At 35.2% G+C, this 72,089-nt stretch overlaps 2 protein-coding genes across 4 annotated transcripts; one reads left to right on the plus strand and one right to left on the minus strand.

Annotated features, from left to right (window-relative positions):
* The first annotated feature begins 18,482 nt into the window (after positions 1-18,482).
* On the plus strand, positions 18,483-58,060 carry Gcfc2 (GC-rich sequence DNA-binding factor 2). 3 transcript variants are annotated; one of them, XM_046432240.2, is made up of 18 exons: positions 18,483-18,876; positions 20,923-21,051; positions 23,899-24,006; positions 24,426-24,650; positions 25,335-25,432; positions 30,082-30,197; positions 33,836-34,022; positions 37,360-37,483; positions 38,386-38,467; positions 38,992-39,104; positions 39,826-40,025; positions 41,898-42,048; positions 44,841-44,962; positions 47,577-47,653; positions 49,374-49,440; positions 51,596-51,742; positions 54,888-55,012; positions 56,802-58,060. In XM_046432240.2, exons 1-18 carry the CDS (start codon positions 18,606-18,608, stop codon positions 56,917-56,919), a joined length of 2,460 nt encoding a protein of 819 aa, XP_046288196.1. In that variant the 5' UTR covers positions 18,483-18,605; the 3' UTR covers positions 56,920-58,060. The 3 variants fall into 3 exon arrangements, with proteins under 3 accessions (XP_046288196.1, XP_046288197.1, XP_046288198.1); XM_046432241.2 differs by having other exon boundaries at positions 23,980-24,006; XM_046432242.2 differs by lacking the exon at positions 23,899-24,006 and having other exon boundaries at positions 18,484-18,876.
* Positions 58,061-63,260: 5,200 nt separating this feature from the next.
* On the minus strand, positions 63,261-71,621 carry Mrpl19 (mitochondrial ribosomal protein L19). Its single transcript, XM_046432243.2, has 6 exons — positions 71,463-71,621; positions 71,184-71,301; positions 68,167-68,285; positions 67,822-67,956; positions 63,985-64,166; positions 63,261-63,859 (listed from the first exon to the last, which is right to left on the minus strand). Exons 1-6 carry the CDS (start codon positions 71,563-71,565, stop codon positions 63,638-63,640), a joined length of 879 nt encoding a protein of 292 aa, XP_046288199.1. The 5' UTR covers positions 71,566-71,621; the 3' UTR covers positions 63,261-63,637.
* Positions 71,622-72,089: the final 468 nt, after the last annotated feature.

Here is a 72,089-nt window from a genome sequence, read left to right on the forward strand (position 1 = left end):
TTATAGACATGCACCACCATGCTGGACAGAAATTATGCTTTTGTGTTTCTTTTTTTTCTTCCTTTTTTTTTTCTTGGTATGGGGATTGAACTCAGGGATACTTTACCACTGAGATAAATCCCCAGTCCTTTTTATTTATTCAGTTTGAGACAAGGTCTCCTTAAGTTGCTGAGGTTGGCCTCAAACTTGGGATCTTCCTGCCTGAGCCTCCCAAGTCACTGAAATTTCAGGTTTGTGCTACCATGTCCAGCAGAAATGGTGCTTTTGAAACACTTGTAAAGCATAGAGACAACAAAATCCCACTTGGTTCACATATTAGTCATCATTCCATTATCACAACAAGATACTTGAAAAGTCAACTGAAAGGAGAAAATATTTATTTTGCCTCAGGGTTTGAGGTTTCAGTCCACAGTTGCCTAGCCCCATCACTTTAGGCCTGAGATGAGGCTGAACATAGTAATAGAGCACTTGTGGTAGAATAAAGCTGCTCACTTCATGGCAGCCAGGAAGCAGAGACAGAGGCAGGATTAGGGGTTGCCTTCAAGGCTATACCCCCAGTGACCTAATTCCTACAACTAATCCCCATCACCTAATGTTTCCACCACCTACCAACAGTTCCATCAGCTGAGGACCAAACCTTCAACACATGAGCCTTTGGGAACATTCCAGATCCAAACTATAATAGAACATTTGTGACTTGTATAGCCAGGTGATGTCATGGAACAAAGTACCTGGGTGAGATGCCCCAAGAGGAACAAATAGTCTCAAACTTCTAAGACCTACATACACAGCTGCACCCAGCCTGCTGGCACTGGCTCTCAGAACAGCACAAGTGGATGCAGTTGTCTACCCACCGCTCCTTCCAGGCTGCAAAGTTCTCAGGCAGAGGCCTTCTTAGACTATTTCTCTCTGCTTGGCTCTGCAGCTCTCTAGATTCCAGGATAGATTATATCCTGCCAAGAGTTTAGGTTGACAGGCAAAAAATAATAAAGGTTCAAATGGTACATCCCTAGGTCACTGAGTCTCAGTCTCTCCTGGTTGGCTGCTTCAAGCTTTGGTGGCCTGCATGTGTGCGGTGGCATGCGAGGCCCTTCTGAGGCAGCTTCAGGCATCCCAGACATCAGTAGCATTAGACTCCTCCTGAGATAGCTGGTCTCAAAGGGGACAGCTTTCTGAATACTCATGCTTTGAGTCAAAAAGCTGTATGGTTCCTGGATCCCTCATCATTTAATTGTGAAGGGAAAAAGCCTACTATACTGATTCCCACGAAGCATCCCTTCCTAAGGCCAGAATCTAGGATGTGGTACAAATTTTGTGGTACAAAATTCCAGCAGAATAAACATCCACCATCAGCACCCTAGGAGGAAATGATTTTCCCATTAGAGTACATGCTTCGCCATACTGCTTTGCAGGAATTAGGGAGCTGGGTAGGACAGGGATCCCAGGACAGTTACCATAGGAAGTCATGTGCAGGACACCAGATGTACTCTGCTATTTGCAATGAATATATTTATTCAGAAGGCTTCCAAAATTCTGGGTACACTACACCCTTTGAGTCTTGCGGATGCCCATATAGACTGCTGTTCACTCGAGCCTTGTCAGGGACAGTGGATGGCATTGTTGATCATCTGTGACAAGCCAGACCACAAAAAAGATGGCTTGGATCAGGTTGGAGGTCCAGGTTGTTTTTTTTTTTTTTTGGCAGCCTACAAGAGCTAGAGGAAAGGTACTACCGACTTCTCCTTTTCTACCAGGCAAAGAACTCACCATGGTTCAGTTCCCAAGTAAAATTATAGCCTGACATTTCTAGGTGCAGTGGAGTTAAACAGATCTAGAAATGAAACTACGTCAATGGGCAAAATGAGAGATAGGTTCTTATAGAACTGGCAAAGCCAAAGCCAAAGTAGACACTGCCCTCATGTGGGAGGAAAAAAAAATCTTTTTAAAGAAAGCAAACTCCAGCAGATGACCTGTAGCTGAGTGTTGTTCCAAAACATGCAGAATAGGTAAATTGCACTCTACCAACAAGAGCTGACTGACAGTCTTCCTTAGAACAAGATGGCTAAAATTCTAAAGCCAAATACTATATGAAGTATTATGTGCAATGAACAATGATTAACTTTTTCATAAAATTGAAACTCAAGAAGTTGTTAAGGTTTCAACCGATTTATTTTTAAAACAAAGTGAATATGACATCTAGTTAATAGAAAATCTGCCCCACTACCACCACCACCAATAAAGGTGAATTTACAAAAGAAAAAAAAAGAAAGAAGAAAAAGAAAGAAAGTAGTTTAAAGTGACTCCTAATTATTAATTCTCCCCTGGGGATGACTTATTTCTACTGGGTTCTAAAACATAGCCATCCCCATGGGTAGAGCAGCACTGTTCCCAAAGCTTGCCAGTTGTTTTGTTTGCTTTCTGAGATTGTCAGGAGCACTAGTGTTTGGGTATACTGGCCTCTGAGTAGGATCTTTGCTCCATCCCCTGAACATGGCGCTCCTGAAAAGAGGGTAGAGCGGGTCTCTCTGGAAGCAGAAACAAAGTTGGAAGGAAGAGAAAGGGGGATCCAAACCTCCATAAAACTGAAGATCTGCCCTGTTTTTCAGAATCTCTGTAGCCAAGATATGTGGCGAGGTCCTACCATGAAAAACAGGAAACCCTATACCTCAGGGCTTTTCATCTGGAGTGCTGGATGACAAAGGCTTTTCAACTCACTACTGCTCCTGTTATCTACTCTCCCTCTCTTCAAGCACTCACTCTTCTATTCCTGCTACCCTTCCTCTTCACTGAATTTTCATTCCTTTCTCCTGTCCTATTTGCTCTGACTGGAAGCCCTCTGGGGGCCTCACATCCACCCTAGACTCCCTGTTCCATACAACCCTATTGCTTGAACTTTTAACAACTTAGCCTTCCCCATCTAAAATTCACCAACTATGAATGCATGCCATCAGTTGCTCTCTCTTCCATCTCATGGCATTAAAACATTCCTGGAGAAAATCTTATTCCCCCGAGTGTTGGAATCATGTGAATCTGTGGTAGACAAACTTCAATTGTCCCCAGTGCTTCTGGGAGATTTATTCTCCATGGTTAGTTGAACAGCTTAGCACTGTTGAAACTTACCCACTTTCCCAAAGTTGGTTTTTCTCCATTATCCTTCCCCACACACCTTCTTTGTGTAATCTCACCTCCTATGTCAAGAGGAAAAGTTTAAATAAACATCATAGCACAGGAATTCTCTCAGCATCTCAATGTCAGTGACCAAAATTATTTACATCCACTTCATCTTATATTTCTAATTAAAGAATGTTTCCTTATTTCCTTCTTTTTTTTTCCTCACTGTATTTCAATTTCTTTATGTGTAAAATATGAATAATACTCCTGAACTCATGGGGGTATTTGTATTAAATAAATTATTAATGATTTAAAAACATATTTGAAAAGCATTTTTAAAGATCTTTGAGATATAATCCATACACCATAAAATTTGCACAAAATGGCTTGGCTTTTATATATTCACAAAATTGTACAACCAGTATCACACCTCCATTTGAAATATCTTTATTATCACCACCACCACCAAGTAATCCTATATCTACTTGATGTCACTCTCCTCTCATTCCTCTCCCTATAGCCCCTGGCAACTATTACTCAGCTTTCTGTATTTTAGATTTGTCTTTTCTGGGCATTTTATATGAAGGAAGAATATACTATGTTCTTCTGTCTTTGGCTTCTTCCACTTAGCATGGTATTTCAGGGTTTGTCTTGCAAGACTTAAACAGGCTCTTGTACAGTTAAGTGCACCGTAAGTGTCCCTGTTTGCAATTACTATTTCCTGGTCCATTATTCCCCAAGGACTCAATCCCAACCCTTTCCATGCTTCTGGGATTTCAGCAATTATTTTTTCCCTGCAGTATTTTCAGCTGTTTTTTAATTTCATCTCTGTCTTGACATATAAAGCTTTTCAAGCCTATCCAATATCTATTTACATTCTACCTCCCTGTCCGCCCACCCTCTCTCCCTTCAGAGAAAATTGATTTAAAAACTTATCTACTCTTTCTGCCACATTTTCTTATCAACTCTTGATGACTAGCATAGCACTGAGTAGAAGCAGCAATAGTGGGTTTTCTTAGAATTGCTACCCGCTCTCAGAAATGGACCTCAGAACTGTCATGGGTGTTGAATCATGCTGAACCATCTGAAATGGCCCATGTGCAACCACATGTGATTCAGAAAGATGGCAATTTGATATCATTCAATCTGTCAATACCTGCCAATCACAGATTACCAAGAACACACCCACAGTGTTAAGCAAGTTGGTTTTATTGTCCGTTGCAATGAGAGAAAACCCATACCAGTAGACCCTGTGGGATGTCTCAGTAGGAAACTGTTAGAAAACATACAGGATTTAAGTTTGTCTTAGATGACTGATGAAAGGAGTTAAAGAAGCACGACTTTATTGTGGGTTGGGTGCTATCAGGAAACAGAAACAAATCTATCATTTGAAATCTATATAAATCTCATTGGGGGAAGATTAGAGTGAAGCTAACACAGTAATTGACAGAGTAGTAGCACTTACTCATATTAGCCAGGATGAGGGATATCTGATCGTTTTTGTGATTTGGACAAGGTTCATGGACAAGATTACAGAATAGTCTCAATTTTTGTCTTGATTCATCATGACCACAGAATGACCTTATTGGATATTGGTATACAGACACACACACGCATACATACACACACAAACACACACACACAGAAACTGGAAAGGTGTCCAGAGAACTGTACAGAGTTGAATTAATTTTTTCCTTCTCTGTCCAAGGATGAGTTCTTGAATCAACAACATAGACATAGCTATAGTTGTGAAGTAACATTTAAGACTGTAGACAGGATATATTAGCCAACTGTAAAAAAAAAAAAAAAAACTGAAAAAATTATTTCTCACCTTTATAATAAGTCTCAAAGCCAGGGCCCTGGAATAGAAAAAAAAACCCAAATAATAAAACATGTCTCCAAATCCACCAGGGTGTCTTTTAGAGAGTCAGGTAGATTTTTATTTTAGCTTAGTCAAGGACTGCTTTACTTACACTCGAGTACAGAAGCACATCAAGACAAGATTATTATAGCATAAATTTTCCTTGGCTTGTTAAGGATAATTCAAAGGCTAAAAAAGTTTGGGGGAAAAAAAGAACAATTCAAAGGTTATGTATTTATAATTTCAGCTAATGAATTTAAATTTGAATTGGTCTATCAGCCTTCTAGAGAAGAAATTGTGTAACTTGTGGTTTTAGGTTCAGGTACATGTTTTTGACATATTTTTCTACTAGTTTTTGTTTTTTTGTTTTTACTATGAAAGTTACAGCCCTTTTCCCTACAGGGGATTTTTCAAGTAGTGTACTTGACTGCATCTTTTTGGAGGTTTCTGGGTATTCTTTTCAAAGAAACATGATCTGCTGATACTTTCAAATATCAGAAAATCTCTGACAATTATCCTGAATTCACGTTAATGTTAGTAATGTAGCAGGCAGGTATAAGCCTAATATTCACTAAAGTAACCATCTAGTAGGTACAGACTCCATGAGAGTGTAAGTATACTTTAATACAACCAGAGAAGCAAGCAATTTTTTTTTTCCCTCAAGTTAGGCAGATTCGTTAGAGGGAGTTAGGTAGTCCCTGTGTGTCTTTGAAGAGAACAAACTGACTGTCGTGGAAAGAACAGCCCCAAAGTTAGTTTTCATTCCTAGAAGACCAACTTTGCTGCTTCAGTAATGACTTTAGTGAGAACCAGTAGGAGGTTAAAGTTTAATTTTTAAAATACTAAATAAAGGTTGGGATTAATTATGTGAGTTGAAGTAGGTCCTATAAATGATAATCTACCTTTTGAAGTGTTTGATGGAACTGTTATTAAATTTTGTCAACAGACAGTTAAATTCATAGCCAGAGCTATGATCTGAGAAAAACGCATTAGAAAGTTTTTTTCTTTCTCATAGAGTCAAACATAGTAAAATGAAGATAAGGGAGATCATATTGAAAATCCTTTTATCTAGTTAATAGAGAGCACCAAAATTGACAGTAAATTAAAGGCAAATGGGTGATAAAGAATCGACACTTAGGACTGGGGATATAGTCCGGTGGTAGAGTGCTTGAGGAGTACATAAGAGATCCTTAGATCAATCCCCAGTACTGCAAAACACACACACAAATTATTATTTTCTATTTTCCTGAATGGATGTTGCTTCCACTGTAAACAGAGGCTTCTGGCCAAATCCAAAGGATCCTAAATTTATAGTCTCAAAATCAAATGGCCATCCCAGCAGCCAGAAGAAAGTATTGTGTGTCTCTTAAGTTGGGTCAACACTGGACTTTTGCTGGTTTTGGCTGTTAACGTTCACCAAATAAGGCATATTCTATTAAGGTTCAAGTACAGTTTTTTCCTAGAAGAGAGGAAGCCTAATATCTAGGTATCAGATCATGTAGAGTCTGCTTAGGAGCTGTATAAAAATTGCTTGATGGTGATATAAGACCCAACCAGAACAACTGTAGAGGAAAAGTTTATTTGAGAGCTCAGTTTCAGAGGTCTTAGTCCAAAGAAGGCCAGCTCCATTCCTTGGTGCTTAAGGTAAGGCAGAGATTGTGGAAGACTGTGGAAAAGTGTGGAAGAGTGTGGAAGAGTGTGGCAGAGGGAAGCAGCTCAGGTGATCTGAAAGCAGAGAGAAATCTCCACTTGCCAAATACAAATATATACACCAAAACCACGCCCCCAATGCCCCACCTCCTCCAGCCACATTCTACCTACTTTCAATTACCACTCAATCCCATCAGGTGATTAATTCACTGATTCGCTTAAGGCTTTCACAACCCAATCACTTCTCTTCTGAACCTTCTTGTAATGTCTCACATGTGAGTTTTTGGGGGACACCTCACATCTAAACCATAACAAATGAAGCTCTCATGATGTTTGGTCATATCATTTTGTAACAACAAAAAAGAACCTAGGATTGGAAGCAATGTCTAAGTGCATGTACACCCTGGTTTTAACTCAGAGGGATTTATTTTATTGTCTCAAGGCCAGTGGAAATAACTTGGACCCTGGATATTTGAGATTTCTTAGAGCTTTGATCGTTATAGTTTTAGAATTTCCTGAATTCTTTCCATTTTTCCTGAAGTTGATCGATAAGGGTAGTGGAGTTTCTGAGCAAAAGGTAAAGATGGATTGGAATCAGGTGAAACTCAGGAGGACTTCTGCTCATTGTGAAGATTAAGAAGAAAGAGAGCTGGGCATTGGCACATTCCTGTAGTTACAGCCACTCAGGAGGCTGAGTGGGTGGCTGATCTCTTGAGCTCAAGAGTTTGAGATTAGCCAGGCAAGATAGCAAGACCCCATTTCAAACAGTTAAATGGAGTGAGTAGATAGGAAGAAATAAACAAAGCAGACATTGAAGACAAGAAATAAAGGCTGGGGATGTAGCTCAGGGGTAGAGCACTGACCTAGCATATGCAAAGTCTAAGAAAAAGGAAAAAAAATAGAGGATAAGAAAATGATAAATAGAGTCCAATTTGGATGGGCACAATATCTTCATTTATTTACTTTTATGTGGTGCTGAAGATCAAACCCAGTGCCTCACATGTGCAAGGCAGGTACTCTACCACTGAACTACAGCCCCAGCTCCTGATTTTTACTATTTTATTTTATTTTATTTTTTTAAAGGGAACCTGTGTATTTATTTAAATGCTGAAAAATAATTTCACAAACATTTCTGATTAAAATACACAAGAAAATAGGCATTTGTTATTTTCTTAACATGTTAAAAACTATATACTTCAATTCTAAAGCTAAGCTTTTACTTAAGGAAGAAACACTAAAGACCTTTCCACTAAACTCAGTAAGAAGGTAAGGATAACCAGTATCTTCTGTACTATTTAGTATTATACCTAAAGTAAATCCAATGCAATTAAACAAATAGGATTGAGAAATAATGAGCACAGCTCTCTTTATGTGCAGATGATACGACAGTACAATTGGAGATTCTCTGAAAAATAATTGTAAAAATAAATTAATTAAATATTTTCAGACCAAACTTAGAGGTTAATTACTTTGGATATTTATTAGAATAAATCAGTAAGTTATTCATATTTACAATTAAGAGATAGTAATCAATAGCTTCCATGTATATAACCAATAATTAGGTACAAAATAGAATGGTAAAGAAAATCTCATGATAAAAATACATAAGAAACACATATATATGCAATATGAAACATAAGAATAAAATTAATTAATAAATGTGAAAAAATAGGAAACTAAAACTCAAGTAAAATTGAAAAAATAAATATATTTTATTATTTTATAGCTTATTTTAAATAGCTTATTTTAACATTATGGAGATGCCAGTTTTCTCTGGTTTTCTCCAAATGAAAGGAAGTAAAAATAAGTTATTAAAAGTATTTCATTGGATCTATAAGGATTAACATTAAAGTTACATAAAAACAACTACTTTTTTCTATTCAGATACTGATTTCTTTTTTAATTCCTGTAATCAAACAAGTAAATAGTCCCAAAGTTCAAAAGATTATAACAGGAAGTCCTGAAATAGGCCCAGATGCAAATAGTGGAACAGAAAACTCCAAAGTTTGATTCTTCACCCCAAATAACCAGTAAGCAGGAAAGCAATAATAACTACTTATTTCAGAACTCTAGATCCTACTCAGACAATTATGACAACTGGGAAGTACTTAAAGAAAGGAAAGACGACACATTCTTAGTAAGGTGGTGGCCTCAATAAACAACCTGCCCTCCCCATTGCTAAACACCACTGCGTGTGAGACACAGGCAACCCCTAATCCTGGAGTGGCTGGACAGTTCCAGGAGGGAAATGGAAATATTTTCAGACCAAAGTTAGAGGTTAAATACTTTGGTAGGTTTGGTGCAAAGGTACATTCCATGTCATGTGTGATCAATGAAGTATCCGTAGCATTTTCTCTGCAGTTCATCAATGACATGATGAGGATCTCCTTAAATGTGTGGCTGAAAAAGAAGAGAAAACGGGGGAAGTTATTGTCTCTCCTGTTTTATATTTTGAGAAAGAGTTTCACTAAGTTGCTGAGGCTGGCTTTAAACTTATGATCCTTCTGCATCAGCCTCCCAAGCCACCATGCTAGTTATAATCCCTTTAATACATAAACTATTCCACTAAGTAAACCGATATTAAATTAAAAGTTTCTTAAAAACAAACAAACCACTCCAGTCCCAGCTACTCAGGAGGCTGAGGTAGGAAGATAGATGCTTGAGCCTAGTAGTTCAAGACCAGCCTGGGAAACTTAATGAGACCCTATTCTACAAAATACTTTTAAAAAGTAATTCAGATTGTAATAAAAAAGAAATGGTAGAAATAGCATAGCACTAATTTTCAAGCCTTAAAGAACTATTATCCAGGTGTGGGGGCACACACCTCTAAATCCCAGCTATTTGGTTGATTGAGGCAAAAGAATTGCAAGTTCAAGGCCAGCCTCAGCAACTTAGCAAGACATATTCTCAATATTAAAAAAATAAAAAAGGCTGGAGATGTAACTCAGTGGTAGACTGTCCCTGGATTCAATCCCCCCCAAAAAATAAAATTATTAGTTCTAGATATTAAGCATTAATGGTATCTGATAATACACACACAAAGAGGCAACTAGACATCATATGCCTTTCAATGAAAGAAAATAAACTTCCCCTGAGGTAATACTGTCTTAAAAGCCGAATTTGAATCTAAGGAAATCTCTACTTAAAGAAAATACAGGAGACAAAGAAGCATGTTAAAAATGACATCATGTGACTGAAAAACTCAGCAAAATTAGACTATGGGAAATATTTTCAAGAGTTAAATTATAAGAATGCAAGGGAGGAAAGTGAGAACAAGAGTGGAAGAAAGAGAAAAGAAATATATGATTATAGATTAAGAGAATATTAAAAGGCATTTAAATTAGTCCAATTATTGGGTCTTATTTAGATCCTGATTTAAACAAACTAAAAAACAAGTTTAAGAGAAAATTAGAAAGTTTAACACTAATTAGATATTTTATGAATATGAAGGATTATTGTTAATTGCTTTTTGCTATGATTGCACTGTGAATGTTTTATTTTTTTCAAATAGTCATTATGTTTTAGAGGTATTTGAAATATTTATGTGTTAAACATCATATTTGTGTTTTATTTCAAAACAATGCATGAAGAGGAAAATGGATGGAAGTAAAGACTAATCAAATTGTCCATGAATCACATATTGTCAAAGCTGAGTGATGAAAGTTCACTTAACTGCTCTTTCTACTTCATAAATATAATTGTGAATTTTCCAAGATATATTTTTTTAATTAAATTGGATCAATATCCATATTTTTTAAAAAGTAAAATCTGACTGACATATCACTCGAATTAGTCAACTTTCCATGATGGTAACAATACCTGAGATAAATCAATTTAAAAACAAGAAAGGTTTATTGGTACTCACAGTTTTCAAGTTTTCAGTCTATGGGTACTTAGCCCTATTGCTTTGGGTTTATGGCAGGAGAACGTGGAAAAGAAGTCCATTCATCTAATAGAAAGAACAGAAGAGAACAGAAGAGACCATATCCTATAATCCCTTTTGAAGGCATACCCCCACTGACCAAAAACTTTCCACTAGACCCCACTTCTTAAAGATTTTCACCAGCTTCCAGAAACATCAGGCCAAGGACCAAACCTTTCATTGATGGGCCTTTGGGGGACAATCAAGATCCAAACTACAGCATTAATCCACCTCAAAAGAAGGAGGAAGAGGAGGAGAAGGGTGAGGAGGAGAAGGGTAATGAGAAGAAGAATCAAATGCAGGTATATTATAGATATATATCCCTATTGTAATATCATAAAATATTGACCTTGGGATAGAGAAATATTTCTCCAATAGGACACATGTAAGTCAAATGACAAGGAAAATGTTAAATAAATTATACTAACATCAAAACCTTAAGAATATTTCATAAAAATTTAGATAATACAGAATATATAGAGAATGAAAAGACAAACCACAAAGTGGGAGAACTTACTTGTAACACATACACTAGCTAAAGAACTCATGTGCAGAATATACAGAGTTGTACACCAGTAAGACCAGCAACTCAATAGAAAAATGGGTAAGTCACTTGGACAGACAATTCACAAAAGAGGAACTATGGATAGAATGTATGTGCTCATGTGTTCATATAAATATACATATCTATATGTGTATATGTATATGTGTACATGTGTGTATATATATGCATATATATATATAATCATCCTCATTTGTAATCACGTAAATTCAAATTCAAAGCACCAGCAAATATACCCAGGTGGCTAAAGCTAAGAGAACTGACAATAATACCAAGTGTTGGCAAAGATGAGGAGCCATGGAAACTTCAATACGCCATTGATAAGTATAAATTCAGTCAAATACTTCTTTGGATTCTGGCATTTTTCCATCAAAGTTGAAATATGCATACCCTAGAACCCTACAATTCTACTGCCGTGTTTATAGTTCACCGAATTATACACACAGAACCCCAAGATACAGGATTGTTCATAATAACATCATTTGTAATCTGGCAAAAACTAAACATAACCAAACATCAATGAGTGCCAGTAAATAAACTGTAATCACATAATGGAATACCACACAGCAATAAAAATGGACAGCAGATATATAGAACAAGGTGGAATTATGACACAAATACATGTGAAACAAAAAATGCTATACACAAAATGATATACATGGTTTATTTATATTTTTATAAAGTTAAAAATATATAAATGCAAGTACACCATAGTGTTTAAATATGCTTGCTTAAGTGGTTAAACCATTTTTTAAAAAAGGAAGAAATTGATTATTGTACAGTTCAGAATAATGTTTACTTTGGTGTCAGGGAGAGTGACACAGCTCAAGTGGAGTAATAAAGGGATTGCTGGGGTGTTGTCGATGCTCTACTTCTTGAGTTAGGTGGTAAAGAGGGATTTACTTTGTGATATGTTCTTGAACTGTAATGTTTTTGTTTTGTGCAATTTTCTGCATGTGTTACATTTTATAAGAAAAATAACTCAAATGATGATCCCAATGGAGGCACTATACTAAACAATTTGGGCAGAAAACATATTTTCCTATTTTTTTGTGCTAAACCATACTGGGAACAATGCCTGCTTCTGGAAGGCAAGACCATAAGCCAATTAAAAACAGGGAGTACTGGAGAGTTGTTAATCAATGGGTATAAAGTTTCAATTATGCAAGATGACTAAGTTCTAGAGACCTGCTTATACACTATAGAGAACTTTAAAACATTGTACACTTGAAAATTTAATAAGAATGTAGATCTCATGTTAAGTGCTCTGACTACAATAAAATAAAAATTTATAAAAATTACTCTGCCCAGACCTTAAAACCCTGTGAATACACTGTCCTGTTCTTCATTTTCAGACACTTAGAAGTCCCTGTCAAGATGGTGTTCTCCCTTACTGTAGTTGATCTTATTAACTTTGCTTCATCAATAGGTTTGTTTCCAGTGGTCCTTGGTTTGACAGTTAATCAATACATTTGTCCAGGCACATAAGAGTGTCAGCTTGAAGATGCTACTCATTCTGAAAGTTAGATCTACGATTGAAGAAATTGTCAATACTTGAGATTCCAGGATTTCAAAAAGTATTTATAATAAGCCCATCTCCTAAGACTAATTTGGCTACTAGTACTTGATCTTTTGGATCAAGATTCCATGTGATTTATGACTGCCTGGTCCTCGAACAGGATTTCTAATTTAGTAAGAGTTTGAAAAATATATTCTGGGAAAAAAATGAAAGCACAATTAGTTCTATCAACTAGTTCTGTATTTTATGGATAAGGCATAGCATTGTCCTCTGATAAAGTTTGAAATATGTGGGCTTAAAAATGAAAATATATTCGTTGCTCATAAGAGAGAATGACAAAATAATTGCTCTATAATAGGAAGAAGGCAATTTCCAAGATTATTCAATAAGATCATTCTGTAAGCAGCACATTTCTCACTAGAGGGAGCTCAGCACCCACCAATAAATAGCAAGACAAACGGAATTAAAATGTCATTTCACTTTAGGGGAATACAATCTGGGTAAATATGACATGAATTTGCAGAAGTTGGGGAATTTGGGGTGTGTCAATTTTCTCCAACGGTTACACTGTAATTGTAAATTACATGAATGAATGATGCAAAATCTTATAATGACCAGCCAGTCAATTAATAAGCTAGCATTGTAAATAAGTGTAAGAGGACAAATAAGAGATAATATTATCTTTATCCTCTGGAGGGGCAGATTCTAGTATTCACAAGAAAGAGAATTTATATAAGGCAGTGATAAATATGGATAGGGTACTATACCTGGGAAAGCTGTTTGGAGAAATAAAGTACTTGCACTCTGGCTGCTCTGATCCAGTCTCCATGTGTAACCAAGAGGGGCAATATCCACTTAAGTACTGGCTTTTTTGTTTGGTACATTTGAGAAATGGGTCAAGCCAATGTGTTCGGTGTCTGCTTCTCACCTGTGATCCACTTTATCTCCTTTGACATTCAAGGCTCAAAAACTATGGAGCCATCAGCCCTTCCATATCTACCACCCTAACCTCAGCCACTAAACCCTTCATTTCTAGCAGTGTTAAGACTGTGTATGGAGTATAGTTTTTTTAGTGACTTAGAAGAAAATACCACCATATCTTAAAACCCCCTAATCCCCTCACTCTCTGTAACTCGGAACTTTTCACTGACCAACATTTCTCCACAGGATCCAGAACCACAGCCAACCCCACCCTCCACTCCAGATTCTGAAGTCTTTCTCTACCATTTTACATTCTGCATATCTCTCTTTCACCTAGACTAGGGATCTAAAATATCTCACACAAGTATACCCCATATATTGTATGGGATATACTTACAGTAAAAAATTATTTCCTTATCTGAAATTATTTGGCATCCTGTAATTGTGTGTGTGTGTATATATATATATATATATATATATATATATATATATATATAGTTCCCCATAGCCTTCAGTATGCTTTTCCTAGGAACAGAGAAGAAAACTCAGGATTCCTACTTGTTTATTAAATAATTTATTGTTTATTAAATAATTTCTCTCTATTTGATCCTCTCCCATACAAGCACCTAGAGAAACTCAATTCTTCTTTTCCTTAGAACAAATATTTGGTTGATGTTTTAAATAGCAGAGAGTTTTCTATCTATCTCAGTAGTATATCACTTCTTTCACTCATGCATGCTCTATTTTTTTCTGTGTTGGGGATCAAACCCAGGGCCTTGGGCATACTAGGCAAGTGCTGTATCACACAGCTACATTCTAGTCCATTCACCTGTCTTTTGGCATATTTGCATCTAACAAGTTATAATGATTTGTTTTCAAGTTTCATTATTGTGATTGAACACAGATGTTTCGGACTCACCCCATCCTCAACATTTAATTCATTGTATTCTCATTAATTCAATGCATTCTGTGCTCTAGATCAGAAATGGAGACATCAAGATGAATAAGAGAAGAGCCTTGTCTGGGGAATCAGTTTATTTTACAACAGAAAGTTAAGTTTCTAGCTCACTTTCCCCCAAATCATTGAATTCTGCCTAGTGTTTTCACATTGGACATGTTCATGATTTGGTTACTTTTGAAGAGAAATCACAGCTTTCTGGAACTTCAACATCACATGTAGACTATCCTTAAATAAACTGTTTGGGTTTTTTGTTTTTTAAGCAAGACTGGGAGTGCATTCTGTCCTACTGACCAGCTTTCAAACTGAGATAAACACCTGAAGTGATTTTGGAGACTGGTGGTGAACCATTCTGGAGATACGATGGATAACTGCCATCCTTAGATAACCTCAATCACTGTGAATAGGTTCCTATTAGTTTTCCTTTTTAAGGACTACTTAGTTTCCAAATTTTGAAGTACATAATGGCATTTACGTGTTATTACAATTTTATATTAAACTTTTTAAAAACTTGTTTTAGTCAGCTATTTCATTGCTGTGACTAAAAGATCTGACCAGAACAATTTTAGGGGAGGAAAAGTTTATTTGAGGGCTCACGATTTCAGAGCTCTTAGTCCATAGAAGGCCAGCTCCATTCCTCAGGGCTTGAGTTGAGGAAGAACATCATGGAAGGAGAGTGTGACAGAGCTGCCTAGCTCATATCACAATCAGAAAGCAGAGAGAGAGAAGATCTCCGCTTGCCAGATACAAAATATATACCCCATAGCCACGCCCCCAATTAATCACCTCCTCCATCCACACCCTACCTGCCTCCAGTTACCACCCAGTTAATCCCATCAGGGATTAAATCACTGGTTAGGTTAAGACTCTCACATTTCTCCTCTGAATCTTCTTGTATTGTCTCACACATGAGCTTTTTGGGGACACCTCACATCCAAACCATAACATTGCTTCTTAAGAGTGAATCATTTTTCTTAGTACGGGCTGTAAGATCTTGTTATTTAAAGTGTGGCCCCCAAGAAACAGCCTTTGGCTTCCCCAAAAGCTTGTTAGAAATGAAGAATCTCAGGTCCTTTCACAGAACAGCTTAATCAGCATCTCTATGTTCACATGATTCCCAGGTAGTTTCTAGGGGTTTGGGCCATAATCCCTGCTGAAGTTTGAAAATGGAATGTCCCCAAAGGGCCATGTGTAAGAGGCTTGGACTCCAGCTGGTGGCACTCTTTTTGTTTTGTTTTGTTTTTTTTAGAGAATTTTTTTTTTAATGTTTATTTTTTAGTTCTCGGCGGACACAACATCTTTGTATGTGGTGCTGAGGATCGAACCCGGGCAGCACGCATGCCAGGCGAGCGCACTACCGCTTGAGCCACATCCCCAGCCCATGGTGGCACTCTTAAGAGGTGGTGGAAATTTCTTCTGAATTACATGCAAAGTCTCAGTAATCCATCATCAAATTTAGTATGGTCAGCTAATGAAATCAACTAAGACCTATCAAGCCCATGATAAGAGGCCAGCCTATGCAAAAGAAACCTAAAACTCCCTCTTCTCATAATCCAGTCATCAAACAGCTTCTCCTCCTACCCCAACCCCATGCAGAGGCAGATCTGAGTTTCTTTCCTGACCTACTTGATGGTTAGCTCTACAATAAAGCTTTTTCTTTTTGCAAAAACCCTGTTCCTTTGAATTGTCTTCAGTAAGCCTCAGCAGCAAGCCCTTGGGTTTGGTGCTCTGATTTTGTTCAAAGTAAGACATGGAAACCACCTGATTTGCAAGATGATTGTAAAGCAAACATTACAGTAATTTACTTTCTTATTCTAATAACAAAATGTTGGATGACTGTGGAAGGTTTTTGAACAGAGGCAGCAGCTGGAGAAACACAATGTTGGGAAAAGGTAGCATGAATGGCAGCGTCCTTAATCAGAACAGTCACAGCAAAAATATGGAAGCTTAGAGGCTGAAATTACCAAGAGTTGCCCTTAGATGGAAAGATGCACAGTAGGGACTCCTAAAAATTGGGTACAATTCTACCATCTTCAAAAGTTAAGAGGTAGTGCTTTGACAAGATTCTCCAGAAACCCCCTCTCCTACCCCAATAAATTGAGCTCACAAAGAAGTGAGTTGTCTCCTCTTGGTAGGCCCACTCTTGTTTTTTTTTTTTTTTTTTTTTTTTTTAATTTTTTATTGTTGGCTGTTCAAAACATTACATAGTTCTTGATATATCATATTTCACAATTTGATTCAAGTGGGTTATGAGCTCCCATTTTTACCCCATATACAGATTGCAGAATCACATCAGTTACACATCCATTGATTTACATATTGCCATACTAGTGTCTGTTGTATTCTGCTGCCTTTCCTATCCTCTACTATCCCCCCTCCCCTCCCCTCCCCTCCCCTCCCCTCCCCTCCCCTCCCCTCTTCTCTCTCTGCTCCCTCTACTGACATTCGTTTGTCCCCCTTATATTATTTTTCCCCTTCCCCTCACTTCCTCTTGTATGTACTTTTGTATAACTCTCAAAATCCCAACGGCATTTCTTGTAGGAATAGAGAAAGCAATCATGAAATTCATATGGAAAAACAAAAGACCCAGAATAGCAAAAACAATGCTAAGCAGGAAGTGTGAATCAGGCGGTATAGCGATACCAGACTTCAAACTATACTACAGAGCAATAGTAACAAAAACAGCATGGTACTGGTACCAAAACAGGCGGGTGGACCAATGGTACAGAATAGAGGACACAGAAACCAATCCACAAAACTACCACTCTTGGTTTAACAATCTCTGTCGTTAAGGGGCTCTGACCCAGGAAACAAGGTTCAGGCCTGTTGAAAGAAGATGCAAGATGTACTTAGGACAATAGACATGCTTTATTCAGTGGTGGCCACAGCCTCCAGTCTCCAGCTTCCGCTCCAGCTCCCAGTCAGTTCCATTTTAAACCTCATTTTGCCCCCATTTGTCCCCATTGGCCCCCACGTCTTTTCCATAGGCCCTTTTTATATGCAGGCCAAACAAAGAAGGCACAAGGCCAACAGATTACATAAGGGGGCTCATGCCCACAAGTTAATGTTTGATCTTGAGTATATACACTGAATTAGAGTGTTTCTGGCCTTGCTAACTACAGCATAGCCAGGTCCCAGCCCTGGCTACACACTAAAACCATAACAGCACACGAGAAGCCTTGGGGAAGGAGCTTAACTACAGCCATTTGGGGCCTGCCCCAACAACGTCTTTCCCCTTCTTCTGTCCCTTCTAATAAACTTTGCTATACTTTTACTAAGTTTTGTGTACTGCTTGAAGTCCTCTCATACAAGAGCCGAGGACACAACACAATTTCTGGTAAGACATCTCAAGTATCATCTCTGTTATCACAAATTTGCCTCAACAGTTTATCTTTGTTCATCTGAGTGATGCATTTTTTTTTTTAAAGGATACACCCTTTATTTTGAAGTCCCTTCACTTAAAAGCAATCATGTTTGCTGTTTGCTTCTCTGTGTACTTATTATATTTATTTATATTTTTTGGTCAAATTAGCTCTGGATTTTTTTTTATTAGCTACACATGACATTACAATGATCTTGGCAATTCATACATTTGAATCAATTGCATTATGATTGCTGTGAACTTATTTTTAATGTGAAGAGTTCGCTGCTTAGCTTTCACTGGCATCTCCCAGTCCAACACATGCACTCTTGCCGGTTTTTAAATCTTGGTTCAGAGAGCTTTCTCTGGAAAAAGACAAGGACCCCACTGCAGTCCAAGACGGCTAGTACAGTGCCTGGTTCCTGGATGGGACCTGCACAGGGAGAGCACGTGAGGCTGCTCTTTTCGGAACTCAAGCCTGAGAGGCTGCGGGAATCTCCGGTCGACAGATCGCACACCCAGGTTTGGCCTGGGGAACCCTGCGGCTGAGCCTGCCGGGTTCGTCGCGCAGACCTACGCCAGCACACTACGCATGCGTAGAGCGAAGCGCGAGTTGACTGGCGGCGCGGACGCGCGCTCGGGGCAGCCGGAGATGCGGGAGCGCGCACCGCCGTGGACGTCAAAAACCCAATTTGGCGTGAACGGAAAGTGAATGTGCGCGCGGAGATCGGGCCTCGAGTATGGCTCACAGGCCCAAACGGACTTTCCGGCAGCGCCAAGCTCAGTCCAGCGATAGCGATGACGCCGAGGATCCGTCAGCTGAATCCGGGGCGCCCAGGGAGCGGACGGCCCCGGGCCCGCAGGAGGAAGGCCCGCCCTCCGGAGGAGCCCGCGCGGAGGTGGCGGAACTGCCCCGCCGGACCCGAGGTCCTCGGGGCCGGGGTCGGGTCTGGGCGAGTTCCCGGCGCGCCCCCGGAGTCGCTCCTCGCGCTGACAGCTCAGGGGGCCAAGGTGAAGAGCGGGGGAAACTGTGGGCTCCCGAGGTGACGCGAGGGGAGGGAAGAGGCCGCGGGGTCTTCTCTAGAGGTTCCTAGGACCTACTGCTGACCAGCAGCCACTCTTGAGTCGCCTCCCTTCCAGCGCAAGCCCACTGCCTGCATCTAGGTACCTGGCTCCTTGGGAGGGACGTTTAAAAGAAATCTTGTACATTTTAGTGGTTCCTCTTTGCACTATCAGATGACCCTCCCCATTTACAGCTATGATACAGTTATTAATGTTTATGAAGAATACAAATCGTCCCAAAGGAGTTAAATCCTAATGCTGTTAGGTAGAAGTTGTATGTACCTTTTGGAAACTTGCTCACTTGTTTTTTTAAAGGATATTTAAAAACAGCACATTAAAATAATCAAGTGACAAGGTTTGAAACATTGTCTCTTGCTTGTCTTCGTCTGTCATCAGTTATTTACAAAAACAGATTAAAAGTAATATATGTGACTATCATAAAGAAATTGATAACACTGGACTGTACCAGTAATGGTATTAATTCAAAATGACTACATTGTATTTATCTTTCACTTACAGGGGTTCTATCTCGGGTGCTGGTGCATAGGCAGACTTTACCAGTGAGCTACATGATCCTCTCCCCACGTTTTAAAAATTAATTTATCTAGGTATTTGTTTTTGAAACAGGGTCTCTCTAAATTCCCCAGGCTGGCCTGAACCTGCAATCCTCCTGCCTCAGCCTCCAGAGTAGCTGAGATTACAGATGTGTGCCACCGTCTGGCTTGAGTTCTTAAATAACAGTTTCCAGCATCTTTATAATTTTTACATAAAATGTATTGGTCTAAGTTTAGAGTTTAACAAGGAATACAGTTTGGGGACCCAGAATTTTCTCCCCACTATTGTTAGTCCCATTAAAGTGATCTTAGTGATTTTGTATGTACTTATTTATTTACAAAGAAAAGTTATACAAGCTTATGGTATACAACATGATTTGAAATATGTATATGCTGTGGGATGGCTAAACTGACCTAATTAACTTATGCATTATCCCTTTTTTTTATGGTGAGAACACTTAAAATTTCTCAGCAGTTTCAAGTACAGTATACAGTATGTTGCAGTACAAATTATTATAATTACCATCTTGTACAGTAGATCTGTTAAACTTATACTTCTAACTAAAATTTTGTATCCTTTGAGCTGAACAAGGTGGCTCATGCCTGTAATCCCAGTTACTGGGGAGACTGAGGTAGGAGGATTGTAAATTTGAAGCCAGCCTGGACAATTTAGTGAAACTCTATATCATATTTTTAAAAAGGTTTGGAATGTAACTCAATGGTAGAGTACTCCTAGGTATAAACCCTAGTACCTCAAAATTAATAAGATAAAATTATGTATCTACTATGTTCTAATCTTCTATGATTTCTAGTCAACATTTAGATTCCACATATAAGTGAGGTATTGCCACATTTGTCTTTTTTGTGTTTGGCTTATTTCACTTAACATAATGTCTTTCAGTTTCATGATCTTAGTCATTGTTATGACCTTCTTATCTAAAGTTTTGATGACCTTTTTTTAATTTGTACCCTAAAATATGGTTAAACTTGTAGGGAGAATTGAGGATAAGAGTTGCCTTTTCTCCATTCCTTAGTACTCTCACCGATAATAGCATTTACCTTATAGAATTATGAATATTAAATCATGTGAAACAGGTTTCAGTGTGTCTAGCACATAGTAAATGATATTTTTGTCTTTCTATTTACAACCACTGTTTTTCTGTTCAAAATATTACTTTAATTTTTGTCCTTTTATTTTCCTTCAATGTTCCTGTCCCTCTTCTCATTGTGTCCTTTTAGAAATATTAAATGTATAGATAATGCAAGTAGGGTAAGTCTTTGTATATTTGTTAGATCATTCATTTGTTTCAGAAAGACTGGAAGGTAGAGAAAGATTTGTATGTCTGCTTTAAATAAATGGAATAGGATTAAAATGCTGTGTTAATTGTTGATTCCCATATTTTTATTTTTGTGTGTGTGTATTAAAAAAATGTCCTGTTAGAATCCAGAACAGCTGATCTTTCAACAGATGAAGAAGATGGAGCACATCATTCCTCAGGAAGTAATGATGATCAGAGTTCATCTTCTGACAACGTTAGCTCTCTGGAAGAAAAAGAATCTTCATCAATAGGTTTGTAATTTTTTGTAATTTTAGTTAAAACTTTTATTCAATAAATATTTATATACAAATATATATAATAATAAATCTTAAAATGAGAAGTGCCTCTTTATTAACTCTATCAATTAGTATCCCTGTAGCCTTGCAACCTTTTCTTATCCAAATCCACAAGATAGAGAAGTATTAAGTAAGAAAGCCAAATTAAGAATTGAAGCCTGGTAAACAATTAAAACTCTATATAGGTTCTAGATACAGCACTTGCAACAGAATTTTCTGTTATGATGGAAAAATTTTATACCCTCATTATTCAGTACAGTAGCCATTAGTTACATGTGGCTGTCGAGCTCTTGAAATGTGGCTAGTGCAAAATTTAATTTAGTTAAATTTATGGTCATTTGTGACTGGTGTTTGTTATAGTGAACTGTGCTGCTATAGAAATGGTGGATTAAACGTGTAATGGACGGGGCTGGGGTTATAGCTCAGTGGTGGAGCACTTGCCTAGCATGTGTGAGGACTGGGTTCGATCCTCAGCACCACATAAAAATAAATTTAAAAAAACAAAGATATTGTGTCCATCTACAACTAAAGAAATTTTTTAAAAAAGTGTAATGGAGTGGATATAAAGCATTGGAACACTCACTACCTAAGGAGAAGTCGGTATTTAGAAATATGTGGAATAGTTTTTAATGGTCATAGTAATTGAAGTGTTGTTATCATGCAGTGCCCCAGAGGCACGAGATGATAAATATCCTATGGAGAGTAGGACAGTTCAGCACAGTGAATAATTCTCCTTCTCCTTCTCCTTCTCCTTCTCCCCAATGCCCCATTGAGAAATACTGATGAGAAGTTGAAAACTGACCTTGTGAGGAGCACTTGGAAGGCATGTACTGTTTGGAGAAGAGAAGATGGAGGAATGTGATGATTTGAAGAACTTGTGTGGCAGGAGTGCATTTGTTTCATGTTCCGGTAGACTATGAGAGTGAACCAATAATGGAATATCTGCCTTGAAATATTCCCTGCTTGCTTACCCAAGGGAGATGCTAGTTGACCTCTGCATCTTCGATAATTGTGTGTCAGGTGGAATGGTGTATGTGATAATTATTTAAAGAGTTTTCTTTAACAACATGATGTTAACTTTATGCATTCATCCTGTGTCTGCCCAGTATCCGATTTGTGGAACCCATTGAGATAGATGTAGGGTATAGAGAAACAGGACAGATAGAATGTTTTTCTCTTCCTTGAACTTCTACTTCTTTATTGTAGCTTGAGAATTGGCTCTATGTAGTGCTTGTATCTTACCAGTGAGTTTCATTACTTGTAATTTATTGTTTAAACCCTACCAAGTTATTTGTAGGTGAATTGCTTGCAACCCACATTCTTCTGTTTCCGTATTCAAACACTTCAATATTCAAACCTTAATGTATTATCTTCTGGCTACACATTAAATTCCCCAAGAAGGCTATAAAAACAAACTACAGCTGAGCCCTATCTCAGATCAACTGAATCTGGGTCTCTGGGATGGGGGTCTGAGCACCAGTAGTTTATCAAGCTTCCCAGATGATTCTCATGTGTAGCTAGGGTTGGCAATTTCTCAAGTAACCTGCGTTGAATCTTAATTCTACCTTAGATTATGTTAGCTTGTACTTCTCAGCTTTTAAGAGATGTCATCTTGTCTTCACTCACATTACAATAAAAGCATTAAATCAAACAAGGCAAAGTACAGAGTTCTCAAGCAGGTCCTGTTGACTTTATAATCAACATTTTTCTTTTTTTAGTAATTATTCATCTAGTAAAGAATTCAGTGAACTATTTGGTTTATCTCATATAACATTATCTACAAGGAAGGAATCAAACTGTTAAATCCTTTGTGAGGATATAGAAACATCTAAGCTTTATCATTCCCCCATAGCAGTCTATAAACAAATACTAGTCTGTAAAAATGCAATCACTTGATTTTCTGTCACTCATTCTCAGTGAATATTTATTGATTTCTAGTCATCACCTTGTGTGTTTCATAATTGATTCAAGCACTTTTTATTTTCTCTGGGAATAATGTCAGTCTGGTCTGTAATTATAGACTGATCTGTAGTTACTGAAATCTATCATTTTTGTTGTTATTTCAGACATAAAAGCATTTGTACACCTCTAAGCCAGTGATATGTTTTTTTTCTAAAAAATTTGGATCAAATTTATGGGAAAGATTTGGAAAATTCTACTTGAGCCTTAGGAACTTGTCATTTCTAATATTCTGAAGTGCTTAGAATGAGGAGAATTTCTCTTGCCATTTTGGTGGCACACACCTGTAATCCCAACATCTCTGGAGGCTGAGGCAGGAGGATAACAAGTTCAAAGCCAGCCTCAGCACCTTTTTGTGGCGGGGTGGGGGGTACTAGAGGATTGAACTCAGAGGCACTCAACCACTGAGCCACATCCCCAGCCTTATTTTGTATTTTATTTAGAGATAGTAGTTGGCTTTGAACTCGCAATCCTCCTGCTTCAGCCTCTGGAATTGCTGGGATTACAGGCATGAGCCACATCTCCCAGCCAGCCTCAGAAACTTAACGAGGCCCCAAGCAACTTAGAGTCCTTGTCTCAAAAGGGGCTGAGGATATCACTCAGTATTTAAGAGTCCTGGGTTTAATCCCTAATACCAAAAAAAAAAAACAAAAAAACCCCATTTTTTTCTAGAATATAAAGATAACTTAAATCACCATGCATGAAGAAACCTGTTCTGAATTGGAAGAGTTCATATTAATGTAGTTTCAAAAAAGTAAGATAAGCCTCTATTAAAAGTTATTATCATTTAATCAGGTTGAAAAATACTTCCTTTATACTTTTTAACTTCTTACATTAATTTAGGTGGGACTCACCCCAGAACTCTAGTCTGGTTTGACTTTGCACCAATTGTGTTGTGTTTCTTCTTTGTATTGATGTCCACAGAGGAGGAGGTCATTTCTTTCTTATTTGGTAAGATCTGACATCAACCTTTCTAACTCCTGCAGTTCTTGAACTCAGGAACTCGATGCTCGTCCTTTTCCATAGCCCTGCCCTAACATTCAGAGTTTTCAAAAGGGAAAATAACTATCTCTCATCAAAAAGTTATCAAAACCTGATGAGTAAGAGACTTAAAAGATAAAATGGAATGATTTGAGTATATTTCCTGATACTTCTAAATTGAGTTAATTTCTCTAAATTACATTTAATCTATAAAATTAATTTTCTTCCTTTACTGATATAGATTTTGAGCCATTTTTTTTAAAATCACGCATATATAAAAATAGAGAAAAATTTAAGAACATAGTGCTGTTTTTCTTTGTTTAATGTGAGAAATATGTATTTCTGTTGGTGTTTGTGGTTTTCATTGTATTCTTCTTTTTTCCTTTCAGTTAGGATCCCTGATGCAGCTTTTATTCAGGCAGCCCGCAGAAAACGTGAATTGGCCAGGGCCCAAGATGACTATATTTCTTTGGATGTAAAACATGACTCCACCACTCCTGATACAAAGAGGAATAATGATGAGGATCCTGAGAGTGAGCCTGATGATCATGAGAAGAGAATACCATTTACCCCAAAGCCTCAGACACTTAGACAAAGAATGACTGAAGAAACAAGTATATATTTAATTTATTTACCATTCTATGAATTTTAAGGCATTTTTCCTTATAATATTTTATGATAAAATTTCCTTAAAAACATAATGTAGTGTTTCACATGATAAAAGAGTGTTAATGTTGGCTTTTATTTACTATCAAATTACTATCAATTTGGTCCATGACATTATATCCTTTAAAAGATGTTTCTGTGTCAAAATATTATAATTAAAGGGTATGTGTAATAATGTTTACTAAGCCTGTATCCTACATACTTTTTGGCGGTTGAAGAAATTATGCAGTATAAAATTTTTGTTTGTAAATATGGAAGATTCTACAGAGATTTTAGATGTCATATTAAAATCTTCCCTACTTTAATAAAAAGTTTTCTTGATGGGACAGTTGGGTGACATGAGTACAGGTTCTAGAGTCAGCTTGCTGGATTTAAGCTTCATCGTGGTCCTCAGACAAACTATATAACAACACCATGCCCGCTACTATTGCAAGTTTCCTCATTTGTAAAATGAAGGCAACAGTGGTACCTTCTTCCCAAATTATAATGAAGAATAAACATATAAAGTGCTAAGTCAGTGTATAATACACCCCAGAAATGTTGACTATTACAACTGGAATTGGAAAATTACTGAGTATTTATGTGTGACTTTTTTGTTGTTGTTTGTTGTTATTGTTTTTTTAATTTTTTAGCAAGTAGAAATGAAGAAACAAGTGAAGACAGTCAAGAAGATGAAAATCAAGATATTTGGGAACAGCAACAAATGAGGAAAGCAGTTAAAATCACAGAGGTAATAATTTTTATATCATATATTGTTATATTCCTGTGCCTAACTGTAACAAATTACCATAAACATGGTAACTGAAAACAACAGAAAATTTATTCTCTTACATTATTGAGGCCAGAAATCTGAAATCAAGATGCTGACAGGGCTGTTCTCCTTCTAAATGCCCCATAGGAGAATCCTTCCTTATCTTTTCCAGCTTCTAGTTGTTCTAGGTTTTCTTTTAAGTTGTGACTGCATGACTCCTTCCCCTGCCTTTGCTGTCACTTGCCCTCTCAGTGTCTCTAATTTGTGTTTCCTATAAGGACACTTGTCTACATATAGGGTTCACCCAGGTTATCCAGGATGATTTTGTCTCAAGTTCCTTCACTTAGCTACAACCACAAAGACCCTTATTCCAAATAAGGTCATATTTGTACATTCCAGTGGATAAGACATGGATATTCACCATGCAGCCCACTACACTATAAATATCATGTCCTTTTCCACTGTTTTAAATACCTTACACTTGAGAGGACCATATTTTTTAATTCTTAATTTTCTAGTAACTTACAGTGTATATAACATAACACAGGTGTTTAAAAGTTAAACTCAATATATATAGTGAGGTTTAAAATAAAATTGAAAAGAAAAAAAGAACTGAGGGTTTATTTCAGTGGGAGATTTCTTGCCTAAAATGCACAAGGTCTGAGTTAAATCCCTAACACTACAAAAATTTTTTAAAAATAAAATTTCACTTGGGGTCAAAAGTCTTGAATTTTGTTTCTGACCTTAATACTAGAATATAATCCCCATGAGGTCAAGAATTGTTAATAATTTTGTTCAGAGTTGTATCCAATAACACCTAATATGGGTGCTCAGTAAATATTGAAAGAACTTGAGTAAAACACTTGATTTCTATAAGTTTCAAGGTTGTTTACATTAATAATAAAGAGAATGATAATGATATTAAACACCTGACTAGGTGACTGTAAGGTTCAAAATTATAACAAATCAAAAGTGCTTATAAACACTATAGTAATATACATATAAAAGGTTTTATATTTGAATCTTTTTGATAAGAATTCTTTAAGAGACTGTTGTATGTTATTTTAAGTTAGAAAGTTTTATAAGATTTCCATTTTATTGTAATACTAAAAAGCTAACTAAAGCTAAACCTGTGATTGTAATTTTGGAATTTCTGACCCAAGAAATGATTTAGCAGATGGTTTTTAACAATTGTAATAGGCTCCGATGTTTTTCCTTACTTTTTGGTAAAAGTCAGTGTAACAACATCATTAAAAACATACTTCAAGAAGAAACATGGCACAGTCCTTACTCCACCTGCTCAAAGTTGCATAATTCATTTGTATTTGATATGCTTTTTTTTTCCCTCAAATTGATTGCTATTATATTGTCCAGCAGAGGTTCCAAAACTGATGCATTCATGAAGCCCTTAGTATCTCAGTACTGTTATCATGGTGATCCTGAGTCAAAAGATTACCAAACAATTCCATTTATTAAATAGTCCAAATTTAACAAGATTTCTATGCTAACAACTTACCCATTTGAAAAGAATAATACAGATAAATTGAAGAAAAATCTTTTTATTTCATTTTTGAATAACCACAGTTATTTACTGATAGATTGTGTGCACCTGTTTGACACTGCATGTCTTCTCAAACCTTGAAATCATATTGGTCACTGGCTCTCTTTTCCATACTGATCTTCAATACTTGCTTTTTTTCATAGTATCCTCCTAAAACCCAGCTCCACAAATATGACTTCATCAAAAGGAGTGTAGTATAGTCTGATGTTGCAGACTGTGAACTAATTAGAGCTAGAAGTTCAAAATATGCCCAGTGTTGCTGTTTCCCTAGAAATTTTTAAAATATTTCACCTTACCTCTTTGAATTCTCTGGGATTCCTTCACATACTTTGGGAACTAGAGTCTTCCTACAGTTTTAATTTATGATTTATTTGTTTTGTTTTGGGTGCTAAGGATTGAACACAGGGATACTTTACCACTGAGCTATGTTCCTGTTCCTTTTTATTTTTTAATTTGAACCCTGAGAGCTTGTTTGGAGGTTCTAGCAGGGGAGTGCAGCTACTTATTATACCCTTGACAGAAGAATGATCCTCATCTGTCGAGGAAGATCATCCTCTTCCACTGAGTGCACAGCTTCTGGAGGGATGCACATGGAGTGGTCAGGGAGGAAGGTGACACCCACCTTGCCAATCAGATCAGCTGAATCAGCCATGGAGATCAGTGGGGTAACAGGTGTCATAGCCAGATCATACTCACATCTTTATTTTTTAATTTGAGACAGCTTCTCACTAAGTTGCTGAGGATATCACTCAGTTGCTGAGACTGGCTTTGAACTTGTTGTCCTCCTGTCTTAGCCTCCTGTCGCTAGCATTACAGGTGTAGATCTCTACATCCTGCTGAATTCTCATTTCTTTGATTAACATACAAATGTCTTCTCCTTCTTCAATGTAGTTATGATATTAACTAATTTTATTAGCTTTGTGAGATTTAGTGGAGTCAATGAATAACTATTGTAACCATTCTTTATTTTGGTGAATATTTTAGATTATTTGCAATATGAATTACTTTCCTATTAGTAAATAATAATCAGTGAATATTTGATTTCTTTTGTTTAGAGGTGTGGTTTTCAACTATTTCCTTAAGATAGTTGCCCAAAAAAAAGATGAACGTTTTTATGTATATTTTCTCTAAAGAAACTTAACTCAATTTATAATTACATTGATATTGGAATGTTTCACCAGTTTTGACAGCTTTAGATGCAACTATCGTTGGCAAAAATGCAGTTTCTTACTTATTTGATTAGCATTTTTATTACTAATGCAGGTGCATTTATTGGTTTCTTATTGAAGATTCACTACATGCTCATATCACTTTCCTGTGATAGTCACAACAAATTACCACAAATTTGGTGGTTTACAATAACAGAAGTTTGTCCTCCCACCATACTGAAGAACAGAATTCCAAAATCAAGGTGTTAGTAGCCAGACATTTCTTCCAGAGGCTCTAGAAGAGAATCTACTCCTTCACTCTTCTAGGTTATAGTTGGTATTCTTTGGCTTGTGGCCACATCTTGGCCATCTTTACTTTATCTTCTTCTCTTATGTCCCCGGACTCCTTCCTTTGATATGTCCTCTCTTTGATAAGGATACAAGGAACTGCCCTCTGCATAATCCAGGATAAATACCTGCTCTGAAAATCCTTGATTTAATCACATCTTTTGTCATATTATTTACATGAATGTGAGCTCATATTTTATAGGGTCTCCATTAGCTAACTACAGCCACTTAGAATGATGTACAATCTTTGCAAAAAGAGAGACCGCTAAACAAAATGGTTACAATGAACTCTTTATAGGTTCTCCCAGAACTCACTGCAGGGAATAGCACAAAGAAGCAAGGGATGGTCAGATTTATGGAATGGTGAATAAATAGGGAAGTTTGGAAGTCTCCCTAAAAGTGGTGATATTTAAAATTGGATTATTGAAAGGTATTTATTATGTAAGGGATTTGAAACTGAAGTGTCAGGAATGTTTGGGGATTTGCAGCTGAGTTGGAGATGAGTGGGAGACTTGGTGAAAACCGATGGTGCTTCATGGAATAATATAAAGAATAATTAAGCTAATGACTTGGCTAAATATCTGGTCCACTTCTTCACATGTCCTAGTTTGAACCAAAGACTCTTCAGAACCCTTTGAACATTTTAAGCATAGTGGTGATGAGCTGTGATTAGCCAGAGGATACTAGTACATACCTGGATATCTATATTATAAAATGTGTTAGCTAAGGATGCATTTGTATGAACCTTCTGTTACTGTAAGAAATACCTGAGATAATCAATTTGTAAAGAAAAAAGGTTATTTTGTCTCACAGTTTTGAAGGTTTCCATTCATAACCAGATGACCCCATTGCTTTGAGCTTATGAAGACTTAGTACATTATCATGGGAGCACATGGTAGCAGAGGACGCCCAAGATGGCCAGAAAGTGAAAAAGAGAAGAGGAAGTGCTGTGGTCCCAATATCCCTTTCAAGGGGCATGCCTCCAGTGACCACTCTTGTTTTCACCAGGTCTCATCTTTTAAAAGCTCCTTCACATCCCAATAATACCACAGGCTGGTAACAAAGTCTTTAACAGGGCCTTTGGGGAACATGTCCCCAAACCATAGCAGCATTTCTGGGCAAATAACAGAAAACCCAAATGACAATGCCAGAAACAAAAGTTTTTCCTAGAAAACTTCCCCCAAACTTCCATTTAACTGGCTGCTTCCTTCACATTGTTCTGGTCTACCATGCCATCATTCATGTAGCATTCACCCAAAGACTGTTGCTTCTTTAAAAACCACATGACTTGCTCAGAGTACACTAGACTATGAATAAAGGTAGCTTTAAAAACTTTGAGAACTAAACTTCTGGGAAATTTTTTATTTTTAAAATTTGTCTTTTCTAGATTTAAGTTTTAAAATTTAAAACTGAGAATTTAAAAAACATTTTGTTTTCAAAATGAAAAGTTACAAAGGCAGAGAATTTTTGAGCTGGAAGGGACCTTGGTGTATCCAGTCTCCTTTTAAGCTATTAACATTTGTAAAGTAAATGAAATGTTTTTTAAAAATAAATTTTCATATTATTTCTAGGGAAGAGATATAGACCTTTCCCACAGTAGTAAATCTCAAACAGTGAAGAAGTTTGATGCTTCCATTTCATTTCCACCAGTAAATTTAGAAGTTATAAAGAAACAACTAAATAACAGGTGAGTAATACTGATTTTGAAATTTGTATTTGTCTAGACACTTAGTACAGTGAAAAAGCACTATGTTCTTTTTAATTATCAAATATTAATACCAAATAGATTTACAGGACAAAAAATACCATTTGCTAACTGCACTAACACACTTGATTTGGATTATGTTTGTATTCTCAGTCTTTTTGACAGATATGTATTACATAGTTGAAATCAGTAATCCTAGAATTCTGTTTTTTTAATTTAATAATTATAAGCATTATTCTACATTGTTAAATGACCCTTAAGTTTTAAAATATATCATATATGTCTAAATAATTGACATATCATTAACTATTAGTACATGTATAAGTTTTTAGATATTAAGTTATTTCTGGTTTCTAGGGAATTGACAAACTACCAGTTTCTCCAACTTTTATTAGTAAAGTTTTTTTGGAACACAGTCATGCTTGTTTATTTACATATTGTCTGTGGCTACTTTTGTCTACAACACAGAGTTAAATAGTTGCAACAGCAGTCATCTAGCCTTTAAAAAGACTAAAATATTTACTCTCTGGCCTTGTACAGAAAAAGTTTGCCAACACCTATTCTAAATCAATGTTTCTGAGTTTTTTTGTAGTGTTTTTTTTGGATTTTTTTTAAGGCAGGGAGGTTGGTACTGGGGTTGAAACCAAGGGCAATTAACCACTGAGCCACATCCCTAACCCTTTTTTGTATTTTATTTAGAGACAAGGTCTCACAGAGTTGCTTAGGGCCTCACTAAGTTGCTGAGTCTGGCTTTGAACTTGCAATTTTCCTGCCTCATGCTGGGATTACAGGCATGCACCAGCAGTGCCCAGCTCAAGTGTTTTTTTAATAATGATGTTAAGTGAGATTACTGTCACACATTCAAGATATTTCTGAAATAACTATTATTATTTAATGGCATTCTGATACAATTTCCTTTTTAGAAGAAAACAGCTAGAATGGCTCTTGCTTCTAGACTTGTATATAAACCAGACCTGTATGGTTATTCATAATTGTCTTACAAGAGTGATAGCATAGAAAAACGACAATGAATCACTGGTTTAGATTACCATTTCATTTAATCTTGGTAAATGTTACTTTAACTTTATTGTCATATTCAATTTTCTTACTCACAAGGTTCTATATTTTTAAAAGAAAATACACCTTCATGGTTTAAAGAAAAATAAAAACCAACCAGTACAAAAGAATACACAAAGAAAAGGAGAACTATTGCTGCCAGTTTCTTATGTTTCCTTCCAGAAGTGATCTGTATCTGTATAAGTACATGTATATTTTTTTCCTATTTTTATCTGTGCGTTATACATAATGGAAGGATTCATTATTACATATTCATACAAGCACAAAATATAATAATGTAATTTGACTAATATCATTCCCCAGTATTTCCCCTTTTCCTCTCCTCTCTCCTCCTGGTCCCTTTCCTCTTTTCTACAGATCTCCCTTCCATTTTCATGAGATTCTCCCGACCACCCTTCTTTTCCTTTTTCCTCTCTAGCTTCCACATATGAAAGAAAACATATAACCCTTGACTTTCTGAGTTATTTCTGGTTTATTTCACTTAACACAATGTTCTCGAGTCTTCATCCATTTTCCTGCAAATAACATATTTACTTTCTTCTTTATGGCTGAATACAACTCCAGTGTGTGTGTGTGTGTGTGTATGTATGTGTGTGTGTGTATGTGTATATATATATATATATATATATATATATATATATATATATGTATGTATATATACCACATTTAATTTATTCATCCATCTATTGATGGGCATTTAGGCTGGTTCCATACTTTGACTATTGTGAATTGTGCTGCTATAAACATGGGTATGCCTGTATCACTGTAGTATGATGACTTTAATTCTTTAGGATAAATAACTGAGCAGGGATATAGCTGGGTCAGCTGGCGGTTCTATCCCTAATCTTTTGAGCAACCTTCACACTGATTTCCATAGTGGTTGTACTAATTTACAATCCCACCAGCAGTGTAAAGTGTTCTTTTTCTCCACATATTCTCCAGCATTAATCATTCATACTCTTGACAATTGCTATTGTGACTGGAATGAGATAAAAATCTCAATGTAGTTTTGATTTCCATTTTCCCAATTGCTGATGATATTGAACATTTTTTTTTCATATATTTGTGGGTCATTTTTATTTCTTCTTTTGAGAAGTGCCTGTTTAGTTCATTTGCCCATTTATTAATTGGATTTTTTTTTCTTTTTTGGTGTTAAGTTTTTTGAGTTTTTCATATATTCTGGATATTAATCCTGTCAGAAGAGTATCTAGCAAATATTTTCTCCCATTTTGTAGGTCCTCTCATTCACATTGTTAATTATTTTTTGTGTGCATATATATTTATATATTGCCCCATTTTTTAATATAATAGAGAAAGCCCACTATCTATGTTGTTTGGTATATCTAGAAGTTTTTCACATTGTAACTACTTACAAATTCACTGCTATGACTGATAATATTCTACTTGATTAACACCAAAGTATATTAACAGTGCCTGCTGTACATTATTATCTTGATTTATATCTTAACTCTCACTGTTCTTTACATAAAACAAAGACTGAAAGGAAAAGATAGCAAACCTTGGGGAGAGCACATTTGGCTTAAGCAAGTACTAGAGTGTCTTTTATGGACCAGGTTAGCAGGAACAGAATAATATTTTAATCCTGATTTAAGTCCAAATACTATGAAATTGTAATTTTTATTTAATTCTCTCATTCTAAAGCATTCAGAGAGTCAAATATTAGAAAATACATTCCAGATATTTTTAAACAAATGTGTTTCTTTTTTCTCCATTGGCATTTATCTATGACAGGTAACTGATAAACAATGAAAAGATCAACAGTCATTGAATTGTATTTAACAGTTTCTTCATGTAACATCAATGATGATATTGGTATGATATTCCCAAGGGCTAAAAGAATTGGTATGATATTCCCAAGGGCTAAAAGAATGTAGGCTGTCTTGACTTTAATAGGCAGCATATATCGAAATGCAACCAGGAAGAGATTTGCTCGAAGGAATAACACATTCTAATGACAAAACAAAAGCATTTCAAATCCCAAAACAGAAAATTTGTATCCAACCATTATGTCTTTAAATGACATTAATGCCAGCTTACTCAAATATCTATATTCCTAGAAAGATCACAAACTTAATCTAAGAATAATACGACATGGTCTCCTCAGATTCAAATTTAAAATGATTGATTGTTCTTGGATTCTCACGAATCCCAGCACACTCATTAACTTCTAATCTAAAACTAGCCTATGGATTAGCCCTCACCTTTAAAAACCTAGCAATGTCTGTACAACTATAATGCGCCAATTTTTAAAAATGGGGGAAAAGAAAGGATTAACAGTTAAGAGAAGATATGTCTAGAAGTAAAAAATTAAAATTAAATTAAAATTTAAAAACTTACCAGTGTCATCTCTTTCCTTTCCACTTTGAGAGCTCTGTAACTGTAATGATCCCCTTTTCAAGTCTAATAAACTCAGGTTTATAAGATTATCAGTTCCCTTGGTTGTCTTCGAAAATGTTTGCAATAGAGTACTACTTCAAAAGGAACGATTGGAAAAATAAAGCATTTTTATTTTATTTATTTAGATTAACATTACTACAGGATACTCATCGCTCACATCAGAGAGAATTTGAAAAATACATGCAAGATGTCAAGAGCTCAAAGAGTACAATTGAGAACCTTGAGAATTCATCAAGTCAAGCTGCAAATTATAAATTCTATAAAAGCATGAAAATCTACGTGGAAAATATAATTGACTGTCTTAATGAAAAGGTACATATAAATCTATCATTTTCTGGGAAAAACACCTTTATTATACAACTAAATAATATTCTCAATCTTACTATTTATTACGTGCTTTTAATTTTCTATAAGTATTTTTTCTACATTTTTTTCTCTTGTCCCCATTTATTAGTCAATAATTTATTTTATTAGTAAAGGATTATAGGTATTTCTCACACTCTTTGTCTAACTAAAAACTATTTCACCTAATTTCTCAAATTGTTCCAGCTATAGCAATTAGGAACTTTTAAAAAATGTATTTGTTTTTATAGTTATATATGGCAGTGAAGTATATTTTGACATATGATACATACATGGAGTATAACTTCCTGTTCTTGTGGTTATATGTGATATGGAGTTTCACTAGTTGTGTATTCATATGTGAACATAGGAAATTTATGTCTAGTACATTCTACTATCTTTCCTATTCCCATACCCCTTCCCTTCCCTTCATTCCCCTTTGTCTACTCCATTGAACTTCTATCCCTGCCCCCATTGAGTGTTAGCATCCACATATCAGAGAGAACATTCGGTCTTTATTTTTGGGGGATTGGCTTTTTTTCATTTAGCATGATAGTCTCCAGTTACCTTCATTTACTAGCAAATGCCATAATTTCATTCTTCTCTTATGACTGAGTAATATTCCATTGTGGATATATATCATATTTTCTTGGTCCATTCATCTGTTCAAGAGCACTTAGATTGGTTCCATAGCTTAGCTATTGTGAATTTAGCTGCTATAAACATTGATGTGACTGTATCACTATAGTACACTAATTTTAAGTCCTTTGGGTATATGCCAAGGAGTGGGATAATGGGGTCAAATGGTGGTTCCATTCCAAATTTTCTGAGGAAACTCCATACAGCTTTTTAGAATTGTTGCAAGAATTTGCAGTCCTGTCAGCAATGTATGAGTATACCTTTTTCCTCACATTCACACCAACATTTATTGTTACGTGTATTCTTTTTTTTTTTTTTTTTTTTTTAGAATTTTAATATTTATTTTTTAGTTCTTGGCAGACACAACATCTTTGTTCGTATGTGGTGCTAAGGATCGAACCCGGGCCGCACGCATGCCAGGCGAGCACGCTGCTATCGCTTCAGCCACATCCCCGGCCCTGTTACGTGTATTCTTGATAATTATCATTTTGACTGGAGTGAAATTAAATTTCAGTATAGTTTTAATTTGTATTTCTTTAATTTCTAGAAATGTTGAATATGTTTTCATATATTTGTTGACTAATTGTTATTTCTTCTGTGAAGTGCCTGTTAAGTTCCTTAGCCCATTTATTAATTGGGTTATTTGTTTATTTGGTGTTAAGTTTTTTGAGTTCTTTATATATCCTTTTCCTACATACTTTTTCCTCTTATTTTTTTATTGATATATTATGCATAATAGTAGGATTTGTTGTTACATGTTTGTATATGTGCACAGTACAATATAATTTGTCAATTTCATTCCTTAGTACCTTCCCTTTCCCCCCTCTCACAAGGTCCCCTTCCTATCTTCTCCTGGGATTCCCCTCTATTTTCATGAGATTCCCCCCACGTTTTCTTTTTCTTTTTTTCTCTCTAGCTTCAGTGAGAGAAAACATATGACCTTTGACTTTCTGGTCTTGTCTTATTTTGCTTAATAGCACTCTCAAATTCCATCCATTTTCCTGCAAATGACACAGTTTCATTCTTCTTCATGAATAAAACTCCATGGCATATATATATATATATTTTTTTTTTTTTCTTTATTTATCCACTCATTCTACAGGTTTTTAACATAGTCCCTTTAGAGATTAAGGGGATTTGTACTTGTTTTGATGCTATAAGTAATTCTGTATAAAATCTTACATATTTTATAATAAAATTTTATCTGTTTAATAATTCCTAAAAAATGAAACAAGTCAAAGAAAATGAATTATTAAGTACAAATATTTTTAAGGCTTATGAAACATATTGCCAAACTGTCCTCTAGAAAGATTGTATCAGTTTTATTAGTTGACTAGATGAGGAAAAAATGAATTTTGTTTTTCTATATTATATTCTGATCTCAAACCCTTTATTTTATTAGCTATATGTAGTTTTTCTTCTTGCAGATTATCTCTGCCTTGTTATTACGTTGGTTCTTAATGGGAATTTTTTTTTTCTTTTAGTTTTCTTAGGTTGAACAATTCCTCGTGTGTGTTGGCGGGGATGGGGTAGAGGTAACCTAGGATTGTACCTATGGGTCCTTTACCATTGATCCACATCCACCCTTAGTTTTTATTTTGAGATAGGGTCTTACTAAGTCACTGAGGCTGACCTCAAACTTGCTATCCTCTTGCTCAGCCTCCCAAATCACTAAGATCACAGGCACATCCTACCATGCCTGGATAAAATTCTTTATATCTTAAAAATTTTAATGCCTTATCCTATTTGATATCAACTTTGCAACTTGTTTTGCCTTTTAATTTTGCCATGGTTGTTTGATATTCATAAGTTTTGAAATTTTTTGATCAGATTTATAAATCTTTCAGCTTATACTTTTTGGTTTTGTTTTATGCACAATAAGTTCTTACACTGGGATCTTCAATTATCCTTAAAAAGGTAGATTATTTAAAAATAAATCATGTTCTACTTTCCATATTACTTAAATCATTAAAATGTTGTCGATTAAATGTTTTGTCCACTGTTGTTTTAAGTTGATTGCCTTTATATACCATGTGGTAGTTGCATTCTAATGTATCAGTTAAAATGTAACTTTTTTCTTCATTCATCCTTGAAAAATTACACATTTAAAATCTTACCAGTCCACCCATTGATCTATCCATAGCAGCAGCTGTGGAACATCATTGGAATAAAAAAGCAACTATTGCCCAAGAAATAGAAGTTCCAATTTCAACTAGCCTGTGTTTCTGCCTCACAACTTTCATACCCATCCCTGGTTGGTTCTCCTTCTCATTTTCCAGTTTTTCAGATTTCACCAGCTTCAAGTGCCCCTACTATTTTCCCCTCAGCCTGAGGAAAAATAGCTGCACCCCTCATTTCCTCCTACTTTTCTATCTCTTACGTTTTTATCATAAACATCCATGTTCCTCACTCCATCTCATTTGGTTTCATTATCTTTTTATACTTGTTCTAGTAGAAAAGTTGATTTTCTGGTTTTTGATATTAAAAGTATTTGCAGCTAGGTCTTTTGCTCACAATGTTTTATAATTAAGATGCAATAATATTAGAAATGTCTCTTCATATGAAAATTGAACACATACATGTTTATATATTTTCTAAATATTACTTATTTATACTTTTAAAACTGATTATCAGTGACCTGCAGATGTTACTTATATATGTATTTCAGATGATCAACATCCAAGAAATAGAATCATCCATGCACGCACTTCTTTTAAAACAAGCCATGACCTTAATGAAGCGCAGGCAAGATGAATTAAAACATGAATCAGCGTACTTACAACAGTTATCACGTTAGTGTTTTTTATGTTTAATACAGTTTATTATTCATGAAGATACATTATCATTTGGAGAATAAAAATGGTTTTATTCTTACTTAAAAAAAAAAAAAGTAAGCTTTTTGTGTATTTTCTCACTAATCCTTCCTCTGTTCCCTTTCAAAAACAAAACATTTACAGGTAGAGTTTCAAAATAAATTAAATCTACCATTAAAAAGCAAATATTATAACTTCTAATCCCTTAGATTAAGCAAAATATTTATATGGCCATTTAATGAAATGTTTTAAGATGAGTTCATATAAATCTACCGACTGTCAGAGATCTAACTTTGTAGTTTTAAGGACTCTTCAACCAACTGGTTATGGTGAATTTTAGTATAGGCTCATCTGAAGGTTTCAATATATGAAATCTGTATACTTCATTTAAGTTCTTACACTGGTTTTGTATTTTCAGAGATGTCTTCCTCTCATTGAAGTGCTATCAGGGGATAGTGAAAGGGATTAAATTGCATTTCTCAGTCATAAATAATGATCTATACTAAAATAGATAACAATATGAATAAGATGTTGGCAATGCAAATATTTCTAGTATTTGGCTATAGAGAAAATCAGTAAAAAATTATTGAAAAAGAATATGAAGAAAAGAAATATGGAAATAAAATTATCTTGTTGTTATCAAGTACTAAATTACCAACCAAGGTACCTTTTTTAGGCTAGGAAACTTGAGACCTAGTAACATTGTTAGAGGGAATTAAAGTGAAAATTTCATTGAACAATGAAATATGCAATGTAAGCATATTTTGTGTGTTTATATGTACATGTATGTATATGCATTCATGATATTACCTTTGTTTTTCAAGGTGTTTCATTTTTATTTTGAAAATTTGCAGTACAAAATGAATTTTATTCATTAACAGGCAAAGCTGAGACATCAACAAATGGAAGTTTGGTTATAGATGAAAAAACTCAGCGCATTTTAGAAGATATTGAATCTCGAAGGTACCTATAGAAAGTGAAGACTTAAAGCATCAGTGAGCAAGTACTTTTCACTATTTAAATAGAATTAACTGTATGATATAATTAAACCTAATCTGACATGTTAATTTGTGAAAATAATATAAGACCAAAATTTTGTAAGCAGTTCTCAGCTGCTTTAAAGGTATATTTGAATCTGTTGACAGGAAGGGGGAAAAAATTGACATATATCAAGCTGGGAATTATTCTTAACTAGAATCTAGTTCTAATTTTATTATTACCCCTTCTTCAGAAACTGGTTAACCCACGGGAATGTTCTTGTCAGAAATTGTTATAAGAAAAAAGAGGAAGAATCACTATCACAAAATTATGAAGCTGAAAGTTTCAAAAAATAGTAACATAAAATTATATCCTAATATGATGGTGTGTTTCTGGCCATTATATATAAATTATAAAATTACCGCTACTTTTTGTTTTAAAGTATTTATTTTGGCAAGAACTATTTGCTTTCCATTTATTTGTGATTCATTGCAATTATAAATTTATAGGATACAAAGAAGGCAAGCAAGAGCACTTTCTGGTAACTATAACCATCAGGAAGGGACATCTAGTGATGATGAACTATCTTCTGCAGAGATGACCAACTTCCAAAAAAGCCAAGGTCAGTTACCATGTTTCCAAAGTATGAAATGTTTTGGCTATGATTGCCTTTAAATACATAAGTTATATAAAACATTTGGGAAAATTCAAGAAAAAGGAAAAATGATTTTGTCCTTTAAGACTTTTCCACCCTCTGGAAAAATAGAAAATAATGGCTAAGGAACATTGTGACTATTCTTGCATCTATATAGTTTTTTTCCCTCAGTTTTTTTCCCTTCTTTTGTTACAAATGAATATTTTAGTTTCATTTCTTTATCTCCTACTTCCAGTGCTAATTATTTTTACTTTAAAGCAATTGAATTTAGTGAAACCATTATTGACATAATGAGAAGGTTCAGTGTATATGGTTAAGAGAGTCTGGGCTTTAGAGTCAGGAGACTTAAGTTCAAAGAAAGGCTTTATTCTTTGTGATCATGGGCAAATTCATTGACCTCCTAAATATGATATTTTTTGTTTTCTGTAAATGAGTAGATTATATCCATCTTGGTGATGAGATAATGTATATGTAGTATTTTAGCAAAAAGCAGGGACTCATTAAATGGTAGCTGCTCTTAGTATTGATATTATCACTTTTGTTACTAACATGATTTTTTAATGAAAATTATATGTTAATATCAAAGGAAAGTTTTTAACTCAATTGATTACATAGTCGTATGTGACTATGTTTATAAGGAAAACAAAACTTGAAATGCATAACTTAAAGAGGTTTGTTTGTTTTACAGGTGACATTTTACAGGATCATAAGAAAGTTTTTGAAGATGTGCATGATGATTTTCGTAACATCCAGAATATTTTATTGAAATTTCAGCAATGGCGAGAAAAGTTTCCTGATTCCTATTATGATGCTTTTATTGGCTTATGCATACCAAAACTTTTAAATCCCCTAATACGAGTCCAGTTGCTTGATTGGAATCCTCTTAAGGTATTTACACTTAACATGTGATTATCCTGGTCACATTAATTACTTAAATTCCTTTGCTATCAAGTTAGCTATAAAATACCTTACCCTAAGAGTTGGAGCTAAAATTCAGAGCTTTGAAACAGTAGTCTGGAAATGTGTACTTTACGCTACATTCTTCTTTACTTGGCTGTGACTCGATTTTTCAGTCTGAGCACCACTAAATTTTTATATATTATTTGAAATCCTTCCAAAAAGTATAAGGTAGTATAGGTTTGGGGAAATCAAAATAAAAGTCTTATTCCAAGGGCTCTGAAGCTGGAGATAACATATTGGAAAGAGGTGGTAGGAGGCCTGAATGAAGGAGGGAGAGGATTTCAACAGTAGGAGATTAAAGCTATAAAGGGAGAACTATTATTTCAGGAGCTGGAAATTACACTGAAATTGACAGATAAGAACTTATTTTGGTAAGTAATTGAAGGAGTAACAGATTGAAAGTAATGTTTTAGGGAGCCCTGCTAGTTATCTAACTTGGATGAAAATAAGAAATGGAAAGCCATTCTTATAGCCCAAATTCAATGTGACAGATTCCATGATAGTGGCAAAGGGAAGAGAAGGAAATAATTGATTATAAGAGGAGTTATGAATTAAGAAGTAGTGAAATGTAGAGAATAACCCTAACCCTCTACAAACAAAGATAACCCCAAGGTGTTGGATCCTGGAGTATTAGAAGAATAGTCATTTCATGCATAGTAGTAGGGACTTTTCAGAAAGAATGAAGAGGATTTTATAGGAAGTTTTTCTTTCTTCATAGATGATGAAATAATAGGGGACATCCTTGGGAACATGCCTACTTAGCAAACAGAAATGAGAAAATGACTCTAGAAGAAAAGGAAGTTGAGGATAAAGATTTAACAAAATAAATTATTTCTTCTCTTTGCCTCTCTCTACCTGCCACCACCATGCTAGGGACTGAACCTAAGGCCACACACACTACTCTTTTTCTTAGTCATGATGCCTGTAGACTCCAGGTTAGGTTCAGGACCACATAATCTTCATGGTTCAGGAACCAAGTTTATTTCTAAGAAAGTGCTAGGTAGCCAGGCACTGTGGCACATACATGTAATCCCAGTGGTTCAGAAGGCTGAGGCAGGAGGATCGTGAGTTCAAAGCTAGCCTCAAAGTTCAGCAATAGTGAGACACACTAAGCAATTCAATGAAGCCCTGTCTCTAAATAAAATACAAAAAAGGGGTTAGGAATGTGGCTCAATGGGTGAGTGCCCCTGAGTTCAATCCCTGGTACCCAAAACAAAAGGAAAAAAAAAAAAAAAAAGAAAGTGCTAGGTAGTCAGTTGGGCAGCAGCCTAATTGTTAACCATGCAAACTGAATTGGGTACTTATGTGGCTAGCAGAGATCATTTCATTAATGCATTCAACAAATAATAACTGGTCATATGTTATTTTCTAATAAGCTAAAAACACTTGCAAATCACATATTTATGTTTATGAGATTAAAAAAAGACCAGAAGCAAATTTTACTTGAGATAGCTGAATTTTTATGAGCAAATTTCATGGTTATTTCAAATGTATTTTGCTCCTACAAGAGCACTTGCCATATGGTAGGTTCTGAAGGCCTTGGCACTCAATGAGCATTTGCTGATTGTTTGCTGTATGAATGAATGCATACAATTCAGTTTTTTGTTACATTGCATACACATTATGTCTTACCCATGACATCTGCCAAGTGGTGGTCTAATGCTACATACACAGTGTTAAAATGTGGAATTATTTTCTTCTTGATCCTTAGAAAAAATTATGATGATTACTGGAAAAGTTAACAACTGTTACACTATTGTTTAAGTATTTATTTATAACTTTTATAATTCCATTTTTAAGTTGGATTCCATAGGTTTAAAACAAATGCCATGGTTCACGTGTATAGAAGAATTTATGGATAACAATGTGGAAGATGCAAAGAGAGACACTAGTTCTGATAAAAAAATTTTGTCTTCAGTCATCAACAAGACAGTTATTCCTCGACTTAAAGGTACTCCCTTTTAATCTTGCTAACATTAATTTGCTTTTTGACAGTATAAAATCATTCTCTTCAGTTATATTTTTTTCAGAAGTTTTGTAACAAAAGGAAAAGTTATATACAATAAATATCAACAGGGGCTGGGATTGTGGCTCAGTGGTAGAGCGCTTGCCTACCAACATGCATGAGGCCCTGGGTTGGATCCTCAGCACCACATAAAAATAAACAAAATAAAATAAAGGCATTGTGTCCAACTACAACTAAAAGATAAATATGAAAAAAAAAAAAAAGATCAACTGATGTCAAGTTTAAACTGTTTTAAAAATGCTTGTGGGGGGCTGGGGTTGTGGCTCAGTGGTAGAGCGCTCTCCTAGCACACATGAGGAACTAGGTTTGATCCTCAGCACCACATAAAAATAAATAAGTAAAGATACTGTGACCGTCTACAACTAAACAATATTTAAAAAAAAAAATGCTTGTGTGGGCAAATGGTTGGCTATCAAACTTCTACATCTCTGATCATTCAGCATTGTGACATTACTGCTGCTTTTGTGACACCTAATTCATTTGTTAGGAGCATGTTTTATACTGTCAAAAAGCATCTCTTTCTTTCTCTTAACTTCTCCTTTTATGATTTTTCTCTTTATTTCTTTTCCCTTTCATTAAAAGAAAAGTACTATATTTTCTGTGTATCTGCCACTTGCAACCAGTATTAATTAACTTAGTATTAATGCCTGTGCTTTAGATTTCAGTCTGAAGACACTTGTTTTACCTAAAATTGTACTTGACAAGGATCTGTTTCACCATGTCACAGAATCAATTTTGATAGAAAAGATTACAGAACTGTTTTTAAAAAATTGATGTGAACATACTTTATAAACAGATACGAAAAATTGTGCTCTATATGTGTAATAAGGATAGAAATGCATTCCACTGTTGTCGGATATTTAAAAAAAATAATAAAAACAATTTTTTTAAAAACCCACCCAAAATTTAAGCCATTGCCTTTATATAGTTTCTCAGCCATCTCCATTAAATTTTTAAAGATTTTTTTTCATACAAGTATTCTCCTGAAAAAATCAAATTCTTATGATTAAACAGTTCCATAAATAAGTCACTTTATAAAAAATGAAAACCACCTGGGTTCCTGTAGTGGTTGCATTCTGTATATATTTCAGAGGTGGTACTAACAAATTTTTCTAATGGTTATGGAGCAGAGATAAAGATAGGAATCAGGGGTAATTCCATGATTATTGGAAGAATAGCATTGTTATTTCTTGAAGTGGAGGAAGCTATATTAAACATATTGAATTTGGGTTGCCTGACATCTAAATGAGAGTGTCAATTACATTGTTGAATGTATGAGTTATAAAGGGGCAGTCCAGACAGATATAAATTTGAAATTTATGTACATATTGATTACAGTTAAGCCATAAAATACTAAATATTAAGGGAATTAATATAAATAGGAAAGAAAAGAAAAGTGACCTGAGTCCTAAGGTTTTCCGGCATTTAGAAGTCAGGTAAGGAGCAGACAAAGGCCAAAGAGGTAGGAAACCAGGTAAGTGGTGTCCAGAAGCCAAGTAAAGGAAGGGTTTCTAGGAAGAAAAAAATGATGAATTGTTTTAATTGTTGACAGTAAGTCAGGTAAGGATTAGAATTAGCCACTGGAGTTTACTATGTGAATATCCCTTGTGATTTGATAAAAGCAGTTTAGGCAGAATGATGGGAAGGCGGTAAAATGTAAGCAAAAGGAATTCAAGAACAAAATGGAAGAGAAAAATTGGAGATAAAAACTTAGACAATAGTTTGAGGAATTTTGTCTTAAAAAGAAGGGGAGAAATGAAGCAGTACTTGGGCAGGGGTGGGGAATAATAGAATTAAGAGGGGATTTTCTTTTTTTTTTCCTGGTAGTGGGGATTAAATCCAGAAGTGTTCTTTCTACCACTGAGCCACATTCCCAGCCCTTTTTAGTTTTTGAGACAGGATCTCACTAAGTTGCCCAAGCTAGCCTCAAATTTTTATGATCTTCCTGCCTTAGTCGCTTGAATTACAGGCATATGACAGACACCATACCTAGCTCAAGACCGGCATTATTTTTAACACAACAGAAATGACTGCTTCTAGGCTAATGAGAAAAATCCAGTAGAAGTGATAACAATACCAAAGTGTAAAGGCAGAATTTCAGGAACAATATCTTTGAGAAAACCAAGGTAGTTGGGATCTCATGTATAAGTAAAGGATTGGCCTTAACTGGGAGTGTGGGTCTTCATCCAAAAGAATCAGAGACATACAGGCAGAAGTGCAGGTAGATGTATGGATGCCATAGTAGAAGATCATGGAGCTTCTCTTCTGATTGCCTTTTTTTTTTTTTTAAACTCAAATCAGGAAGTAAAGTAAGTAGCTGAGAAAAGAGTAACAGGAGGTATGAAATAATCATCTAGGCAAAAAGGAAAGTAATGGATCAGAAAGTGTGATGGATCAGAAAAAACTCACTGGAGTTTTATGGTGATCAACTTAATGTGATTTCTTTTTCCCCAGGCATATCTTAGCTGAATTGTAACAAACACAGACTCAGAGACAGGTGGATTTAATTAGGGTTGTGGTTTAACCAGATGATTTCAGCAAAACACAGGAGGACAAAGAAATTGAGGGTGTATGCAAATGTAATAGCAATGACTGACCATAGATTTTAACTTAAATAAGGAGGAAAATAGTCTGTGCTAAAGGCCTTGGATATTTGTACATGAGATATAAAGTAATCTAGTAAATAAATTGCAAACCAGTAAAAATCTTTGTTTCAGACTTTGTAGAATGCATTTGGGATCCACTGTCAACTTCACAGACAACAAGTTTAATAAACCACTGCAGAGTGATTCTTGAAGAACATTCCACTTATGAAAATGAAGTTAATAAAAGCCAACAGGTAATAATTTCTTAGGATTGGATTGTAACCCAGTGGTTGAGCCCTTATGTAGCATGTGCAAGGTCCTAAATTCAATCCCCAGCACTGTTAAAAAAAAAAAAAAAAAAAGTAAATAAATGAAATGAAATATTTATATAGGTTCAGATACTATTTTATGGAGATATTACCTAGAAAATGATTTTTTCCTTAAAAATTTAAAATGTTTAAGAAATGAGTTTGTTTTTAATGTTATAAATATTGATATCTGGCCACTTGAGTAATATGGTATGGATAATTAAATCAAAAAAGACATAAAAATTCAGTTTAATATGCCTCTTTGGAAAAAATATGGTTGTGTGTGGTGGCATATACTTGTAATCCCAGCAACTTGGAGCCTGAGGCAAGAGGATCACAAGTTCAAACCAGCCTCAACAACTTAGTGAGACTCTGTCTCAAAATAAAAAGGGCTAGGGATGAGGCTCAGTGGTTGAGCATCTCTGGGTTCAGTCCACAGTACCAAAAAGGGGGGAAAATTTTGCTTGAATTCTACATTTATGAATAATTCAGTTTGTTATAGTTATATGACAGCTTCATTTGTGCTGCATGTAGTATCTTTGACTTTAAAATAACTTTTATTCTAGTGTTTAGTATGCCATTATTATTATTCAAATATGGATTCTTTAAGAATAAGAACAATATCTCTGTATAGAAATATTTTTCACAATTGAAAAAATATTTGAAATTCCCGTCATCTTTTCATCTTAGTAATCATATCAAGGATTGGTACCATTGTTGGATATTTTCACCCAGCCTTTTTTTTCCCCCAAAGTTATAGTCCTAATGGACATGTATGTATTATTCTTCCACTTAACATTATCTCATTACATAGTTATATTTGTAAGTTACTACAGTCTTCAAAAACTTTAGCTAATATTTTCATTTAGTGGATGGATATAGCATGATGTCATTAAAATTCCCTGATGGAATACTTTGGTCATTTCTGATCTTTGATATACAAACAAAATGAATTTTCACAAAGTAAATTTACTATGTTAAGGACATAAGCAAACCAACAAAGGACCTGTAGCTAGAGTGCATGAGTGCTTCTGTAAATCAATACGAAAAGATAGAACCTAATACAAAAAAAATAAATAAATAAAACAAAAAAAAACAGAAACATAGACAAGCAGCTTAACTAGGTACTTTGCAGAAAAGCTTTCCAAATGGCAAATAAATACATGAGAATATGCCAAGCATTACCCAACAGGGAAATGAAAAATAAAGCACAATGGGATATGACTAGAATTATAAACATTTAGAAAAAAAGCAATAAGTTTTATAAGGATATAGGGAAACAGGATGTCTCATACACAGCCATGGAAATATAAAATAGTACCACTATTTTATAGAACAATTTGGCATTTTATATAAAGTTGGACATCCAGTCATGAGCATATTCCAGCAGTTCCATTTCTATGTATATGCCCATTAGAAATGTATGCTTATGTATACTAAAATATCTGCAAGAACTTTTATAGTATCATTTTTCATAAGAGATCCTTAACAGGAAACCATCTAAATGTCCTACTACTAGTATTTATACAACAAAATACAATATAGCAGTGAAAATGATCATCTACAGCCACAGGCAATAGCCTAAATGAATAGGTATCCCAGTTGGTAATTATTTTAATAGCCAATTCTATGAATGTGTACAAATTTTCACTACTAAAATTATGGTTATAATGCATCAGAATGCACCACTCACCTCTTTTATTCATAAGATAATATTTTTTTTAAAATTATGTTTAGATTTTTCTCTTTTACATCTACATTTGAAAAGGATAGAATGAAAAGATTTTAAATAATTTCACTTTTTCTGTTGACCTACCCATTATAATGGCTCTTTTGAAAGGAAGTTTCTTTCTCATGGACACACCTAAGAAAACTTCTATAGACACTTTGCAATATTCAAGAGCCTCGTGCTGTTTTCTTTAGTATAGCTTCCACGTTGCATGTTCATTTTAGCATATTTTGGTATTGGGAGTTTGATATATTTAATGGTGGCAAATATTAACTTTATTTTGGGACTTTTTATAGAACTACCCTTGTTAAATAGCATAGGAAAATGTTCTTGTGATTGTCAAGAGTTTCCTAGTATTTATCTCAATCCTTTTATAAGTCTATGGAAATTGTTTAATTATTTTAAAGCTTACACTTTTCTTGTAAAAATGTCACATCTGAAGTGTCAAAAATTACTTTGAATATCTTAATATTTGCTGCATTTTTTTTCCTATGTGTATAACTTGTCTTTTTTCAGAACAGGAATATGTGCATGCTAGTGTTTACTATTACATCTTTGTATGTTGAACTGGTTGAGCACTGTAATGACTTGAGAATACACTGCATAGAATTTTTTTTTTAATATGGTTTTTGGGGGGCTGGGGAGTTGTGGCTCAGTGGTAGGGCATTTGCCTAGCATGTGTGAGGCACTGGGTTCGATTCTCAGCACCATATACAAATAAGTAAAATAAATGTCCATCAACAACTAAACAATATTTTTAAAAAAATGTTTTTTGATAAATATATTTCCAATTATGACTATTGCTGATACTTTCCAATTTTTAAATAATAGGATTTACTTAAATCCATTGCTTCAAGAATGAAGAAGGCGATAGAAGATGATGTTTTTATTCCTCTATACCCAAAGAGGTAAAAGCTGTTAACTTTTGTATTGTTTGAAATAGCTCATCATGTAATACAGATTTAAGGACATAATGCAAGAGAAACTATACTGTTCTTAAAACATACATGTACATATTCTATTAAGATGCAAATTGAGATTTCAACAAGTATTTCTCAGTCACCTGCTGTATACCATGTATGATACTTAGCACTTGGACTTTTGATTTTTTTTTTTTGTTTGTTTGTTTAAATGTTCGTTAGGAACATGAGCAGTTGCATAAAGTGGTCAAAAGCACAGGTTCTAGAGGTTGGATCCACCATTACTAGATATTTGATCTTGGTCCTTTCTAAACATCATTGTCCTCATCTGTAAAATGAGTATAAAATTAGTTGCTATTTCACAGAACTTTAGGAAGACGAGAAGAGTGCTCAGATTAAAACAAAGCTTTGTATAAAAGCAGAATAGTGTAAGCCTAGAACATCACTGAATGTCCAGAAACTGCAGCTGTGAATTATGTATTTACTTTATGAAAAAAAGTAGTATTAGAGCTGGGGATGTGGCTCAAGCGGTAGCACACTCGCCTGGCATGCGTGCGGCGCTGGGTTCGATCCTCAGCACCACATACAAATAAAGATGTTGTGTCCGCCAAAAACTAAAAAAATAAATATTTAAAAATTCTCTCTCTCTCTCTCTCTCTCTCTCTCTCTCTCAAAAAAAAAAAAAAAAAAAAAAAGAAAGAAAAAAAAACTAGTATTAGAAGCATGGCATAGTATTAGGTACATGCTAAACTATAGCTACCCAGTAAGTAGTCACAGGATAGAAAACTTTGTGGAATGGGAAGAAAGAAAGCTCTTGGCTTTTTGACTTTTTTGAGTCAAGAAGTGGTGTCTGCATATAAAAATTCTTCCTTGGTAAGGTTTATTTTGTAAAGTTTTTACTTAAATCCTTCTACATGTGATTTATTTGCTAATATTTAATTTACACTTAAAATGAAAAAATTTACTTCCATCCTGCCCTCTATACACTCAGATTTTGCCCTTCTTCCTTTATCCATATACATGCATGCAATAATCAATTACTTTTATATTTATTTTCTTCATACAAATAGAAGTAAATACTTATATATGCCATTACCTTACTTTCCCCTTTTTTCTACAGCAAAGTATATTATCCAGTTTGAATTTTATTTCATGTAGTACACTTTTTTAAAAATATTTATTTTTTAGTTGTAGTTGGACACAATACCTTTATTTTATCTGTTTATTTTTAATGTGGTGCTGAGGATTGAAACCAGGGCCTCACACGTGCTAAACGAGCTCTCTATCGCCGAGCCACAACCCCAGCCCTCATGTAGTACATCTTTGAGATCATTTCATGTTATCATGAGAATTTTCCTATATTTTTTTGAAGCTGCATATAGCCTGGCATCATGTAGATATACTGAAACTGATAGACATCAAAGTGCTGAACTTACTAACAGTGGATATTGCAAATAAACTAGCAGACATACCATTCTGTACATTTGAAAACTTATGTACAAGAGACATTCTCAAAAATGGTATTGGTGGGTCAGAGTGTAGATGTGTTTGTAATTTTTGATAGATATCAGATCACCTCCATGTAGAGAACTTCCATTTGTATTCAATTAAGGCTTAGTATGCTTGTTTAAAATAAATGTTTTTTAAAACTCTGATTCTGAAAGAGTAATTTGCATTTTCTCCTTTCTCTTTCTGTTGTTTCAATTAGTGCTGTAGAAAATGAAACATCACCGCATTCCAAGTTCCAAGAAAGGCAATTCTGGTCAGCTCTGAAGGTAAAATAAAAATGCAGATTTATTTTTAATAGAGTTGACTATAAAACAAAGTGGTAGACTTTTTCTTATGGCCCACATCATAAATATTTTAGGCTTTGCAGGTTGTATAGTATCCACTGAAATACTGGATTCTGCCACTGTAGTCCAAAAGAATCACAGATAATATGTAAACAAATAAATGTGGCTATGTTTCAGTAATACTTATAGACATTGAAATTTGAATGTCACATAATTTTTACTTGTTATAAAATTTTACTTGTTTTTAAAAAAACATTTTTTAATGTCATTTAAAAAATGTGAAAACTATTCTAGCCCACAGGTCCTATAGAAACAAGCAGAGGTTGAATTTAACACCCAAATCATAATTGGCTAACCCTTGTTCTAAAAAGTAAACATAAAGTCATTGTCAAGTCAGTAGTAATAGGAATGGTAAGAAGATGGGTTCAAAAGACATTTAAGATATACCACTGAAAAGACTCAATTAATTTACATCTGAGAACATAAGGTCAAAGCCAAGTTCCTGACTTCGGCAACCTTGTGACTTACTATATTCTCTGGGAACATTATAGGAGGTAAAGGAAGAAGAAAAAGCCAGGGAGGGAAGAAAAGGTCAGTTTTGGATATAATGAATTGAACACAGCTCTGGGACAAATCCAAAAGTCTAGGAGGCAATTGGATATATGAATCCAAATATCAGAGGACACATCTGAGTTGAGGTTTTGGGAATCAGCTTGCATTTAGAGCCATGGTCTTGAATGACAAGTTCTGAGGAGATAGGGTGAAGCATGAAGAAGAGGCTATGGAAAGAACGTTGAAAATATTGACAGAAGAAGGGAAATGGAAAGTAGTGTTTTCATAGAAACCTTAGAACCATAAGAGAGTGGCCTTAAGGAAGTAAATGAAAGACAAGCCAGGTGTTTCAACATATGCCTATAAATCCCAGTGGCTCAGGAGGCTGATACAGAAGGAATGCAAGTTCAAAGCCAGCCTCAGCAACTTAGCAAGGCCCTGAGCTACACCCTGTCTCAAAATTTAAAAGTAAAAAATAAAAAGACTGGGGATGTGGATCAGTGGTTAAGCACCTCTGGGCTCAATCCCAGATTTAAAGTAAAGACCAGCGTGTTAAGTGCTACCAAAAAGAATTAGGAGAGTTAAAGTGTTTATTAGGTTTAACAAAAAGACATAGATCATATCAATAGATCATATCAGAAACAGTAGTTTCAATAGTGAATTAATGTTTGTCATGTGGTTGAGTCAGGGAAAGGACTTTCAAGGTGAGGAGACAACATCAGTGATGATATAAAGCATGATATTATAGGAAAACTGCATGTCATTCTGCACTCAGAGTAGTAAATAACTTCTGGAAAGAAAGGGAGGGAATGCAATAAAATTCACAGGAAGATCTGGACTTAAAGAGAAAGACAGCTAGTATTTATTTTATAGTTTGGGGGACTTCACCTAATGCCCAGGTTATTATTCTTTCTTTATATATCAGAGCAATGAAGTTCTCAGCATTGACTGACTTCTTAAGGTCACACCTTGGCAACAGTGGCCCTGGCTTTAACAATGGTCCTTTATGAATCCTGGAATCCTTCAGCCTTGTACTCAGTGCCGCAAGCTCTGACAGGATGGATTGAGGAGGAACACTGTTGGTCTGGAAAGGACCTAGTGAATTCATTTGAAACAGATTTGGGGTGGTTATACTAGAAAAGGAAAATAGAGTGAGCAAATAGAGGCTGTAAAGAAATAGGTATTTTTCAGAGATGTTTTCGGTTCTAAAGTTGACAGCTCCAACTAATTGTAGTTGAGAGTTACAGTTAATTGACAGGCTAATTGTAATGAGAATTGAAGAGTATGAGCAACTCTTTATGTTTGTTAGAGACTTAGAAAACACATGCATAAGCCAGGCACAATTGTTCATACCTGTAATCCCAGCAACTTGGGAGGCTAAGGCAGGAGGATCACAAATTCAGCTAGCCCCAGCAACTTAGGGAGGCTCTAAGCTACGTAGTGAGATCCTGTCTCAAAATAAAATATAACAAGTGTTGGAGATGTGACTCAGTGGCTGATTGACCCTGACTTCAATCTTTAGTAAAAAAAAAAAGAAAGAAAAGAAAAGAAAACACATGTGTATTCACTTTATGTTTTATTTTAGCTCTTCCGCAATATTCTTCTTTGGAATGGAGTCCTTTCAGACAACACCTTGCAAGAGCTAGGACTAGGGAAGCTGCTAAATCGATACCTTATTATAGCTCTTCTTAATGCCATACCTGGACCAGATGTTGTGAAAAAATGCAACCAGGTAAGTTGTGTAGGAGCAATTATGATTTTATCATTTTAAAAAATATAGCTATTAAAATTTTAGCAAATTAATTAAAATTGTGATGCTCACAAAAGAATAGACAGGTCAATAAATCAACAGTAGACACCCAGAAGCAGACCCTCTCTACTTAAGAATTAGTATACTGATTTGAAATATCACCAATAAGGGAAAATTACTTAATAAATGATGCTGAGACAACTGGCTCTTTACAAAAAGAATGTTAGATTCTTGCCTCTCACTATATACCAATATAAATTTCAGGCAAGGACAGGGGGTATAGTCATTGGTAGAGTGCTTTCCTAGTACATTCAGGGCCTCATTCAACCCCCAGTACCACAATCAGTCAATAAATAAACCTCAGGTGAAATAAAAAATGAAATTGTAAAATTATAGCAGTAGAGGTAAATAACTCTCAAGAGTGAGAGTGTCCTTTCTAAACTTAAATACAAATGAAGAAATGATAACAAAAAGCAATAGATTTGACAAAAATCTAAACCTTAAGTGGATCAAAAAAATTCATTGAGATTAATTGATAATTGTTTGATTAATTGTTAATTGTTGATAATTGTTGATCTGCTTTTCTAGCCACATATTATGGAAAGAATGTTCTATAAACATATTTTGTCTTCTCTACTTCACAATCTTTATGTTCAAAGGGGACTCTCTAAATAAATTTTATTGATACTTGTGATACAAAATTAATTTGATAATTAATTGATTAATTGATAACTGGAGACTATGTTCACTGGTCTCACTATACTATTCTTTCTCCTGTTGTTTATTTTTGAAGACAGGAAGTTGAGAAAGTAGGAAAGAAGTTGTAACACATAACAAGGATTAAAATCTATGTTAAATTTAAAAAATCCCTTTGCAAATCAATAAACAATTCAGATGTTCTTATTAAAAATGACCAAAAATACGCAAATCAAGTTACCAAGAAAGAATATGTAAAAATAATGTACAAATACATGAGAAAGATTATAGTATAATAATCAGAAAAATGAAAATTATTATATAGTAAAGACAATTTTTTTAGAAGTTGTTTACAGCCAGGTGCTAAGGTATACAACTGTAATCTCAGGTGCTCTGGAGCTGAGGCAGAAAGACCACAAGTTCAAGGCCAGCCTTGGCAATTCAGGGAGACCCTGTCTCAACATAAAATTTTATTTTAAATAGGGTTGGAGTTGTAGCTTAATGGTGGAGCACTTGCCTCACATGCATGAAACAATTGCCAGTACTACAAAAAGAAAAATGTGTGGAGATCCATGTTTTTGCTGTTATTCTGTCTGTAATTCCCAGTGTTGGCATAAGCATGGGAAACAATAGTGCCAGCAAGAGCACTGTGACAAGAGTGCATAGCACAGTGGATTCCCACACTGTGGGAGAAGGGACACAGGCCTACTGGAGAATATTTTGGCATGATGGGTACAAAACTTTCAAAGTTCATACCTTTGACTTCTAAGAATTTATCTTAAGTCAAAAATCAGAGATGTACATACAGATATTTTAAATGTAAAGAATATTGTTGTAGCATTACTTATAATAGAAGACAGTTGGAAACTACCTAAATGTCCCCCAAAACATCTTGGTCTGTCCAAAAAGATAAGCCTGTAGTAGAAGAATTTTTAAGTATATGAGAAAATATATACTTTATAATTTCTAAAAAAAAAAATACATATGAAATGATGTACCACTTCCTAGCCAACCATGATTTTTCTGACTGTAGTTTTCATATTGGGTATAGATTTGAACATTACATATCAAAAATTTAAATTATCATCTGTACTTTGTTTCAGATTTAGAGAGTCCTCTTTGAACATAAAGATTGTAGAGAAGACAAAACATGTTTATAGAACATCCATAATATGTGGCTAGAAAAGCAGATCAACAAAATGTGGGTTTAAGTCCTATTCTCATTTATATACGAACTTCTTAGTTACATGAGAATTTTATTGATACTTGTGATACAAAATATGGGGCAAGCAAGTACAAATGGTATTAAATTCCAAACCAGTTTTGAAATTTTTGAAAAAAGTAGTTTGCGTAAAATTTTATAGGACCTTTGGCCTTTTTCAGTTAACTAAGTGTCTGCCTTTTTTTCTCAGTAATTGAAGAAGGTCATTAAGGAATACAATAAATCTTTTTCCTCATCCATAGTTTTTTAGGATTTTTTGTTGTTACTATTATTGCTGCTGGAGTTCAAACCCAGGGCTTCGCACACATGAAGCATGTGCTCCACACCTGGGCTACACCCTCAGCGCATACACATCTGCTTTTTTTTAACTAAGTATTTAATTCTGACCATCCATATTTATTTTAGAAGGTATTTTTTGGAATTTTTATTGAACATATATTATAATATTTGGTTCATTTTAATTTTTCTCTTATCTCCTCCCTTCCCCCACCCTTCGCCAAGCACTGGGGATCAAGCCCAGTGCCTCACTCGTGCTAAGCAAGCACTGTGCTACTGAGCCACACATGAATCCTTTTATTTTTTAAATATTTTGCTGACTTTACTAAAGCTTTCCCCAAAACCATGCATTACCTTCAGGAGGATGATTATAAAATGCCATTTGTTGTTGTTGTTGTTGTTGTTTATTCCAAAAGAACAATTGAATAGCACTGCATTGATTCATTTTGTTATGGACATTTAAAGCAATGTATGAGATTAGTAGACTATCAAAGCATAATTTTTCTTTCACCCTGTATATCTTAGAATCACTCACTTGATTCCTTAACTCTAATTTGTTTATGTAGATCATGTACTAGATGAAATATAGTTAGGTTAACTGAAAGTATCTATGTCTAGGCATTGCGGTTCTTAGTTGTAAGTTATGTTTTATGTGGATTTTTTATCCCAGGAATACACAAGTATGGAAAGAATTATAAGCACTTCTAGAGAACATTCATAAAAGTAGTCTGTTTTAAGCTCTTAGCAATAAAGAATGATTTTTTAAATGGCATATGACCTTTCACAAAATAAGGGAAATTTTCCAAAATTTTTATTGAATCAAACTATAATAGGGAAGAATAATACTCAACTTGCATAATCACTGTGAGATTGTTAGCAAGAGTCCTTAGCTAATTATCATTATCGTAAACAGCCATGTGTTTTAATTAACAGATAGTAGTATGTCTACCAGAAAAATGGTTTGAAAATTGTGCTACAAGGACATCTATTCCCCAGCTAGAAAACTTCATTCAGTTGTTATTGCAGTCTGCACATAAATTGTCTGGGGATGAATTCAGGTAAGGCATGTTTCATCTTAACTTTCACAAGTATAGTTTGAGGATCTTGCATGAGCTCAGCAATTTTTAGAAATTTTGTATAATTTTTACAAAGATTTGTACATTTATTATACTTCTCAAAAATCTGTTGAGACTTGGTAGAATTAGTACATATTTTTATGGTTACCTTTGAAATGGCTCACTATAATCACACCCCATGCATATTCCTATTTTTAAATATAAAATCTTTCCCAAAATAGCATTTCCAAAAAATACATAGAATCAAAACTCTAAATCAGAAACCTCTTATTAAACATTTAAAATGAGAGCTGGGAAGTAGCCCAGTGATGGAATGCTTGCTTACCACATAAGAGACCATAGATTTGATCCTCAGCACTGAAAAACAATTTCCATGTATTTTTAATTTTTTTGACTATTTTTAAAAATTCAGCACTCCTTCAATACAAGTGTGCATCCTAGTTTTTACCCAACAGTAGCTAGATCTCTGGTGTGAATGTCTCATTCACAGCATCAAATGTTTACAGGATACAGTAGTGTTCTGGTAAATTGCCAACTGAAAAAATTTACATGAAAAAGGCCAAATTTGTAACATTTGCTGATGCCTTGGAGTAAATATTCCTACTCTGGCTTCCACCATAATGGCATTAAAACTGTAGTATAACAACAGGGATATGTTCCAAGAAATGAATTCTTAAGAGATTTATTGTTGTACAAACATCATAGAGTGTGCTTACACAAATATAGTTGGTGTAGCTGCTACACACCTGGACTATATGGTATGTGCATGTATGTGTATGTGTATAGGGGTGTGTAAGTGTGTGTGTGTGTGTGTGTGTGTGTGTGTGTGTGTGTGTATATATATATTTTATAGTCTATCACTCCTAGGGCCATCAAGTTAAGCACAGAAGAAAATGATGCAATCGAGATTCAGTAAGCACTAGATATATGAGGCTACTTCTGACATAACACAGCATACTGTTTTACTCTAAATTTAAAAAAAAAGTATATACTCTTAAATAATAATTAAAAAGTATTATAGGCCCGATGTGGTGGTGCATACCTGTATTCCTAGCTACTCAGGAGACTGAAGTAGGAGAATCACAAGTGCGAGGCCATGTTGGACAATTCAGCAAGACCCTGTCTCAGAATTTTTTAAAAGTTTAGAAAGGGCTAGGGATATAGCTCAGTGGTAGAGCACCCCTGGGTCCAATCCCTAGTAAAATGCATCAGGGCTTTTACTCCTTCTTTCTCGTCTTCCTTCTACCAAAAAAAAAAAAAAAAAAAAGTATAGTGTAGTAAATACATAAATCACTAATATAGTTGTTTATTATCATCAGGTGTTACTACATAATCGTATGTACTGTACTTTTATATAGCAGCAGTGCAGTAGGTGTGTTCACACCAGCATCCCCACAAACATAAGTAATGTATTGAATATGATGTTATCATGGCTGCAGTGTCACTGGGCAATAGAATTTTCAGCAGTTCGTCATTGATCAAAATGTCACTGTGCAGTGTGTGGCTGTAGGGGAAGAAGGCAGCATCTCTGTATTTCATGCTATATTAGGTACTGACATAAGGTTAAGCTTTTGTTTTGGAGTAATGAATAATTAGTGGGTCCTGAGTTGATCACTGTGCCTTCATATCTCACTTTTTATTGGTGGTGGTCTTGATCTGGAAGTTGAACTGAGGACGTTGTGCATGCTAAGAACATACTCTTCCACTGAGCTACACTCCCAGCCCTGATGCATTTTTAAAGAGGGCAATGTTTCTTTGTTTTGTTTTTCAGGAATGAAGTCAAGGAAATAATTCTTATTCTGGTGAAAATAAAAGCTTTACATCAAGCAGAATCCCTCACAGAAGAGTATCACCTAGACCATCTTAAATCACTAATTAAAGAAGTTTGAGTACACTTAATAGGAAAGTACTAAAATGAGATTTATATATTTTAAAATATAATACTCAATCCCTTTGCTTGCAAACAAAACAAAACAAAAAACAAAGCCTGGTGCCTTTTTATTCCTTGTAATGGAGGGTAGGATTTCCAAAGAACAGAACTCCTCCCTCCATTCCCTCCTTCTGCTTTCCTGGAAAACTGCCCTTCCTAATTAACTGGTGCTTGAAGAAATTAAATGCACAGGAGCAGTAAGAGATCAATCTGTATGTCTTTGAATTTCTTTACTTTTAAAGACTCCTGTTTACAATTAATAAGGAAATCTTAATTAGAAAGAATTATGTGTTAACTGGATAGTCAAATTGTCCTTCAGAAATCTGTACCAATCTCTTGTACCAAGACCAAATAAGCGTAAGAGTGCCACTGAATCACCACCAGTTATTATATTTGACAGGTAAAAAGAATTGTAATTCTTTTGTTTTGGCTGTTAGCAAAAAATATATTGGGTTGGACAATTCATTATTCTTTTTGAAATATCCATTCTTTTTTTTATGGGCTTGAAGGCCTTTATATTGTAAAAAAAGACTTTTTTTTTTTGCCTGTCCTATGTGGCAAATTAGTTTTTCTCATTTGTCACTTTTCTTTTGTATGTTTTTTTTTTTTTTTTTTTTGGTATGCTGCTGTTGCTTTTTTAGCAAGTTGCTGCTTTTTGGTCAGACCATTGCTGGAAAGCACTTAGCATTCCTTCACTATGACTGTTCCCAGCAATAATTACTGTTTTCATCTTAATTTTATCCTTTCAGACATTTATCTCTATGAAAGTATGTGGTCAGGTCCAATGGCCGCATGCCTGTAATCCCAGTAGCTCGGGGGGCTGAGGCAGGAGATCATGAATTCAAAGCCAGCCTCAGCAACAGTGAGGCTGGCTTTGAACTCATGATCCTCTAAGAAACTCAGTGAGACCTTGTCTCTAAATAAAATACAAAATAGGGCTCAGGATGTGGTTTAGTGGTTGAGTGCCCCTGAATTCAATCCCAGGTACCCCTCTCTCAAAAAAAACTTTTGTGTAATTTTTTGTTTTTGCATAAATGGCAGATTTTATTGCATCTGAAATGTGTAAATTTTTTATTATTAAAGTGTACATTTATAAATTAGCCTCTGACTTTTGTATTTTTAACTAGAAATGTGTCGAATGTGTTCCCTTAAGATTTTTAAACAGAAATGCTTCTCTTGTCTTTCCTATAATGAAAAATATTAGAACATTCAACTATTCTGATAGTCTTTAATTTCGTTATACCTAAAGTTTGAAAAACTTCAAAGTTTTATGTTATATAATTCATAAATTTTTGTGAAATTACCTAATCATTAATGCAAAATTCTTTTTTTTCTATTCCTATGAAATGGATGGAATGGAGAGGATACAGCTGGCAAGAACAAAACATGGATTTGAGCACTCATCTCATATCTTAATTCTTTTCCTGGATTTTTACAGCTTTTTGTTCATTTAAAAATGTGAAGAGGAATATAACTCAAAGGTAGAGCTCTTGCCTAGCATGTGTGAGACCCTGGGTTTATCCCCTAGCACTGCAAAAAAAAGAAAAGAATGTGAAATTTTTATAGATTAGACAGATGTTTATGTTTATCATGATGGAAAAACCACCTCAACACAATTGATTTTTGCATTTCTTAGGCCCTTGACAAAATGATACTTAACATATGTAAATGACTCCTAAGAAATATCATGTGACACAGAACTTAAAACATGTCAGCCCAATATCCATCATGAGTAAATAAATAAAGAGTCCTTAAACATTTATAAAGGACTTTAATTATTTCTAAACATAGGTTTAATTTGCTAAGGACTTTTTTTTTCTAACAGTATGTGTATAAAGTGATAATACACCATGACTAAAAGGAGTTATTCTAGTAAGTCAAGTTTGGCTTAACATTGAGTTCATGCATTGTGACCCCAGCTACTGGAGAGACTGAGGCCAGAGAATGCCAATTCAAGGCCAGCTTGGGCAATTTAGTGAGAACCTGTCTCAAATTTTTTTAAAAAAAAAGAGGGGCTGGGTTTGTGGCTCAGTGGTAGAGCGCTTGCCTAGCGCATGTGAGGCCCTGGGTTCGATTCTCAGCACCACATAAAAACAAATAAAAGTCTATACAACTACAACTAAAAAATAAGTATTAAAAAAAAATTTAAAAGAAAAGAAAGGCTGAGGATGTAGTTCAGCAGTAGAGCATCCCTAGGTTCCATCCCCTGTACCAAAACAATAAAAAATTTAGAGCCAATCTGTGTAAGTCACCCATAAGCAGAGTAAAGGAGAAAAACCATTTTAGATGACAACAGAACCAATCATCTCAATGATTACAAAAGCATCTGACAAATTCAGCACCCGCTTAAAATACAAAAACCTCTCAGAAAACTAAGAATATAAATTCCCTGGTCTTGTAAAGGCTATCCGTGAAAAACACCTAATGATGATTAAATAGTAAGATATATGCTTTCAGCATTTCTGTTCAGCATCATTCTGGAGTTTCTAGCCAGTTAAGAAAAATCTAGGGTAGTTGTTCATAAATAATAGACCATTTACATAGAAAATCTCATGTAAGAAGAAGAGAAAAAAGGAGTAAAAGACAAAAAAAATATTTAACAAGATCAACCAGAATTAAAAAGTGCATTTAGCAAGATCATTATAGGAATCAAAGCCAGGGCATGCTAGTGATCTGATAGAAACTTGTGATCTAATTTGAAACTTCAATGTGTGTGTGTAATATTGGGGATTGAAGCCAGGAGTGTACTGCCTCTGAGCTACATTCCCACCCTTTTTAAAACTTCATTTTGCAAAAAGCCTAACTACAGGGAGCGAGCATGTTCATGAATTAGAAATTTTAATTTGTATATTTAATGCATTAACTACAAAAATTTCACTGTTTTTTTAAGAAAAGGGGAAAAAAAGAAATAGACTAGCTGATTTTAAATTTTCAAAGTGCAAAGACCTTAAAGTACCCAAAGCAATCTTGAACAGTTTGGAAGACTTGGAATATCTAATTTTCAAGACTATAAAACCACAGTAATCAAGACACTGTGGTATTATAATAAGAATAGATGAATATGTCAATGGACTAGAATAAAGAGTCTAGGAAAGAGACCTATATTTATAGTTTTTCAGTAAGGGGCCAAGTTAATTCAATGGGGAAAGCATACCCATATTTGTTGAACAACTAGATATCTAAAAAAGCCCTGACCCCATCTCATCTACACACACACACACAGAGACAGACATATACACACCATAAAAATGGAGATGGGCCATAGATCTAAATGTAAAACTCAGAAACAGACTACTAGAAAAAAATCATAGGAGAGTATTTTGGATTTGGAGGCAAGTAAAAATGACTTGTTAGGTCACAGAAAGAATTTACCATGAAAGGAAATTAAAAAAAGAACTGCACCTCATCAAAATTAGAAATTTACACAAGACTAGCATCTTAGGTTCTCTGGGGGAAAAAAAGCAGAACCATATCAATATAATATTTCATATCTACTATAATGTTGGAAAAGACATGTGAAGCCATTAGATCACTCATATACAAGTGAAAGAAAAATGGAGTAACTACTTTGGAAGATAGTTGATCAGTTTCTTATTGAGGTTAAATGTTGACTTGCCATACAAAGAGGCATGGAAAAAAAACAGGAAAATATGACCCAAATGCCAATAGAAAAGCGGCACCCTGAAGGCCTGTCACAGTAACTAGACATCAGATGTATCAGAAAGACTGACCATTATAAACATTCGCAGAACTAAATGAAAGTCAGATTAACAACTTGAAGGAAGATACAACATTTTATCAAATAGAGAACAAAGATAAACATGCATCTCTTTGTATTAACAATGAGAAATTGTTTTATAAAAAGAACAAATCGGAAGTTAATTAAAAGTACAATAGCTAAGATGAAAAAACTAGAGGAGCTCTTAGTAGATTTGAACTGCAAGACAAAAAATAAGCAAACTTGAAAACAGGTCAGTAAATACACGGTGAGCCACTTCTGTTATACTATTTGATTTTTAGAAACACATATAGGATGTTTAAAGAATAAAATGTTTTTACAGATAAATTCCATAAATAACTGCTTTGTAGGCTCACCATCCAATCCATCCAGGAAAATGACTGAGGGGTTTCCTAAGACATAGGACCTCCAGTGCTAAACTGGAAAGGTCCTGGGTAAACCAGGGTAAGCTGGTCACTGCTGCCTTGGTTGAATACATTCCCTGGCCATTTTGGCCAATTAATTAAACTAGAGCAAAATGAGCAGCCTTGGATTTAACTTCCATTCTATTATTTGTATAGCAGGCAGGATGTTAAGTGCAGTGGTTCTTAAACCTAGTAGGACATTCAAATCACATGAAGTGCTTTCAAAAATGCCAATATCTACCTTCATCTTCCCACAGATTCTGATGTAATCAGTATGGACACTTCTTTAAAAAGTAGTTTTTAAAAAGTTCTAAGATACTTCTGAATTGTATTTTGGATGAGCTCTCTAAAGCTAACACTGAAAATAAACTCACCTATCTCACAAGGTTGTTGTGAACATACAGACATGAAATGCTTTGCAGTGTCCAGCATACAGATGCCCTTCTAAGTGGGCTTAAAAGAGCCTATTCCTAAAAAACTAAAATTTAGATATGCTCAGCTCTCCATATCCACAGGTTCTACTACCCATGGCTTCAATCAATCATGGATCAAAAATATTTCTTTAAAAAATTCATTCGCAGGAGGCTAAGACAGGTAAATCACAAATTCAATGCCAGCCTCAGCAACTTAGGAAGACCTTGTTTCAAAGTAAAATTAAATATAAATAAATAAATAAAGTGAGTGAGTTAAGGATAAGCCAGAACAATTGGGCAAAAGAAAAAAATTAACAGGATACCAATAGGAAAAGAATTCAAACTATCCCTTTTTGCCAACATGATTCTATATTTAGAAGACCAAAAAAATCCACCAGAAAACTTCTAGAACTCATAAATGAATTCAGCAAAATAGCAGGATAAATTAACACTCATAAATCGTGTTCCTATACATCAATGATGACTCAACCGAAAAAGAAATTGGGGAAGCTATCCCATTCACAATAGCCTTGAAAAAGAATAATAAAATATTTGGGACTCATCTAACAAAAGAGGTGAAAGACCTCTACAATGAAAACTAAAAACTACAGAACATTAAAGAAACAAACTGAAGAGAAACTTAGAAGATGGAAAGATTTCCCTTTAAAAAAAAAAAAAAAAAAAAGAACCGGGGATTGAACTCAGAGGCACTTGACCACTGAGCCATATCGCCAGCCCTATTTTTGAATTTTATTTAGAGACAAGGTCTCACTGAATTGCTCAGTGCAACTTAGAAAGCCCGTCTCAAAAATGAGACGGGCCGAGGGTATAGCTCAGTGGTAGAGTGCTTGCCTAGCATGCACAAAGTCCCTGGGTTTAATACTGTTACAATAAATAAATACTAAAAATTCTATCAAGTATCAATAAAATATAGACATGCAAGGTCTCAAAATTTTATCGCCACAGATACTTTCTTTAAAACCTACCAAAGAATGTGCTCCACCAAAATGAGTTAGTAGACAAAAACAGCTCAACACACCAAAGGCCCAATAGAGCTAGGCACTAGAGAGCAGGTCTGAGCATCATTCAACTGACAGGTGCAGGACTGCCTTCAAGACCCGGGTTAAAACTGTGCTCAGTCATATACAGGCTAGTCTTCACCATATATAATACCCATGGTAAAGTTTTCCAACCCATATTCACTTCACATACAAGTAGATATTTTTATCAACCCACATAAGTATTCTGTTTTGACCTACTCCAAAAGCTGGAGTTTGATTCATCATAGCTCTGATAATCAGAAAATGCTATTTGCTCCTTCTGCCCATATTTCTGCGAGACATCAGTTGCCCAGTCGACACTGAAACCCTGCCAGATGTCCTGAGGTAAGTCTTCTGGTTAGCAGAACTCAGTTACAACCTTAGCCATGAACTTCCTCAGAGTAGCTTTTGTAAACTCTCAGGGAAGCTGAAGCCAGACTGACCCAAAGAATGTCATGTTCTTCTTGAAACCTTAATTATGTAATAATGGCAATACTATCTTTTATACTTGCTAATAGGTTTTTCAAAACTATTTTGTTTAGAAATATATATGTAGGCAATAAACTCAAAGAAATATAAAGGAATAATTAACAAAGTCAGGATGGTGTGTGCACCTGAGTAAAGGAGGGACAACTTCAGACAAACAGGTTTCTTAGATCTTAGTAAATGTCCTATGTCTTAACTTTCATAGGCGTCACTCAATGTTCTATTTCTTAACAGTAAGTACATAATGTTCATTTTATTATTCTTTAAATCATACAATATCATATTAATGATTTGCTTCACAATTAAAAAAAAAATCCCATCCACTCCCTTTGCCCTTCCATGCTCCATAAAGAACATTCTGGTACTGCTCTGACTTCCACTGTAGCTTTGTTTCCAGTTAAGAAAGGAACATAGGGCCATTTGGCATATACATTTCTCTTCTTAGAGTACTAAACTGGTGTGCAAGTTTTATTTTTAACATACTAAAATAATAAATGCTTAGTTAGTAACTCTCTCTCATAAATTAAATTGGATTTAAAATAAATCCTCTGGCAACCAATACATCTTTAGCAAGTAAACAAATGATTTCTCAGAATCAGGACTTTTTTGATGCTTCAATTTCTTCCCATATTGCAGCTTCAATTTTTGAAGTGTCATATTCCCTCATCATATCAAACTCAAGCCATGGTTGACTCCACTTCTGAGCTTCTTTCATCTGTTCTTCAGTTAAACAAAGATCAAATCTGATTCCTTTAATATTAAAAGACGGACGTTCCCAGCGTTTGGACCAAGGCTTAGGCTTCATTTTGACTTTGAGCTAAGCAAAATTTTAAAAGAAGAAGAATTAGGCTGATACATAAATAAAAATTCTTGTATAGTTTTCATTAAGATGATTCTTTCTTATTTTATGTGTACTTTCAGTTCCAAATGTACAACACATACCATATTAACAGGAATTTCTTTGCTAGACTCTAGTGTTACTGGCTTCATATTCATATCAAAAGTGCTGTATTCAGGAAGGGCGTCTCGTAAGTAAAGCAAACTATCATCCAGCCGTTTCTCTAATTTGATCACTTGGATCTCATGGATTCGAGGATTATACAGTTCAAAGCAAATCTCAACACCTAAAAAGAAAACATTTTCAGAATCTAAATCAGAATTCCTGCAATGCTGCACACTACAGTAAAAGCTATTTCATAAGGAACCAGCACAAGGTTTTGCATGTACAAAATATGACATAAATTTGTAATTTTTAAGATGAAGGAGCATTGAGGCTGGGCATGGGGGCACATGCCTATAATCCCAGTGACACAGGAGGCTGGGACAAGAGGATCACAAATTCAAGGCTACCTCAGCAACTTAGGGAGGCCCTAAATAACTTAGTGAGACCTTGTCTTAAAATAAAAAATTAAGTGCTGGGATTGTGACTCAGTGGCAGAGTGCTTGCTTAGCATGTGTGAGGCACTGGGTTCTATTCTTAGCACCACATATAAATAAATAAAATAAAGGTCTGTTGACAACTAAAAAATAAAATTAAAAATTAAAAAGCAGGCTAGGTATGTATGTGGCTTGGTGGTTAAGTGCCTGCCCCTGGGTTCAATTCCTAATACCAAAAAAAAAAAATAAAAAAACAACAAAAAAAGTGAAGAGTACTGAAAAAAATAGAAATAAGTTAAAATCCATTTAAATAAACAGTAAGATAGAAAGAACAAAGAAAAAGTGAGAAAACCTGAATGAGAATAGTAAAGTCTAAAGAAAAAATATCTTCTATAAATGTTAATCACATATCTGTTTAATTCTTATAACATGCATTAATTTACACAATGTCTTGAGTAAATGCAATCTCTGTCATATTTTTGTTCATTTCCAATTACCTGATTAAAAATTAATCATCAATATTAAGAGTAATAAGATTAATGATCATAAAGAGTAAATGTTATTTTAAGTTTGGTTTAGAAACCTCTCTTAAGGATGGGCCTTTTTTTTTTTAAATCAGAAAATTTACACATTTTATTGATGCATTGCAATTTTTTTAAATCAGAAAATTTACACATTTTATTGATGCTCTGCAATTTTTTTAAAATCAGAAAATTTACACATTTTATTGATGCACTGAATTGTTCTATATTTTACTATATTATGTAGAAAATACAAGATACTTTGTAAAACCAAAAACAAGCACTGAATCCAAAAAAAGGTAAGCTATGTTTATACAAATAGCCTACATTTTTAACACATTGGTCCTCCACATGAAGCAAGCTAGGAACAGCTTTGAGTATGTCAAGGTACCACAGTAATAATTTAATTATGCCATCTGTATTAACAAATGCTGATATTTTATGAAACAATCCCAAGAGAAATATAATCCTATTATATACAATCAACATTAGTATCAGGATTCAATCCAATATTTACTGTTCCAGTCAGTATCTAGAAACTGTGCCTATAGCAAATCAAAACAGGTAAAATCCTTCTTCTCTCATGAAGTTTACATGCTAGTGGATGATGAACAATAAAGAAACAAGCCAACAAGGTAATTTCATATAGTGAAGACAAGATAGGGTGATGACACTAGAAGGGACCACAATCAGGGAACAACAATCAGGGAAAGCCTATCTGAGAAGATGACATTTAAACTGATGCTATATAGGTCTAAAAATGCTCTAGGCAAAAAGAATAAAATACAAAAGCCCTGGGGTTTTAAAAACATGTCATGTTGGAAAAAAACAGGGAAGGGCCCATTTGGCTGGAGCAAATAACTTGGTACGCAAAGTTTTGTGGTTTGCATGTCCCCTCCAAAATTGTTGTTGAAAATCTTTATTAGAATGGTATTAAGAAGTGAGGCCTTTTGTAATAGTACCTTATAAAAAGGCTGGAGGGAACTAGCTTAGGCCCATTTTACTCCTTCACCACCAGGTGAAGACACAACATTTGTCCAGTCCACATGTAAATCAACAAGGTACCATCTTGGAAGCTAGGGACTGGGGCCCTGCCTCACAGAACCTGCCAGTGCTCTAATCTTGGATTTCTCAGCCTCCAGATCTGTGAGAAATTTCTTTCTTTGTAAATTACATAGTCTGGGCATTTTGTTATAGCAGCACAAACAAATTAAGATAACCAGGAGTGTAAACTAGAGACTGTACAACTGCAGGCAGGAAATGATGGTGACATGAATAATTGTGTTTGCAATGAAGAGGAAGAAAGAGACAAAATTGGATGTATATTTTGGAAACTGAACCAAGAAAACTTACTGACTGAATGTGTAAAAGAAAATAAATTATTTGAGTAAATAGGTGGGCAGTAGTAGCATTTATAGAAATGGAAAAGACTGCAAGAAGAACACTCTAAGAAACAAAGAGCTGTATTCAAATTGATTTATGCACATAAGACATTCAGATGGAGATACTAAAGAGGCACTTGCATATGCACATCTAGAACTAAAAAGGATCAGTCATGGGGATAACCAGTGTGGAAATTATGGGGATGGTATATAAAGACTAGGCTAGAAGGAACCACTGTAGCAGGGAGCACTGATGGGAAAGATCAAGGCTGGTTACAATAGTCAAACATACTATAGAGAATGGCAAGAAGGAGCTAATAGTTTTTGAGTGTTCTATGTCCAGTATTTCATGTACAATATCTCAATAGCTGGTTGACTAGAACACTGTGAGGAAGAAACTATTAACATTTTAGTCTTCAAGAAGAAAAATAAAACCCATCTGTTGACTCACAGTTATATTCATTTCTCTTATAAGACTTCAAACTAGGCATGGTGGGTGAACACCAGGAGGCTGAGATAGGAGAATCAATTGCAAGTTTGAGGACAGCCTCAGCACCTTAGCAAGGCCCTAAGCAACTTAGTGAGACTCTGTCTCAAAATAAAAACTAAAAACAGCTGGTGATGTAGCTCAGTGAAGTACTCCTGGATTCAATCCCCAATACCAAAAAAAAAAAAAACCTTCAAGTACATGACTTAATGGGAGGTACCAGAATCTGTAATCGATCAAGTCCTTCTGAATTCCTATGTATACATTACAGAATAAACAAGACAGCAACTACTCTCATATTATTGGCTTCTCTGAATATAATACTTCACTACTGGGAACCATGAGGCATACAACTTTTAACTACAAAAACTTTACATGTCCTGCCATTTAAATTCATAATCTTCCTAGAATTTTACATGTTCCTCTACCTTATTAGACATAGCATGCAAGCACGATTTTGCCTGCTTTAAATGCCTCCAAGGTTTATAAAACAGTATAAATGTGGTGACTGTTTTCTGTCATAATATAAAGCAAAATGGAAAGATTCATTTTAGGAGTAAGTAATTCATAGAACGTTGTTATGTCTGTTTTAATATTCTCATAGGTTATTTGCTCCTAAAAGGAATATCACCAATGCTTTATAGTCACTTGTTTCCTCCCCTGCTGCTATAGTGAGTACAGTTCTAATGGTTGTTGTCCCTATAAAAAAGGAAGCATCAAGAATAAGCAGACCACCAAGTGTATGTAACCTGTAACCACAATTCACAATTCTCGATCCATTCTAAGGCCAGAAGGTCCTTACTTTTCCTCAGAGGTGTCCCTCATCCCCCACCAATTAACTTTTAGGTTTCAGATGTCTTGTTCCAGGAAGCAAAAAACAAAAAGGAATCCTTAGAGATTATTATTTAATTAAAATAATAGAGAATGGCAAGAAGGAGCTAATAGTTTTTATTATTATTTTATTATTAAAATAATAAAAATAATAATATTAAAATAATAAAATTAAGCTTACCTTGTCCTTCAATAGTATTCCTAAGAATAAAGGTAGCTCCAAGTCCTTTTCCTGATCTATGGATGCAAATCCCCAGAAACTGGCTGATTTTTCCACTGGCATATGGGTCAGCTGTAGTAACACGTAGTATGCTTCCTACCAATTCAAAAGAGAAGTGAACTTGTATATGAGATGCAGAAACAAATAACATTTTTAGGTAATTGACCTTCCTAAACTTTTTAATAAAATATTAGGAATAAGTGCCTCCTCGGGGCAAAACCCTGATATGTAAAGAATAGTGTTCTTTGCAATAGGGAAAACTAAACTTCCAACTACTAAGAATAAAGGCATCCAGCTCTTACTGACCAACATAGAACTCTGGAATGTGGAGTACTTTTCTCCTTTCTAACATATCTCTTCTTTCTATTTGAAATTTCAGAGGATTTGTTCTTCCCCTGGGAGGAATGAATTCAGGACTCAAGAACCTGTTAAAAAATACAAAGAACAAAATGAATTAAAAGCAAACTTAGGCCACTAGAAGAAAAACCTGTTGCTTTAAAAAGAAATGGAAGAATATGGTATAGACACGTTATTTTTCACTTCCTAAATTAGGAAGGCAATTTTATTTCTAAAACTGTGGTATCTAAAATTATTGTTAATGATCCTGAAAACAGCTAACAATTCCTGAGTACTCACCCAGAATTTTGTTAAAAAGCTTTACGAAACATCTAAGTAGCTGATATAGTTTTGATCTTAAATGTAACCCCAAAGGCTTATATGCTAAAGGTTTGGTTGGCACCATCAGGAGATAGTGGAGCCTTTAGGAGGTGGGGCCCAGAAGAAGGAAGTTAGGACAGTGGGGGCAAGTCTCTAAGGATTATTTTGGACCCTGGCCCTGAACTCTCTCTCTTTGTGCTTTCCAACCACCATGAAATGAGCAGTTTCTTTTGCCACACACTCATTCCATGATGTACTGTGCTACAGGTAAAAGCAACAAGGATACATTCAAGCAACAGTGGACTGAAACTTCTGAAACCATGAGCTTAAATAAAATATTTCCTCCTTTAAACTGATTATCTCGGGTACTCTGTCATAGCAACAGAAAGCTGACTGACACAGTAGCATAAATTAATCTTTTTAGAGACTAGGTAGGTTTAGCATTATCAATTCTTTTTTAAAGGTGAAGAAACTGAAGCTTGAATAAGTAACTGATCCATTATTATATTAATTATAAATTTATCAAGTCAAGATTTAAATGTAAATATGTCTGTCAGTCTCCAAAACCTATGATACTAACCACAGGCCTCCTTCACATTGAGTTGTAACAATAAATTATGTTGAAAAAGGTATAAACATATAAAACACCAATTACAAACTGACTTTAAAAATAATCTTCCTATTTTCTTAACTGATTTCAAACTTGTTATGAAATATTTCACATATAGAAAAAGCATAAATGACATTAAAATTAATATTCACCCATCTTAATAAATAAATTAGCAATGTAGTTGAAGCTCCTGTGCATCCTTCCTACTCTACTATTGTAAATTTGGTTATTAGTCCCATAAATTTTTATTTTCTTCAATTTTCAACTGAAAATTCTCAAACCAACCAGAGTTGGCATGATATAACCATAACCATGCACCTTTACCAACTGCTTAAATTGCTATATTTCTTTATATGTGCATATTTTTCCTAAACATTTGAAAATATCTAATAGCAAGGCATATTATTCTCAATAATTAAGGTCTAGGACTTACTCCACATTATCACAATACCTTTATGACACCTAAGAAAATTAGTGTTAATTCAATAATGTATTCTAATATATAGTTCATACTCAAATTGTATTTAATTATCATGGAAAGATCTTTTATATGTTTGTTGCCCAATTCAAAATATAATCAAGCTTTACACATTTTATCTGGCTGTTAGTCTCAACCTGGTACTATTCCCCAGCTTTGTATTTCTATTAACATTGACTCTTTTGAAAAGCCAAGGCCATAGTGAAGATGCAGCTCCATTAGTAGAGTCCTTGCCTAGCATTTGCAAGACCCTAGATTAGACCCCCAGCATTGGGGCGAGTGGGGGGGGCTTAAATTTTTTTTTTTAAAAAGATAGAGTGAGAAAAGTCAAGGCCATCATTGGACCCTGGATTTATTTTTTCCACATGCCTAGACTAAGGTTAAGCATTTTTGGTAAGAATATTACAGGAGATGATGGCAGTGTCTTACTCTGTCATATTAGGAGGCACATTATAATAATATGAAATCTTGCCACAATTGCAGTAGGTTTGATTGCTTGGTGAAGGTGGAGCATGTCCCCTTCACATATGCATGTATGTCTGGGCGATATATAATACTGTTTAGCATGGTTTTAAACTCATAAAATGGTATTATACTATATCAATTATTCTAAAAGTTGCTTTTTACATAAATCATGTTTGTGAAATTAATCTATATCTTGTTTGCTCTCATTCATTCGTTTTTTTCACTACTGTGCAATATTTCAATGTATGATTATATTTGCCTATTCACCTCTGATGGATACTTTGGCCACCTCTCATTTTTAGTTTGTTACAATAATGTCATGTTCATTCTTGTACATATGTGTTAGAGTACCTTTAAGTTGAGTGCCTTCTAGGTGGAAAGTTATACACAACTTCAAATTTACTACATTTCACCAAATTGTTTCCAGAGTATACAGTTTACATTCCTTAAATGAAGAAAAAAAAAAGTTAAAGAATATCTTTTTCTGAGTTGCTAAGTTCCCTAAATCCAAGTTTATTTCAGTTTAGAACTACAGAATACTTTAATGTTTTTTTTTTTTTAAAGAAAATTCAAATCTAATCAACAACCTACAGCCCTTCCAGAAAGCCTCTAATCACACTGTTTTTCCTCCTAAAATTTGCTTTTAAAAAAATTTCACATGGCTCTACAGAAACACTTCCTATAAATCTTACTTTAAAATTTGCACGTACTGCCTAGGTTACCAATATTCATTTAAGTGACCGAGAATTTTACTTAAGACTGTTTGAAGAGCAAAGTTTTTGGCCAACAGATTCCTACGTATGGTGAAGGATTTGGGGGAGAAAAGACCAACTCCGATACAAACAGGTGTAAACAAGATGTGCCTCAGAGGAAATCTTTGGTATAGTAAAAGAGCTTCAAGTCTGGGGAATTCCTACTTGAAGTTCTGACTTACTAAAACTGCAAAGAAGTTCGACGCTAACTTGGAGACAAGCGGTGAGGACAGAACTGAGCTGGGCGCCCTCCAGGGAGACGGCGCCGGCCGCCTCCACACGCGCACGTGCAGAGGGTGCCGGGCCGCGCTGGCCAGCCAGACCTCGGAGCCAGTCCGCCTCCCGCCCAGCACGGCCTCACCTCCTGTCCTGCTCCGGGGGTCGGCGCTTATCCACAATGACCGGTTTCGGCGGCGGCCGGAACTCGCCGGGCTTGGAAGGCCCAGTGCTCTGCTGCCGGCCGGGCCCCCCGCGGACCCCTGCAGAAGCGAACAACAGAGATCAGGGCTCTCCGCTCAGCCAGAGACAGGCAGAGTCCGGCAATCTTTTCCAACCTGCAGACCAACAACCAGTCGCTCCTGCACACCTCTCTCCAACATGGCCCTCGCGGCCCCCAGCACTAAAGCCCCGCTCCACTTACCGCAGGCCACAGAGGCAGGTGCAGGGAACAGCGCCCTGGCGGCTCGGAAGCTCTGGGCCAAAGCCATGGCAGCCCCACAACCCCCTAAGGTGGAGGCGGCCATGTTGGCTCACTCAGGTAGAAACTACAACTCCCAGAAAGCAATGCGATGAATGCGGCCAGATGGTGGATGTTATGGGACAAAATATGCAAGAGCTTCTCTTTCTCCACTTCCTCCTGAAAAACAGTTTGGCCACAGTCCCTGAGATTACAGACAGCATTACCCTTTTAAGGAACTAAGTTTCAGTTTGGACTGGGCAACTGGGAGAGATCCAGCAAAAAATGTAAATTTTAAGTCTTGTTAGGAAATTTGAGGAACTGAGAGTACAGCTAAGTGGCAGCTAAGTCTGCTTGCACAAGACCCTGGGGTTCCAACCCTTCACCAAAACATAAAACAAAACCAAAATGAAAAGAAATTTGTGTTTCTCGGGAATGGTGAGCTTCTGGAAGGATTTAATACTTAAACTAATGTGATTATTGGTCATTTTATCGAATCAGTGTCCCAAAGTTACCTCAAATTCAGCATGTCCATTCAACATAATCTTCTTTAAGCTTCCTTCCCAGTATTGGCTTCAACATCCATTTTGT

Source organism: Marmota monax, unplaced genomic scaffold (assembly GCF_021218885.2).
Source record: "Marmota monax isolate L192 unplaced genomic scaffold, Marmota_monax_Labrador192_F-V1.1 WCK01_AAM20220418_F8-fsc00106, whole genome shotgun sequence".
NCBI lineage: Eukaryota > Metazoa > Chordata > Mammalia > Rodentia > Sciuridae > Marmota > Marmota monax.

Bases quoted from the DNA above. Each gene is read 5' to 3' on its own strand.
- Mrpl19 (XM_046432243.2), bottom strand. From the start codon at position 71,565: ATGGCCGCCTCCACCTTAGGGGGTTGTGGGGCTGCCATGGCTTTGGCC. The intron at 68,286-71,183 runs GTGAGGCCGTGC...ATTTTTTAACAG, and splicing joins CCCCCGGAGCAGGACAGGAG to GTTCTTGAGTCCTGAATTCA. The intron at 64,167-67,821 runs GTAAGCTTAATT...TTTTCTTTTTAG, and splicing joins GAATACTATTGAAGGACAAG to GTGTTGAGATTTGCTTTGAA.
- Gcfc2 (XM_046432240.2), top strand. From the start codon at position 18,606: ATGGCTCACAGGCCCAAACGGACTTTCCGGCAGCGCCAAGCTCAGTCC. The intron at 40,026-41,897 runs GTATTTACACTT...TCCATTTTTAAG, and splicing joins TTGATTGGAATCCTCTTAAG to TTGGATTCCATAGGTTTAAA. The intron at 55,013-56,801 runs GTAAGGCATGTT...TTTGTTTTTCAG, and splicing joins TTGTCTGGGGATGAATTCAG to GAATGAAGTCAAGGAAATAA.